This window comes from Meriones unguiculatus, chromosome 11 (assembly GCF_030254825.1).
Source record: "Meriones unguiculatus strain TT.TT164.6M chromosome 11, Bangor_MerUng_6.1, whole genome shotgun sequence".
Taxonomy (NCBI): domain Eukaryota; kingdom Metazoa; phylum Chordata; class Mammalia; order Rodentia; family Muridae; genus Meriones; species Meriones unguiculatus.
Genome location: NC_083359.1, coordinates 87,435,376 through 87,507,464, shown reverse-complemented (window position 1 = coordinate 87,507,464; position 72,089 = coordinate 87,435,376). Strand labels below are relative to the sequence as shown.

Sequence of the window (72,089 nt, the reverse complement as noted above, 5' to 3'; positions counted from 1 at the left end):
TATTCAAAGACAAAAACAAATTTAAACAATACCTACCCACAAATCCAGCATTACAGAAGATACTAGAAGGAAAAATATAACCCAAGAAAGCTAACTACATTCAGGAAAACAATGAAAGCAGTACTAAGAGGAAAGTTCATAGCACTAAGTGCCTTCAAAAAGAAATCTGAAACATCTCATGCGAGCAACTTAACAGCTTACCTGAAAGCCTTAGGGAAAAAAAGAAGCAGACACACCCAAGAGGAATAGAGGGCTGGAAATAATCAAACTCAGGGCTGAAATCAATAAACTAGAAACAAAAAGAACAATTCAAAGAATCAATGAAACCAAAAGCTGGTTCTTTGAAAAAATCAACAAGATAGACAAACCCTAAGCCAATCTGACTAAAAGTCAGAGAGACACTATCCAAATCAACAAAATCAGAAATAAAGGGGGACATAACAACAGACACTGAGGAAATCCAAACAATCAGCAGGTTTTACTTCAAAGGCCTATAAACCGCAAAATTTGAAAATATAAATGAAACTGACAATTTTCTTGATTGATTCCAATTACCCAAGCTAAATCAAGACCAGGTAAATAAATTAAATAGTCCTATATCCCCTAAGGAAATAGAAGCTGTCATCAAAAATCTCCCTTTCAAAAAAACCCCAGGGCCACATGGCTTCAGCACAGAATTCTACCAGACCTTCAAAGAAGAGCTAACATCAATACTCTTCAAACTATTCCACAAAATAGAAACAGAAGGAACATTACCAAACTCATTCTATGAAGACACAGTCACCTTCATACCTAAACCTCACAAAGACCCAACAAAGAAAAAGAATTAGAGGCCAATCTCACTTATGAAAATTGATGCAAAAATACTCAATAAAATACTCGCAAACTGAATGCAAGAACACATCAAAGATATCATCCACTATGACCAATTAGGCTTCATCCCAGGTGTGCAGTGGTGGTTCAATATATAGAAATTCATCAATGTCTGGGATACAGAGTTAATAAAATGTAACTGATAGAAAAAATAAAAAAAAATAAAGAAAAAGAAATTCATCAATGTGATCCACCATATAAAAAAACTGAAGGAAAAAATAGCACATAATCATCTCCTTAGATACTGAAAAAAACATTTGATAAAATCTAACACCCATTCATGTTTAAAGTCCTGGAGAGATCAAGGATACAAGACACATACCTAAACATAGTAAAGGCAATACACAGCAAGCCGGTAGCCAACATCAAACTAAATGGAGAGAAACTCAAAGCAGTCTCACTGAAATCAGGGACAAGGCAAGGCTTCCCACTCTCTATATATCTTTTCAACATAGTTCCTGAAGTCCTAGCTAGAGCAATAAGACAATTAAAGGAAATCAAGGGGATTCAAATCAGAAAGGAAGAAGTCAAATTATCACTATTTTCATATGACATGATATTATTCACAAGTGACCCCAAAAATTCCATTAAGGAACTCCTGCAGCTGATAAACACCTTCAGCAAAGTGGCTGGATACAAAATTAACTTTAAAAAAAAAATCAGTAGCTCTCCTGTATACAAAAGATAAATGGGCTGAGAAAGAAATTAGGGTTCTGTTGTTCTCCTTGTGGAGCTGCTGTCCCCTCCAGGTCTATCATTTTCCCCTTCTTTCATAAGATTTTCTGAACTTTGCCCAAAGTTTAGCTATGAAGCTCAGCATCTGCTTTGATACACTGTTGGGTAGAGTTTTTCAGAGGCCCTCTGTGGTAGACTCCTGTCCTGTTCCCTGTTTTCTCCCTCTTCCTATGTTCATCCTGTTTGCCTTTCTGGGTGAGGATTGATCATCTTACTTAGGTCCTCCTTCTTACTTAGCTTCTTTAGGTGTATAGATTTTAGTATGTTTATCTTATATTATATGCCTAATATCCACTTATTAGTGAGTATATACCTTGTGTGTCTTTCTGTTTCTGGGATACCTCACTCAGGATGATCTTTCCACAGAGGAAGATAATGCACTCAATCCTGATGAGACCTGATAGGCTAGGGTCAGATGGGAGGGGAAGAGGACTGCCCCTATCAGTGGACTAGAGGAAGGGCATGGGAAGACAAGATGGAGGGAGGATGAGATTGGAAGAGGACAAGGGAGGGAGCTACAGCTGGGATACAAAGTGAATAAATTGTAATTAATTAAAACTAAATTATAAAAAATAAATTAGGGAAACAACACCCTTCACAATAGCCACAAAGGATATAAAGTACCTTGGTTTAACTTTAACCAAGTAAGTCAAAGACTTATAAGAAAAAATACTTCAAGTCTCTGAAGAAAGAAATAGAATAAGATATGAGAAGATGGAAAGATCTCCCATGCTCATGGCTTGACAGGATTAACATAGTAAAAATGGCCATCTTACCAAAAGCAATCTACAGATTTAATGCAATTCCCATCAAATTACTGACACAATTCTTTACAGACCTTGAAAGAAAAATTCTCAACTTCATATGCAATAACAAGAAACCCAGAATAGCTAAAACAATCCTCTACAATAAAAGATCTTCTGGAGGTATCTCCATCCCTGATCTTAAGCTTTACTATAGAGCAACAGTAATAACTGCATGGTACTGGCATAGAAACAGACTGGTGGATCAAGGGAAACAAATTGAAGACCCAGAAATAAACCCACACACTTATGGACAACTGATTTTTTTTTACAAAGATGCCAAAACCATACAATGGAAAAAAAGAAAACATCTTCAACAAATGGTGCTGGTCTAACTGAATGTTTACATGTAGAAAAATGCAAATAGATACATTCTTATCTCCCTGCACAAAACTAAAGTCCAAGTGGATCAAAGACCTCAAGATAAAACTAGACACACTAAACCTGTTAAAAGAAAAAGTGTAGAGGAACCTTGAACTGGTTGGCACAGGAGACAACTTCCTGAACAGAACACCAACAGCACAGCCTCTAAGAGCAACAATCAATAAATGGGGCCTCACAAAACTGAAAAGTTTCTATAAAGCAAAGAACACCGTCATCAAAACAAAACGACTGCCTACAGACTGGGAAAGGATCTTCACCAACTCTATATCTGACAGAGGGCTAATAGCCAATATATAAAAAGAACTCAAGGCAACAAATAAAGTAATCCAATTAAAAAATGGGGTACAGGGCTAAACAGAGAATTCTCAGTAGAGGAATATTGAATAGCAGAGAAACAGTTAAAGAAATGCTCAATATCCTTAGCCATCAGTGAAATGCAAATCAAATATTGTGACCCTGAGATTTCACCTTACACTCATCAGAATGGCGAAGATAAAAAAAAACCTCAGTGATAACAGAGGCTGGAGAGGATGTGGAGAAAGGGGAACCCTCCTCCATTGCTGGTGGGAATATAAACTTGTACAACCACTTTGGAAATCAATCTGGCGCTTTCTCAGAAAATTGGGAATAGTGCTACCTCAAGATCCAGCTATACCACTCCTAGGCATATATCCAAAATATGCTCAAGTATACAATGAGAACATTTGCTCAACCATGTTCATAGCAGCGTTTTTTGTAATAGCCAGAATCTGGAAACAACCCAGATGTCCTTCAAGTGAGGAATGCAGACAGAAATTGTGGTACATTTATACAATGCAATGCTACTAAGCAATTAAAAACAAGGAAATCATGAAATTTGCAGGTAAATGGTGGGAACTAGAAAAGATCATCTTGAGTGAGGTATCCCAGAAGCAGAAAGACACGCAAGGTATATACTCACTAATAAGTGGATATTAGACATACAATATAAAGTAAACACACTAAAATTTGTATACCTAAAGAAGCTAAGCAAAAAGGAAGACCCTGGGTAAGATGCTCAATCCTCATTCAGAAAGGCAAACAGGATAGACATCGGAAGAGGGAGAAAACAGGGAATAGGACAGGAGCCTACCACAGCGAGCATCTGAAAGACTACCCAGCAGGGTATCGAAGCAGATGCTGAGACTAATAGCCAAATTTTGGGCAGAGTGCAGGGAATCTTATGAAAAAAGGGAAAGATAGAAAGACCTGGAGGGGACAGCAGCTCCACAAGGAGAGCAACAGAACCAAAATATCTGGGCATAGGGGTCTTTTCTGAGACTGATACTCCAAAGAAGGACCATTCATGGAGATAACCTAGAACCCCTGCAACCCAGGACATCTGATCCCCACCCTTGATTCCCTCCCCATTCCATCTCCTCTCTTCATCCACTTCTGTTAGTCTTTTCTATGTCCCCTTCTGAGTGACATTCCAGTACCCTCCCTTCACCCCTCCATGTTACTTAGCTTCTTTGGGTCTGTGGCTTGTAGTATGGTTATCCTGTACTATAGGTGTAATATCTGCTTATAACTTAATACATACCATGTGAGCCTGGGTTACTTCACTCAGGAAGACCTTTTCTAGGTCCATCCATTTGCCTGCAAATTTCATGATTTCCTTATTTTTAATAGCTGAGTAGTACTACATCATGTAAATATACCACAATTTCTTTATTCATTATTTGTCTGAAGGACATCTAGGTTGTTTCCAGTTTTTATTATGAATAAAGCTGCTTTGAACATACTTAAGCAAATATTTGTCTTTGTTGTATGGTGGAGCATCTTTTGGGTACATATCCGGGAGTGGTATAGTTGGGTCTTGAGATAGAACTATTTCCAATAGTCTGAGAACATGTCAGATTGATTTTCAGAGAGGCTGTATAAGTTTGCATTCCCACAAGCAATGGAGGAGTGTTCCTTTTTCTCCATACCTTGGCCAGCTTGTGCTGTCCCTTGAGATGCAGGTCTTAGCCACTCTGACTGGTGTGAGATTGAATCTCAGAGTTCATTTGATTTGAATTTCCCTAATGACTAGGGAAGTTGAGCATTTCTTTAGGTGTTTCTCTGCCATTCAATATTCCTCTGTTGTGAATTCTCAGTTTAGCTCTGTATACCATTTTTTATTTGGATTATTTGATTTGTTGGTGTTTAATTTCTTACCTTCCATGTATATTTTGGAATTCAGCCCTCTGTCTGATGTAGGGTTGGTGAAGATCTTTTCCCAGTCTGCAGGCTGCTGTTTTGTTCTGATGACAGTGTCCTTTGACTTAGAGAAGCTTTTCAGTTTCATGAGGTCCCATTTATTAATTGTTTATCTCAGAGCCTGTGCTGTTGGTGTTCTGTTCAGGAAATTGTCTCCTATGACAATGAGTTTCAGACTTTTCCCCATTCTGCCTTCTAATAGATTTAGAGTCTCTGGTTTTATGTCAAGTTCTTTGATCCACTTGGACTTGAGTTTGGTACAGGGTGATATGAGTCTACTTGCATTTTTCTACATGCAGACATCCAGTTAGACCAGCACCATTTGTTGAAGATGCTTTTTCCCCATTGTATAGTTTTGGCTTCTTTGTCATAAATCAAGTGCCCATAGGAGTGTAGGTTTATTTCTGGGTCTTTAACTCGGTTCCATTGATCAACCTGTCTGTTTCTATGCCAATACCATGCAATTTTTAATACTATTACTCTGTAGTATACCTTGAAATCGGGGATGTTGATACAGCCAGAACTTCTTTTATTGTACAGAATTGTTTTTGTTATCCTGGGACTTTTATTTTTTCATATCATGTTAACAGTTGCTCTTTCCAGGTCTGTAAAGAATTGTGTTGGAATTTTAATGAGAATTGCATTGAATCTGTAGATGGCTTTTGCTAGGGTGGCCATTTTTACTATGTTAATCCTACAGATCCACAAGCATGGAAGATCTTTCCATGTTCTGATATCTTCTTTGATTTCTTTCTTCAGTGACTTGAAGTTCTTGTCATATAGGTCTTTCACTTCCGTGGTTAGAGTTACACCAATATATTTTATATTATTTGTGGCAAAAGGTGTTGTTTCCCTAATTTCTTTCTCAGCCCTTTTGTTGCTTGTATAAAAGAAGGCTACTGACTTTTTGGAGGTAATTTTGTATCCAGACACTTTGCCGAAGGCACTTATTAGCTCTAGGAGTTCTCTGGTAGAATCTTGGGAGTCACTTATGTATACTATCATATCATCTGCAAATAGCTATACTTTTACTTTTTCCCTTCCCATTTGTATTCCCTTGATCTCCTTTACTTGTCATATTGCTCTGGCTAGAATGTCAAGGACTATATTGCAGAGATAAGTTGAGAGCGGGCAGCCTTGTCTTGTCCCCGATTTTAGTGGGATCACTTTATGTTTCTCTCCATTTAAGTTGATGTTAGCTATTGGCTTGCTGTGTATTGCCTTTAATGTGGTTAGGTATGTGGCTTGTATCCCCAATCTCTCCAACACTTCAAACATGAAGGGGTATTGGATTTTATCAAAGGCCTTTTCAGCATCTAAGGAGATGATCCTGTGTTTTTTTTTCTTTCAATTTTTTTATATGGTGGATTACATTGATGGATTTTCATATGCTGAACCATCCCTGCATTCCCCAAATAAACCTACTTGGTCATGGTGGTATTGTTGATGTGTTCAGTTTGCAAGTATTTTATTGAGTATGTTTGCATCAATGTTCATAAGGGAGATTGGCCTGAAATTCTCTTCCTTTGTTGGACCTTTGTGAGGTTTAGGTATCAGTGAGACTGTGGCCTCATAGAATGAGTTTGGGAATGTTCCTTCTGTTTCTATTTTGAGAAATAGTTTGAGGAGCATTGGCATATTAGTTCTACTTTGAAAGTCTGGTAGAATTCTGTGCTAAAACCATTTGGCCCAGGGCTCTTTTTGATTGGGAGGCTTTTAATGACTGTTTCTGTTTCCTTAGAGGTTATAGGTCTATTTAAATTGTTAACATGAGCTTGATTTAACTTTGGTAAGTGGTATCTATCAAGAAAACCATTCATTTCATTTAGATTTTCCAATGTTGTGGCATACACTTTTTTGAAGTATGACCTAATGATTCTTTGGATTTCCTTGGTGTCTGTTGTTATATCCCCCTTTTCATTTCTGATTTTATTAATTTGGATACTATTCCTCTGTCGTTTAGTTAGTTTGGCTAAGGGTTTGACGATATTGCTGATTTTCTCTAAGAACCAGCTTTTGGTTTTGTTGATTCTTTGTATTATTCTCTTTGTTTCTTGGTTATTGATTTCAGCCCTGAGTTTGATCATTTCTGGCTGTCGACTCCTCGGTATGTTTGCTTCCTTCTTTTCTAGAGCTTTCAGGTGAGCTGTTAAGTTACTAGTATGAGCTCTCTCCACTTTCTTTATGAAGGCACTTAGTGCTACGAACATTCCCCTTAGCACTGCTTTCATTGTGTCCCATAAGTTTTGGCATGTTGTGCCTTCATTTTCATTGAAAGTCTTCATTATTTTTTCATTTCCTCCCTGACCCAGTGGTCATTAAGTAGAGAGTTGTTTAGTTTCCATGAGTTTGTAGGCTTTCTGTTCTGCTGTTGAATCCAGCTTTAATTCATGATGGTCTTATAGAATACAAGGTGTTATTTCAATTTTTTTTATTTGTTGAGGCTTGCTTTGTGTCCAAGTATATGGTCAATTTTGGAGAAGGCTCCAAGAGATGCTGAAAAGAAAGTGTATTCTTCTGTGTTTGGATGGAATGTTCAATAGATACTTTAGGTCCCATTGACTCATGATGTCATTTAGCTTTGTTATTTCTCTGTTTAGATGATCTGTCTGTTGGTGAGAGAGGTGTGTTGAAGACTCTTACTATGAATGTGTGAGGTTTGATGTGTGATTTAAGCTTTAGTAAAATGTTGGTTTTGTTTGTTTGTTTGTTTGTTTTATAAATGTGGTTGCCCTTGCATTTGGAGCATAGATGTTCAGAATTGTGATGTCTTCTTGGTCAATTTTTCCTTTGATAAATATGAAGTGCTCTTCTCCCATCTCTTTTGATTAACTTTGGTTGAAAGTCTATTTTATTAGATATTAGAATAGCTACTCCAGCTTGCTTCTTGTGTCCATTTGCTTGGGAGACCTTTTCTAGCCCTTTATTCTTTGGTAATGTCTATTATTGTTTCTGACTTGTGTTTCTTGTATGCATAAACAGGATGCATCCTGTTTACACATCCATTTTGTTAGCCTGTGTCTTTTTATTGGGTAGTTGAGGCCATTGATGTTGAGAGATATTAATGAACAGTGGCTGTTGATTCCTGCTTTTTTGATGTTGGTGGTGGTAGAGTGTCTGTTTGAGTGTGTGTGTGTGAGTGTGTATGTATATGTGTGTGTGTGTGGTGTGCCTCCCCTCTTTTGGTTTTGCTGTTCTGGGGTTATTTATTTCCCATGTTTTCCTGGGTGTGATTTGCCTGGTATTGGAATTTTCCCTTTAGTATCTTCTGTAGAGCTGGGTTTGTGGCTAGGTATTGTTTAAATTTACTTTTGTCATAAAATATTTTGTTTTCTCCATCTACGGTGATTAAGAATTTGCTGGGTATAATAGTTGGGGCTGACATCCGTGGTCTGTTAGTGTCTGTAAGATATCTGCCCAAGCCCTTCTTGCTTTTAAAGTTTCTGGTGAGTAATCACGTGTAATTTTGATAGGTCTACCTTTATATGTGACTTTGCCTTTTTTTCTTGCAGCTTTCAGTGTGGTAGAAGGTAGATGATAGTACGTCTCTAGGGTTGTAGGTAGAGATCTTGGTCCCAGATGGCCTCAGTTCTCTGGTTTTCCTGATGCTCTCTGATCCTGGTTGCTGCTTACTGCTTCGTGCTGTTCTCCAGGGCCACAGATTGGGGTGGGTCCTTGGAAATGGTTCAGGCCTGGGAACTGCAAAATGATCAGCAGCAGCACTACTTCTTATGCATTCACTTTCATTGCATGCTATTGATTACAAGGGTCACAGCCCATTTCAACTCAAGGGGAGAGGTAGTAGGCCTAGCCTTAAAAAGGAGTATCAAAGAACTTGCAGCCACTTATCTAAATCTACCACCTCACTCATGAAAGACGTGCCTAATACAGGACAGTGAGGAGGGATTTAGGAGTCAGAAAGACAAGGTTTTACATTCAAGCCCTGACATTCTTGCACATCTAATCTTGCTTGATCCTATTTCCTAGCTTTAAAATGAGAATGAAAGCTTTTATAATTGGATTATAATGAGAGTTAGATGAGCTTATGTCACAGTGAGCTTATTACAATGCTGAACACATAGCTTAATAATACCTCCCTCTTCTTATCCAAGTTAAATCAAATTGTTTACTTATCATGATGTCCTATGATACAGAAATGTCTTGCAATACACACATAATTCAAGTTTTTCTGCTGTACATTAATTTTTATTCTAAAGAGATATTTTCAACTTCTTGAAGTTAGATTTTTTTTAAAAGGGAGAAACCTTTGAAATAATAAATACCACAGCTAATAAGAGGCAAATTTTTTCCTGTACACATAAAAGACAAGAGAAAAGGTTAAAAATTAAGTCAGTGTCAAGAGCAAAGCAACACACATAGCCAGCTTGCTATGCAGAAGGACAACAATGGAAGAACTCATTGGCTGTTTGACACACACTTTAGGGACTGTGCATTTCTTGGTGGAAGGCAGCTTCCAGTGCCTCATGTGCCAACGTTAGAGATGCCACACTGTGGGAGGTTGCTGTGCTTTGAAAGGCAGAACAAGATGAAGGTGCCATCCACATTGGCTGGATGTTCCAAGTAGTAGCAAAAAATACTACAAAGGGGGTAAATGTGCCCTTAATGGCAAACATAGTGTAAAGGAAGCCACAAGTCACATATAAGAAGAGGATACAGCAATTTATGTTAGACCTTAAGAATCCAAGTTTAAGGGATGTCAACATTGAGAGCAGAACTACCCGCAATAACAAGAAGGAACCGGCCTAGATTTCAATCAACAGCAATGAACAATATGAAGCTCTTTCAGCTGCAAAGAAGAACAAAGCTATCTTTTTGCAGGGAACTGGATGCCACTGGAGATCAGATTAAACAAATTAGGCCAAGCTTAGAAAGACACATTTTAGCATGTTTTCTCAAAATATGATAACCTAGAACCCATGCACAGATGTAGCCCATGGCAGTTCAGTGTCCAAGTGGGTTACATAGTAATGGGAAGAGGGACTGTCTCTGACATAATCTGATTGGCCTGCTCTTTGATCACCTCCCCCTGAGGGGAAAGCAGCCTTACCAGGCCACAGAAGATGACAATGCAGCCACTCCTGATGAGACCTGATAGGCTATCGTCAGATGGAAGGAGAGGAAGACCTCCCCTATCAGTGGACTTGGGGAGTGGCATGCATGCAGAAAGGGGAGAGAGGGTGGGATCGAGAGGGGAGGAGGGGCTTATGGGGGGGATACAAAATGAATAAAGTGTAATTAATAAAATAAAAAAAGAAAAGAAAAAATGTATATAAAAGTAGAGGTAAAACTGTCTAAAAAGCAGACTAATGGGAGGAGGCAGGGAAGAGGTGTGAGCAGAGGGGAATCAGCTCAACTTAGGGTATTCACGAATGTGAAATTAAAAAAAATAAATAAAAAGAAAACCAGGATTTCTCTCTCCCTTCATTCACCCTCTTATTATTTACATACACTATGTCATTCAGCCTTCTCCGCCAACAACCAAAACAAAACTATTTCAATATCGGAAGTCAACGCTCCTCTCTCATAGCCGGTAGCATTAAACCACCCTCATTCCTCTCCAAGAAAACACCTATCTCAACCAGTGGGAGTGTGGCAAGTTTTTTACTGGGCTCTCAATTTTTAGTCCCCAGTCAAACAGCCCAGAGACACATACAGCAGAGAGATGCTAAGAGTTCTAACATGCCCAAGCCATGCAAGGCACCATGCAGCGGCACGGAAGCTAGTGCCCAAGTCTCACGTGACTGGTGGAGCATGAAACAACCTTCTGGTCTGAAAACAGGCAGCAAATGACAATGAAACTGCTTAGGATACTGTAGGACTCTAGTAATGACTTACATCAAGTTCGTAGAATTTTCTTTTTTTTTTTTTTTTTTCCATCGTTTCAAGCGTACTGTTCCAGCATACAAGTCCTAGGCTTGAAGTGCACTGTTAGGGTCTGAAAGTTGAAAATCCAAAAGTAAGAAAAGTTTCTGACGCTTTAATGAGGTTTCACCAGCCCTTGCTGGGTGATGTTGGGAACCTTAGGTTCATCTTGGTTTATCAGTAAAATGGAAATTGGGGTTTGTTGACTTCCGGGGTTCTCACGAGGTCTAAATGAGACGCCAAGTGTGCGCTTAACAATCTGTATGAACAAAGCACCCGATAATAGTGTTGCAGGTCTATAGCAACTCCTCCGTGGGGTAAAATGCGTGATGCTCAGACCGGTCCTTAAGGGTTTGGATTTAACCAAACAATAAGAGCAGTGCTAATACTCACTTCCCAAGTGATTCTAAGGTTTGGAACTCAGGTTAGGTCAATTTCTGGGTTAAAAAGCAAAAATTTAGGTCGTGCTTTATTTTTTTTTCAAGATATCTTAAAGTGGAGTTTTGTTGTTTGTTTTTTGTAACTTAAGCCAGATCAGACTCTTGTGAGGTTGGTATTAATTATCGCACGTCACAGTTAGAAAGTGGAGTCCTTGCCTATGTTCTCAGAGATGACAGCAAATCCTGCTGATTCCTCCAGTCCAGTGCTCCCGGCTGCTTCTGTTTGTGTTTTGACCTTCATTTGAATCATCAGTAGATGGGTTTTATGTCACTGATATAGCACAAATAGTGTGACCATCAGTAACTTATAAATAATGTATTTAATAGTCAAAATGTATATGCCTGTATTTACATGCATATTTGTGTGTGTGTTTGTGTGCATGTGTGTATGTATGTGTGTGCTGGTGTGTGTGTGTGTGTGTAAACTTATTAGTGTGTAAACTTACTAGCTTCCAGTTTGTCTCTTTCTTCATTCTCTCCATTCTCTTCATTAAGGAGAGCTGAATTTGCTGGCTTTAGAGACTCAATATTAAAAAATCCTTCATATTTCTAGCTCAGAGACTTTTCACTTTGTCTTGTTTTAATTAATTATAATAATCACATTAACCATCAAGGAGACACCCTAACTTTAATTAACTAGAGAAATATTGGCAAGAGACTTAATTAAATGGTAATCAGATTTAAGGCAATGTTATTAAGATGTGATTAGAATGTCATAGTTCATTATCCCGAAATTAAGTGTATCAAGAAACAATTGTCTAAGCTTTCAATTTATTTTTCATCATTTATAAAGAAAAACTTGAGTCAGCACCTCAGAGAATGTGAGCTGGATTCTTAGAACATTTTCATAACAGAAGGCACAAGGCATTCTTGAACCTTGTTGTGACAGGGAAGGACCCGGGATGAGGTGCTGGGAAAAGGCAGCTTCTTCTTTTGCCTTCTTTTGCCCCTACACTTCCGGCTTCTGACTTCTACTGCGTTTCTACGAAAGCCCTCTTCTATGAGGGCTTTGTGCTCGGCTAAGACTGAAAGAAACCCCTCTGTCATCTGCATTCTGCACCCAAGGACTTGCTTCCTTTGATGTCTGCTTCAAGGTTATTCATATCATTTTATTTCTGAGGTCTTCTCACCTGTGGGCTGGGATATAAGGTTCTCCAGAGAAGTAAACTAGGTATTTTTGTTTGTTTGTTTGTTTTGGAACCTTTCACTTTGGAAAAGAGTAAAAGGGTAACAGCAATGATATAGTTTATAAGGTTTGTAAAGAACATTTGTCTGGGCCCCATGGTCAAGCCTTTGATCTATAGCTCCTATGTTTAATTTTAGACCTGACCGTGGAGGCCTTCGAAAGTAATGGTCCACTTCAGAATGACGGAGATCACCAAGGACCATGAGCTTTATCCGAGAATAGTTTCTGTCCATCAACTTTACACCGTCTTCAGTTGCAAATACTGACCTAGCATCAAGAAGTACTCACATGCTATTGGCTATCATTTCCCCTGGAACTATGATGAAAGAAGAAAAAAAAAACATTCTCAAATTCCTTGAAAGTCTTTCAAGTTCCTTTTTAGATGATTTAATTAAATATATTTTGGACTTTCTAAGATCTTTGTATTTTAAACCTTTTAATGTTTTTGAACTTCACGTCCAGAGAGTCTTCAGCAAAGATGAACTCTTTTGATATCGCCCTTTTGGGCATATCAAGGGGGTCAAAAACCCTAGAACCCACCCACTGCTTCTTAAGGATCCATGTGGCTCAGGACCAGTAAGAGACAGTGTGTTGCTTCCTGAATCCCAAAGAAGGGTTTGAGGTCAACGGAAACAGGAACAAGGAACAAGGAAAACTGGGTGGAAATAAAATGAAGAACAGTTTTTACATTTCAGTTTCTAGTTCAGAACATTGACCTCAGGGTGATTTGGCACCAAATCTGAAGTGTAGTGTGAAAGCATCTCTGACGGCATGGAAGCTATACATTACCAAGCAATGCTGTACCAGGAGGTACCAGAACGGTCATGAAACCTTGGGAATGTATATCATATGGACTTAGTGTCAAGTTCAATCCCCAAGAATGGAAATTGGGAGGTTTCATACATAATGTGTTTGGTGGAGGCCAGATACAACCCATGTTTCAGGAAGTGATAAAAACCAATTGAGGCGGGGTTGGAAGCAATTCTGAATGGGAATCGAAAGTACGTGGTTTTAATGATTTTTAAGTGATTATAAAACAATTGAATTCTCTTTGAGGTTTCTCTACTTCCTTACCTACCCATTCTCCAGTTTAAAATTTATAGCAGGGGCTTTACTGTGCACTTTTGCTATCTGAATCTGCTAACGCCCAAACATGCTGAAGATTAACATCAGTATGTGTAGTTTTGTGTTGTAATTTTACGGTAAGTTCAAAAGCCAGGCATAAATACTCAGGCTCCCAAGTTCTTCAGCATCCCATGCACAGTGAAGCATCATGTTTCATTTTCACTCCTCAGCTCTGCTGGCTAAGATCTGAAGCACACATCTACTTTCTAAACTAAAATTATTAACTCGGGCATTTCTAGCTTAAAAATTCCTTCTGCAACTTTCTTCAGTCTTTGGGGTCTTTTGGTCCATAAAGACTCCATCTTCTCTTTTTTATTACTCCTGTTTCACTCTTTTAATTTTTTCTGGTGTCTGTCATACATCTTTTATAATATCTTAAGAAGGTGAGAAAGCAGATGCTGAGACTCGTAGCCAAACTTTGGGCAGAGTGCAGAAAATCTTATGAAAGAAGTGGGAGATAGAAAGACCTGAAGGGGATAGGAGCTTCACAAGGATAGTAACAGAGCCAAAAATATCTGGGTTCAGGGTTCTTTTCTGAGACTGATACTCCAAACAAGGACCATGCATGGAGACAACCTAGAACCCTTGCAAAGATGTAGCCCATGGCAGCTCAGTCTCCAAGTGAGTTCCTAGTAAGGGGAACAGGGACTGTCTCTGACATGAACTCAGTGGCTGGCTCTTTGAGGAAGACAATGTAGCCAGTCCTGATGAGACCTGATAGGCTAGGGTCAGAGGGAAGGGGAGGAAGACCTCCCCTATCAGTGGACTTGGGGAGGGGCATGGAGGAGATAAAAGAGGATGGGATTGGGAGTGGTTGAGGAAGGGGGCTACAGCTGGGATACAAGATGAATAAACTATAATTAATAAAAAAATTTTAAATAAAAATTAAAAAAAAAAGAAAATGTTAAAAATCTTTGCTTTTATGTCCTCCCACTTGTAACCGGCAGATGTTTGCTGTGAAAGCCATACATGCTACTGTATATACTGGTGTTTTTATAAGCTCATGATCACAAATACCAGTTTAGTATTTCCTTTATATTACATGTTTTAATCACTAAGAATAAAAAAAGCCAGGCTCTAGGCAAGAGGGCAATCACTGTGTGGATGTCAAGAAAAAAAACAAAATCGACAGCTTTCAATCAATGATGTTAGAATTGCAACATAAAACATAGGACACTCAAATAAATTTCAATGTCAGTAAGTTTCGGCATACAAAAGTGCAAAATATTATAATATACATACTCGTGTGAAAATATTCATTGTTTGTCCAACAATAAGTTTAATTAAATGTCTTATGCGTTTATCTGCACAACCACTTTGGTTGCAAGATAGAAAACTGGGCTAGAGAAACACAGCAAGTTTCTCTATACTACCAAGGGCCTGGATTCCGGTGTCACTTGTGGTAAAGTGGTAAATGTCTGCACAGGATGTGGAAGAGTCCCCACAGGACAGGGCAGGATGAGTCAGAAATAGCCTGCTGCCCTCATGTTATTTGGCGGAATGTTCGAACTCCATTAGGGTTACGGTAGCTGGCATAAAGCACAGAAAGTACTTTAAAGGTGATAAAGAGGTTTCAACTCTGTGCTCTTCCCAGTGTCTGGGGAGCGGGGAGAAACGGGATCACATTATCACGCAGGTGTCGGGTGCTTTTATATCAGAAAGGCAAAGCCACTCCCAGGGAACACTGATAAAGATGCTTTTTAGAAGAGCTAGGTTCCTGTGAGCAGAAACAGGTTAAGTCTAGTTGTTTTATTTACGAGGTCAGAGGTTATTTCTTGGGATACTTTCTTATTTCGTACAAAGTAAAATCACAATCTGGATTTCAGCATTTCTTCCTGCCGTGACTTTCTCCTGCGTTGTCATCACAGCGTGGGAAGGCTGGCTTGAAAGCCCAAGATCTATGTTAATTTTGCTGTAGGTAAAAGGATTCCTCTTCCTCCATGGTGGCTTTGCAGGGCACAAATAAATCTCTCTCTTAAGCTGCTCTGTCACAGCGGTGAGCAAGGTAGCTGGCAGATGCCAAGCAGCGGCGCTCTCTAGAACTACCCACGATTCCTATCTGGGTGAAGCAAAAGAGGCCCGCCCATCTGACTGGCAGCATAATTGCTGTGTTAATCTCTAAGGCTCTGAGGTTCAAGAGCAGTTTATACACTTAAGGCTGAGGGCGACGTATCAGCGAGAATCATCAATGGGCAGCCTCATTGAGGGCATGGTGGTTAATTTTTAATTGTCAACTTGACCCACATTTTTAATCATGCTGGAACTCCTGACTCTCAGACCCAAGCGGCTCCAATAGACTCCAGGGTACTGGGTATTCTCCTTGCTCGCGTCTCCATAATCTCTCCGTCTTTCTATCCTTCCTCAATACGGTTGGCAGAAGTTTTACGTTAGAGGAATCATTTGAATTCCAACTTGAGCATCAGTGAAAACTGTCACGTATCCCTTGACTTCCAACATTATACTTCTAAGGGAAAGGCCGGATCAGCATTTCCGCAGGGGTCAGTGGTTCTCGAAAATCCCCACAAGCACCTTTCTTAATTTTGAGTGAGGGCTCCCCCCCCAAATTACTACTTCTCAGAGAATAGGCCTGATACTGTTGAGAGCATCTTTAAAACGTAAGTCTTGTGGGAGCGCGCACCTGCAATCCTAGCATTCAGGAGGCTGAGGGAGGTGGCTATGAGTTTGAGGACAGCTTGGCCCATGGTTCTAGGCCAGATGGGCAACACAGAGGGACCATATTTCAAAATGAACAAACAGAAAAACAAAATAAGCGTTTAATAATGCTGTAAGGTAAATTCCTCTCCATTTAAGAAGCCCGAGTTCTAATATATTTAATATTACCAAGTTGGTTTTCCGTTTTAAATAATTTATTGAAGAATTTTTATTAAATTCTCCCTTAAAAAATAAACATCAAGAGAGCATTTCCTATTAGATTTTCCATAATCAAATAATATTGTAAAATTTTAGTCACATGATAAAATATTATACAGAATTTTATCACTCTAATTTTAGTGTTTTTATCTCTTTTTATGTATTTTTATCATTTAATGTATTACGGTAATAGCATGCCTACATTATTGGCATATATATTTACTTTTGGAACTGTATCATCCTCAATATCATGATTATTTTCTCTTTAAAATTAAAGGCCACTGCAAGAAGCAAATCCAAACTTATTACCATTCAATGTTTACTATGGTCCATTTTTTTGTCCAGGTATAGGGAGCTTGTGAATCAACAGATAATTAAAAAGAAAAAGAATCATTCTTGGAGGATGTACAATGTGTTCCCATGAGCAAAAGCAAACATCAAATTCCAGAATGGCATACATAATAAAATATAATCAAACCTGTTTCGTCACTACTTCCACTGGAAATTCTAGACAACTCAGAAAATGAGAAGGAATATGAGGGAATACTACGAAAGGGAGGAAACATGATATTTCCATTTTGATTCTCTGACTCTTGAACTACTTGAGAATTAATGAAGTATTCAGAACAAGGGTTATTAAACAACTGAAGTCACATGTGTCTACATGTACTGTTAACATGTAATTGCCAGGCGGTGGTGGCACACGCCTTTAGTCTCAGAGCTTGGGAGGTAGAGACAGGTGGATCTTTATAAGTTAGAGACCAGCCTGGTATACAGAGCTAGTTCCAGGATGGCCAGGTCTACAGAGAGAAACCCTGTCTCAGAAAACCAAATAGAATAAAATAAAGTGTATGCATGGTTTTGTTAGAAGTAAAATACACAGGATTTTAAACTCTCTAAACATACCAGCAATAATAAGTTAGAAATTTTAGTGGGAAAATTATCATTGCCAATAATAGGAAGATATGAATTAGAAATTGACAATAATTTGTGAGCCTACTGAAGAAAATGTTATCATCGGAAACAAAAAATATTACTAAGTTAAGCAAGGATGTACTCTAAAGGTATCAATTATGGCATAGTTACCTGGTAAATTTAGCACGTTTTTCTTCTGGTGTTTGAGATAGGGTCTTGCTGCGTAGTCCAGGCTGGCCTTTGCACTCAAAGTCCTCCAGCCTGTGCCTCCAGAACACCAAAATCATAGGTATATGCCCTGACACAGAGATACGGTTTATTTCCGGAAATTATGGAAGTGGATGTGATTTTATATAGAAAAAATGATCTTAATAAAAAAAAGTTAAGAAAACATTGAGGGGCTGGAGAGACAGTTTAGCAGCTAAAAACACTCACTTCTCTTGCATAGGAGCCAGGTGCACGCATCTCTCTCTCTCTCTATCTCTCTCTCTCTCTCTCACACACACACACACACACACTGTGGCTAACAGCCACCAGTAACTCTACAGGGGATTTGAAGCCTCTACCGGCTTCTGTATGCATGTGGTGCACAGATCTACATCCAGGCAAAACACTCATACACATAAAATGAAACTAAATAAATCTTTAAAACGGAAACATCGAGTAAGAAAAGTGATAATTGGAGTTCACACTTACACATAATCTTTTGAAACAATGAAAGTTAGTGTGATTCTGATATCCTAATGTAAGGCATTTGTGATGCAGAATATAAGACTACACAATAGAAACAAAGACTTATTGTTGAGAACATTGTAAGGGTAATGTTTCCCAATATGACAGATAAAAGGTACGTTGCTTAATAAAAGAGTCAGGGAATATAAATTTACACCCTACATCAAAACCGTTTTATATCTGGATCAAGGAGTGAAGTAAGACTATAAGGCTATGAGAAGTCATATGAAGAAATAACTAAAAATTTTGCGGCAGAGAGGTCTATGAAGGTTACTGACACACTAACAAATAACTATAAATGTTGTTTTTAATATTTACTTACTCAGTGTGTGCCTGCACCATGCCAGGTGTGTAGGTCAGAGGATGACCTTCAGGAGTCGGTGGTTCTAGATATCAAACTTGGACCATCAAGTTTGGCAGCTAGTGTCTGTCCTGCTGAGCCATCGCAACAGCCAGCAACCCTGTAAGAAAGTGCACGCTTCAGTTCCCGAGCAAGGAAGATATTTGTGTTAGGTACCGTCCTTGCTCCTGAGCGTGTGCAGACAGTTTAAGTAGCAGCACCACATCAGATTTGGTGTAAGGATGAAAAGCTTTAAATGAACAGAAGATATTAGGGGACTAAGAGGTCTACAAGGTTCTTACACCCTCAGAGCCGCTGTATCTTCTATAAACTTGCTGGAGTGCAGTCTTGAATTCTATTCAGCGTCTCTGTTGACCCGTTCTGAAAGAAGCCATGACCTAAGGGGCCCATACAGGTAGGAGGTGCATTTGGAGAGTTTTATGATTCCTATGTGTGATGACATTTTTCCAAGTCTAGGCAATTAGGGTGCAACAGTTCTAACACTTATTTATACCAACAGTACTCGAACAATAGATCTCATTAATCGCTATACCTATGTGCTAGATGCCAATCTCCCCATCTCTCCAAGACGAGCATTAATGTGCTCTTACTGTTTACTCAATTATTTGAGACATGATTTCACTACATAGCCCAGGCTGGCCTTGAACTTGTGATCCTCCTGCTTCAGCCTTCTTAGTGCCAGTATTACAGGCCAAGGATGCTTTTTAAACAATCTTCTCTTTTCAGAGTTTAGCTTCTCTCAGGCATGCTGTATGCTTACTTTTTGCTCTGCTTTGGAAATTCCCAGCATTTCCTCAGAACTGCTCTCACTCCCATCACCGAAACTGTCTAACTGAATAGATTTTCAGAATTTCTTGCTTTCTCAAGGGATCTCCAAGTTTCTTTTTAAAAACCCCCCTTTCTAAACCGAGGCCTTTCTAAAATACTTTCCCTAGCTTCTGGAATTCCATTTCCTCTTGCTTTTCTTTTCCTGTTGTTCTCTGCTTGACCTCAGCCTGTGGCTGCTTGTGGGTTCTTGAAAGTTTATTGAGCTGCCTCCTTATGCTCATGGCTTCAGCTGCTTGCAAAACTGTGACTGCTTATCTTTAGAGTTTTAGCATTAATGTGTTCACCGACTAATACTGTCTCACAGCCAAACTCTGCCTGTGTCCCTGGTTGGGTCCTGACAGAGATGGATCCAGGAAAATGTCTTCAGTTGTCTAAGCGAACAGCTTTGGGTCTTCAGCTTCAGACTTACAGTTTATAGTGCACACATTGCTCTACTTTCATTTCACCGTGTGGGATTGTAGAGCTAAAACATTGTGTATGGATTACAGGGTCCTTAAAACAGCACAACTAATTTACAGAGGAAGAAGTAGATTCACACTGTGAATTTGAATCCAGCTTGGGCTACATAGTGAGTTTCAGGCCAGCCTCAGCTAAAGTAAGATCCTGAACTTGGGCTACACAGTAAAACCTTACCTGAGAGAGAGAGAGAGAGACAGAGAGGAAAAAGAAACAGTATGACAGCACATTCTTGTAACCCCAGCACTTGAAAGGTGGAGGCAGGAGGATCCAGACTTGGAATCATCTCTGGCTACACAGCAAGTTTGGCTCTAGCCTGGAGTTCAGAAAAACCACAGACAAAATCAATACAGAGAAACAATTTAATACCAGTTTGCTTTTCTTTTAACCTCTAATAGGCAATGGCAAACTTTATTGGTCTGATAGGCCGGCTATGAGGCTCAGCATCCCCTCAACCCCCTGCAGGTAGGGTCCTGTGATGGTAGACTCTGGGAAGGAGTTCAAGGCCAGTCAGGATAAGACACCGCAGCTGTGGGAAAACCAGCCACCCTGTCCTTGTTCAAACTGACCGACCCTAAATTGGAGGAAAAGGAGTCCTCAAAGACTTAACAACCCACAGCCTTGGGTTTTCCCTCTCTACTTAAAAAGGCTCCCTCTCTCTCTCTCACCTGTGAAAATACTGGGGGAACTTTGAGATGGTGTGTAGGGTTCTCCCAAACAGACTGCAACTCTCAGCTTTGAGCAAAACATTGTAAAAACGTGATCCTTCCTGTGTCTTTTCCAGAGACCTTACCAGTCCAGAATAATCCTCCTTCACAAGGAGGCCTCCTTCTCCTGTGCTGGCATACTACTTCTGCGCATCTGTTTTTGTAGGTCCCCTCCACTTTTACCAGTACAACCCTGGCCATCACTTTTCCAGCACAAGACTAGTGCGTGCCCTTCCGGCGCCGTCCCTCTCATTGGCCTTCCCACTTTCAATCTTCCTGGGTCGTCTTCTGTTTGTCTACATGGCAGGGACCTAACGTCCCTGCTCCAGGCAAATGCTTACCTATCCTGCCCTGTTCAACCTCACTGCCTCCACCTGGCCTCTCCTAATCACCCCCCCCCACACACACACACAAGCCCAGTTTCCTTTTCTAATGCTCAGCGACAGAACCCAGGGGCACATCAGAAAGACACACAACACCACACCACACCATGCTGTCTGATTCACTGAAGATTTTTTTTTTTTTCTTGAGTGTCACATTTATTGGCTTGTGGACCAGAACTATGCTTGGCTCTTGTACATCACAATCTTACTTTTTAAAAACATATAATAGTTTAAAATTTTCCTTGTTTTTTAAAAATAGGTTTTTAAAAAAGATTTATTTATTTATGTGCATGAGTGCTCTGTTTTCATGCACACCAGAAGAGGGCACCAGATCTCATTATAGATGGTTGTGAGCCGCCATCTGGTTGCTGTGAATTGAACTCAGCACCTCTGGATGAGCAGCCAGTGCTCTTAGCCTCTGAGCCATTTCTCCAGCTCCCTAAAATTTTTTCTTAAGTTGTAATTACATCATTCCCCTTTCGTCTTACGGAGAGACTGTCTTCACTGGGAGGGGCACTGCTACAAACGGATCAGCGTATCGAGCTTCCTTAACAAGTAAGGCTCTTCACCGTAAGGAGGAAAGCAGCCATTTGTTCGTAAGCCTCGCTTGCTTTACCAAGATTTGTGTTTGCTGCCTCTGATACCTTAAAGTTTAACATTTTCACAGTGTATGCACTACCGACCCTTTACCAACATCCCGCACGGGCTGTCCAAAAATTGTGTCTTTTGTGTGTGTGAAGTAGAATGTCATGACGGTTATTATGCAAATTCTTTCAGCGGAAAGAGCGCGCATCCCACAGGTGTATGTGTCCTTCAGCTTTCCAGCTTTCGCTCAAAAATCAAGAGCAGTTCTCTAATTCCTGCGGCACATATTGTATATCCTACAGATTCCTCATTATGGTTTGAAAATGGAGAAGAAGAATGTGCTTTCCAGGGCTGATTTGGGTGCTATGTCTGAAAAACCCTGCAGATTATCTCTTGATCCCAATAGAATGAGGAAATCCCGGGAATTGTGGCGTGCTAGAAGCATGCTGCGGTTGACTTACCACTGCATTTGGACAATGGCCAGAAGGGGCTGGGGACACTGAAGGTGGCATGAACGAGGCCACGATCTCCAACCTGACAAAATAAATACACAGCAGAATCTTGGGTGGAAGTTAGGAACACTACGCCTCTTCTGAACACACACACACACACACAATGTCACAGACAGCCCTTGGAAGCAGCTCTTCTCTGCAGCCCAGAGGAGAAGATATACTTACACCCAGCAATATTCCCTGAGGCCAGAAGCTCCTGGGAAGGAGGGCAGCTGGGTCTGAGAGTGCCTCATCCTCATTGCTCTACCTTCCGGTGTGGTGAGAGTGAGACGGACAGGAAGCAGAAACGTATTTCTTTGATGCAACTATGGTACCTAGTGCCTTTTCTCTCCCATGTTTCCCTGTTCCAGAATTTCCAGTCACGTCCTGCAGAATGCCATGGTGCTGGTTTTGTATGGGGGTTTCACTGACACCACTACGTTTTAAAAAGAGGTTACAACTCTGAATGTAATACTCAACTTATTTCCACAATAGGATTTGCCCTTTCTTATTTCAAAATAAAGAATATTCTCGGAAACTTTAATCAAATCATACATAATACTATACAATTGAAAATCAAGACCTAGAACCTCTGCTCAGATGTAGCCCGTGGTAGCTCAGTAACCAAGTGGTTTTCTCTAGTAAGGGGAACAGGGACTATTTCTGACAGGAACTCAATAGCAGGCTCTTTGACCTTCCCACCTCCCAAGGGAGGAGCAGCCTTGCTAGGCCACAGAGGAGGACTTTGCAGCCAGTCCTGAAGATACCTGATAAAACAGGGTCAGAGGAAAGGGAAGGAGGTCCTCCCCTATCAGTGGACTTGGAAAAGGGCAGAGAGGAGATAAGGGAGGGAGGGTGGGATTGGGAGGGAATGAGGGAGCCAGATACAACTGGGATACAGAGTCAATAAAATGTAACTAATAATTCAAAAAAAAATATGACTGAAAATTAAAAAAAAAAGAACAAGAAAAAAAAAAATCAAGCCAGTGAGATGTCTCAGCAGGTAAATTCACTTCTAAACCTAAGTAGCTGATTTCAATCCCTGAGACCCACACGGTGAAAGGAAAGAACTGATTTCTGCAAGCTATCCTCTGGCCACCACATATATGCCACGACACACACACAAAAGCTAAGTAAATAAATATGTATTACATTTTTTTGAGACAGAGTTTTTCTGTGTAGCCTTGGCTGCCCCAGACTCCCTTTGTAGAGCAGGCTAACCTGGAACTCGCAGGGATCCACCTGCCTCTGCCTCCCCGAGTGCTGGGATTACAGAAATGTGCCACCACACTCGGCTATGCAATACATTTTTAAGTAGAAAAAAAAATCACTAATCTCCCATCACTTTGGTACATTTTACTACAAATAGAAGACTGTCTCATGTTGGTGGAATGCGTGGTAAGAACAGAGCTAAAGGCATCTTAAGATTTGGCTGCATTTCTGAATGTGTCCACATACAATGCAACACACATATATGGACAGATAGAGGCCTCATGACAAATATAAATAGCAATGTGCTAGTGTCAGTGAACTCTAGTCAGGACTTGATGCTATTGAAAGGATGACTTCCCTCCATCACCCCTCCCTGATTCCTCTGTCTTTTTAATTAGTCTTCTTGAAGAACATGGAGCCTTAGGCTCCTCTGGGAATCTTAGTGGATGCTGGAATCCCACACGTCAGTTGCTGAGAATGCATACTTTCTAGTATGTGAGAAGGCAGGGCGATAATTGGCTAAGGAAGAACTGTTTTTAATGTATTGTTAATTAGAGACTTAATTATTCTTGTGTTTATTCATTCAATCAACAATATTTCTGAGAATGTTTATTGAGCCCAACTGTGTGTCAGAGGCTTACCAGAGAACACAAATGACGGATCCTGTCTCCAAGGACTGTGAATGATGCTAACGTAACCAGGGGACAGAGATAAAAAATGGATAAATACATCAATGACAATGCTTGCTCTTTGATCATTTCTCCCTAGTGGGGCGACCTAGGGGGCCAGCCCACAGAGGAAAAGATCCAAGCAGTCCTGCTCAGACCTGATAGGCTAGGGTCAAACAGTAGGGGAGGAGGACTTCCCCCACCGGTGGACTACAAGAGAAGGATAAGGAGGAAGAGGGTAGGAGGGTGGGACCGGAGTAGATGAGGGAGGGGACTACAATTGGGATATAAAGTGGATAAATTTTAATAATAATAACAGTAATAATAATAACAAAAGAAAGAAATTAGTGAGGAAGCTAAAGGAGTTCTTAGCAACAGAAGGCTTTGTCATGAAGTTGGATAAGGTTGCCAGGCACAGCTTTATTGAGAAAGGGACATTGAATAAATATTCAAAAGAGCTGAGCAAGTGATAGAATGATATGCTTTTCCGAAAGTGAGTGCAAATGCTTCGACAGATCCAGTGTGCTGAAGTGGAGAAAAGGGTAGGAAGAGATGGTATTACATAGCGAAAGGGAGATCAGATCAAGAAAAACCCTTCTCTCTCACTGGAGTAGAGGAAAGAATGGGGGAGGCAGAGTGATGTCACACAGTGAATGGGCGATCAGATCAGGAAGAAATCACTACCCCTCAACTTTGGCTATTGAGTTTGAGTGTAATGAAAGTTGTTAGCGGCTCCGCACAGAGGAAAGGCACGTGGCATCGCTTTGGCTCCTGAGTTAAGGACAATTGGGGAAATGGATGGTAACAGAAAGCTGGAGACAGCTGAAGAGCCTCTTGCACTCAACCAAGGGAGATATGAGAGTCAAGGGCATCATGGGTCAGGGTGGCAGCCCTGGAGATAGAGCTTGGGGTCTCGGACACAACTTCAAGGTTGGAATGTCTTGGTTTATCCTGGAGGTAATAACAGCTGTCACCATTGGCCTGAGCGGTGGGGCTTGTCTAATGCAGAGAATGCTGGGCAGGTACAGATGCTGAGAGAGAGAAAGTGGAGGAGAGAGAGGGGAGGGAGGGAGGCAGCGGGAAGTTCAAAAGGTACCAGAGCTGCTTGTTTATAAAAGACACACGAGGTTATGTGAGAGAAGGTGCTCCAGATGAGAGCTTTCCAAGGGACCCTTGTACCATTCCTGTGAAATAGGTTGAGTGATTTCCGCTTTATACATAGTAGGTGCAGCCCCCAAGGAAAAAGCTGGTGATACGCAGAGAGATGTAGTGACACTGAGCAGTGAGTTCATGTTTAAATAGAAAAACAAACAAACAAGCAAACAAACAAAAAACCCTTTTCATGTGAAGCAAAGGATACGAGGGACACAACCAGACAATTTTAGGGTTCTGAAACTCACCTAAGATCTTTGTTATTGAAATGATAAAAAAATTTTTAGGAAGTGAGAAGGATCACAGTAGGACCAAATAGAAGGGAAATAACTGAGACAGCTACAATGAGTTTGTTGACAGGAAGTCTCCCCTACCCGTCGTCATTGAACTTGGCAAAATTGAAACTTGAGAACAATGAGGTCTGTGCCAGGGGTTCACCAGTGAGTGTTTGAAGAACTGCCTCCAAGGGAAGGGTAAAATTGTGGAGGAAATTCTGTAGAGGAAAAGAAACAGCAAAAATTTGAGCCATGATCAGGACGGAACAAGACTAGTATGTGTCTGAGGAGGAAAAAGTAGGAAGCCCATATGTGCAGAAATAACAAATAGAATCCTTCAAAATCAATCAGCTCTTATGATGTTGGTGTGAGGACTTTCACTTCAAGGCTTTTTTCTCTTTTTTTCTCTTCAAGGTTTTAAGGCTAATTAGTAATTCATGTACCCCATTAGCTTTAGAGATCATGTTCGCCATTAGTGGAACCGAGCAGTGGCCTTAGCAGAGAACAATAGAATGAACTAGAAAGGATGAAACTTGAATTAGAGAAGCAAAACTCGGGCAAGTGGGGTGGGAGCAGTAATTATAAACGATACAGGTTATCAGAGGAGAAAGACCTCTTACTTAAAGAAAAGTTGATCCTCAATTTGTAAAAGCCTCAAAAGGCTGGCAGAGTGTATGCATATGGGTAAAAAGGAGGCAGAAATGAGCTACCTATCCGGGTGCCACAGAAACCCCCAGAATTTTGCCCTTGCATGAGCATCACAGTGTAGGACAGAACTGTCAGAGGACTCACTCTACCTGAAGATGTTAGGCAGGCAGTGTTTGTGGAATTGGCACCAGTAGACCAGCAATGAGATGCTGAAGCAGGAAGGCTCCTGAGTTTATAAACACCAATTAAACAAAATAAGATAAAATAAGATGTTATGGTTTAGTATAGGCATAGGGTTATTGTGTAATTCAAATGCCGATTTCCATACGCCTCCCACTCCCATATCTGGTTGTAGTCCTTGTTCTGAGAAACTCCTGTCTCAATGTTGTATAAACACCGCTCCCCAGTTGACTGCTGATATGCTAATAAAGCAACTTACAGGCACAATCACTGAGCAGGGGAAAGAATGGGCTGGACTTCCTGACAGCCAGGGGAGGAAGAGTTAGAGGAGGAAGTAGTGGATTCAGAGCTAGGGGAGAGGTCCAAGAGATATCAGGAGAAGGAGCTGGAGCAGAAAAATACAAAGTGCAAGTATCTCTGGGATGCACACTAGGAGGGAACCAGATTAGCTTAGAGGGTTAAAAATAAAGAAATAACTGCTGGGTTATTATGTTGTGAAGCGTGCTTATTATTAAACAAATATAAAAGAGTCTCAATTATTAGTATGATATCTGGGTTAAGAAAGAAACCAAAAAACAAACACAATTCAATAAAAATAACTTAACCATTTAGAATGATTTTAAACATTGCTCAAGGCTCTTGAGTTGAAGTCTTGAGCTCCAGCTGACTCTGCTGTTGGTAAGTGGTGGAACCTTCAAGAAACAGGGTCTCATAGAAAAAGCGTATGTCACCAGGGAAATGCCCTTGAAGGTGATATTAGAAAACTAGCTGTACTGGCTGGTTTTATATATCAACTTCACACAAGCTAGAGAGGAAAGAACCTTAAGTGACAAAATTTCTTCATGAGATCTAGCTGAAAGGCATTTTCTCAATTAGTGATCAGTGGGATAGAGCCCAGCTCATGGTAGGTGGTGCCATCCCTGGACTGGTGGTCCTAGGTTCTATAAGAAAGCAGGCTGAGCAAGCCATGGGAAGCAAGCCAGTAAGCAATCCCTCAATGGCTTCTGCATCAGCTCTTGCCTCCAGAATCCTGCCCTGTTTGAGTTCCTGTCTGACTTCTTTAAATAATGAACAAACAGCAATATGGAAGTGTAAGTTAAATAAAGCCTTTTCTCCCCAACTTGCTATTTGGTCATGGTGTTTCATCACAGCTAACTAAGACACTTGCCCTTCCTCTTTCAGTCTTGCCGCATCCTCTTGTAACAACAATGGGTTACTTCTCACGGGTCCCAAAGCTACTAGGCCAACCACAGATGGAAGCCTTGGAGATCATGAGTAGTCTTTTTTTCCTTTAAGCTGAGGTTTTCAGGGAATTTGTCAGTAATGAGAAAAACTAAACCACCGTAAAAAAATAAATCACCAACACTCAAGCAATTCTTTTCTTACCCAAAGGGGTCCGTCCAGTGGTTCAAAAATCAAGACATACACAAAGATCAAGACATGCAAGAACACCAAGAAATTTCAGGAGATGAAAGCAATTGTAGCCTGCATTGGAACTGCAAGCTAACCCGAAAGCTAAGCTCTGCTGTGACTCCTAACCCCTCTGTCCCTCAGTCCTCAGTCTAACCTGTTTACCACTCTGACGGAAAAAGCATTGCTCCCTATGTGTAGCCCATGATTTGAGCCTGACTGGCCATTACATCTTCAAGTCTGTTTACTTGATTGACATCTTGGCAATACAGTCCACAGAATTAAGAATGGAATAAAAATAGATATTTCAAACTGTACTGATTTTCATATTGTTAATATTTCCCAAACACTGTGTAGGCTTCATCAGGTGAGCCAAAGTTAAAAAAAAAACAACAACAAAAAAAACAAAAACAGGAGCACACTAAAAAAAATCACTGAATTTCTGCATTTGTGTGTGTGTGTGTATGTGTGTGTGCAGGACACTCAACACCATCTCCCAGCTCTAAACCCTTTCATGCTTAGATGCTAGGAGAAAGGCTAATGGCTTGCTCGAGATCATCTAATGCTATAGTTAGCAGATGGACTGGATTGTATGTGTTGATTTGCCGGAGTCTACTCTTCCTGTGTTCTTTTTGCTTGGAACCCTGTTGTAAAAAAGATTCAAAGAGACAGTGAGTGAGGAGGCTCTGGCAGACCCCGGGAGGTACCAGTAACTTGTCTGACACGGGGGAGGGTGAGCGTATGTGTGTAGTGTGTATGGTGTGTGCATATTTGTGTGTGTACTTGTTTGTATACATGTGGTGTATACATGTGTGGTGTGTGTGTGTGAGTGTGTACGTGTGTGGTATGTGTGTGTGTGGTTTGTATGTGGGTAATGAATGTGGTGTGAGTGTGTTGGTCTACCTGAATTTAAGAGAAGATAAATTTAGGCTGAAAAGACCACATGAGCCAAATGAGAGCTCTTCAGAGTGCTAAACAAAGCAGAAATATCCATCTTATTTGCATTTCCCCTCAGTCTTTATTATCATGATTAGGAGCATGGATATGAAGTCCACAGACACTGTCTTTTTCACACATCTTAATTATTTGAAAAAACTTTACATTCTTAATTAAAAGATATGCAGAGAACAAATTAAATGCTTGATTTAATCATGAAATAAAGATAAGCTCAAAGTCTTTTTCAATTTTTTTTATTTTTTGAATGTAAAACATAATCACATCCTTTCCCCTTCCCTTTCCTCTGTCAGCACCAAACCTTCCCATTTAATCCCTTGTTTTCTTTCTTTCTTTCTTTCTTTCTTTCTTTCTTTCTTTCTTTCTTTCTTTCTTTCTTTCTTTCTTTCTTTCTTTCGTAGACATCCAGTTAGACCAGCACCATTTGTTGAAGATACTGTCTTTTTTCCATTGTATGGTTTTGGTTTTGGCTTCTTTGTCAAAAATCAAGTATTCATAGATGTGTGGGTTTATTTCTGGGTCTTCTATTGGATTCCATTGAGCCACCATTCTGTTTCTATGCCAATAACATGCAGTATTTAATATTATTGCTCTGTAGAACAGATTGAGATCAGGGATAGAGATACCTCCAGACGATCTGTTGATGTACAGGATTGTTTTGGCAATTCCAGGTTTTTTGTTTTTCCATATGAATTTGAGAATTGTTCTTTCAAGGTCTGTAACCAATTGTGTTGGTATTTGATGGGAACTGCATTGACTCTGTAGATCGCTTTTGAAAGCAAGATGGCCATTTTTACTATGTTAATCCTGCCAATCCATGAGCATGAGAAATTGTTCCATCTTCTAACATCTTCTTCAATTTCTTTCTTCAGAAACTTGAAATTTTTTTCAAACAGGTCTTTCACTTGCTTGGTTAGAGTCACACCAGGTACTTCATGTTGTTAGTGGCTATTGTGAAGGGTGTAGCTTTCCTAATTTCTTTCTCAGCCCTTTGTCTTTCATATACAGGAAGACTACTGATTGTTTTTGAGTTAATTTTTTATCCAGCTACGTTGTTGAGGTGTTTATCAGATGAAGGAGTTCTCTGGTTGAATTTTTGGGGTCACTCATGTATACTATCATATCATCTGCAAACAGTGATACTTTGGCTTCTTCCTTTCCAATTTGCATCTCCTTGATCTCTTTTAGTTGTCTTATTGCTCTAGCAGGACTTCAAGAACTATGTTGAAGAGATATGTAGAGAGTGGGTAGCCTTGCCTTGTCCCTGATTTCAGTGGGATTGATTTAAGTTTCTTTCCATTTAGTTTGATGTTGGCTATAGGCTTGCTGTATATTGTCTTTACTATGTTTAGGTAAATGCCTCGTATCCTTGATCTCTCCAGGACTTTAAACATAAACAAATGTTGGATTTTACCAAATGCTTTTCCAGCATTTAAGGAGATTATCATGTGGTTTTTCTCCTTCAGTTTGCTTATATGGTGGATTACATTGATGGATTTCCATATATTGAACCACCCCTGCATGCCTTGCATGAAGCCTACTTGGTCATGGTGATGATATTTCTTATGCGTTCTTGGATTCAGTTTGCAAGTATTTTATTGAGTATTTTTTGTATCAATGTTCATAAGAGTTCTCTTTTTTTTTTTGGATCTTTGTGTTGTTTAGGTATCAAGGTGACTGTGGCTTCATAGAATGAATTTAGTAATGTTCCCTCTGTGTCTATTTTGTGGAATAATTTGGAGAGAATTGGAGTTAGCGCTTCTTTGAAGGTCTGGTAGAATTCTTCCCTGAAGCCATCTCGCCTTGGGCTTTTTTTTTGGAAGGGAAGCTTTTGATGACTACTTCTATTCCTTTGGGGAATATAGGACTATTCAATCTATTTACATGATCTTAATTTAATTTTGCAGAATGAAATCTATCAACAAAATTGTCCATTTCATTTAGATTTTCAAATTTTGTGGCATATATGCTTTGTAGTAAGACCTAGTGATTGTTTGGATTTCCTCAGTGTCTGTTGTGTTTCTGATTTTGCTGACTTTAACCCCTTGTTCTCTATCAAGCTCATGGCCTCTATTTATTTGTCAACACACACACACACACACACACATACACACACACTTAAACATATAAATACAACCTGTTCAGCCCATATGATGTTACATGTATGTAAATTGTTCCTGGATGTGCACTTGGTATTGCATAACCAATGTGGAGGGTTTTCCCTGGGAACTCCTGTTTCTCTTGCTCTCAGCATTTCTTAGTTCTCTGTAATCCTTCCTGCAGGGCTGAGCCCCATCTCACTTCCCCTTTTCACAGTAGCATGTTTACTGGTGTTGTCTGTGTTGAGTCCTTCTCCAGCAGCGATGTTGATGAAAATTCATGGGTGTAGCTCTTTGATATTTCTGGCTACATTCTAAATATTTACCCCTATGCCCACAGGTGAGTATAGATCTCATTCTTCATCAAAGACATATCTCCCTGCAATAGACAGACCATTACAGAAAACCACAACACATCAAGGTAACCATGTAGCGCCTGGCCCCCGCTGACACATCCACAAGGCAATTCTTGCAGAGGAACTGCAAGTTTTGTCCCTCTTTATGGAGTTACATCATTCAAATGGAAGTCAGTTGGCCCATTTTTTCATTTTTCCCCTAGAATATCCAGTTTCTTAAAATTCAAGAAGTTGTGCTTTATAATTTATGTCCAGCAAAAAATAAAATAAGGAAACGATGTGTCACTATTAGTGCTTATGACCCATATTTGTGAGTAAGATATGAATCACCCAGCATGACCCACTTCTTAGAAGGATACAGTGACTGTGTAAACACTGTCAGCCTAAAACACTAAAAATATCTGTGCCTTGTCAATTTACTAAGACCTTGTCATGGATCCTTTCTTCTGTTCAAGACATGATCCCCCCAGACACATGGCAAGGACACATGCTGACATGTGGGTTGTATGAACACCTAGCACTCTGCCCATACCATAGCAGCCCATGGGTCCATCTCCTCCAATACGGTGCCACTTGGCCTATGACATTCATTATAAAATAATTCTCACAGTACCTATTCCTTTCTGATATCAGAGCTTCTCAAGAAAGTTGTGTTTAAATTTGTAATTCTTTTTCTTGTGTCAAACAGATTAATGAGTAGCACAATTGTTGACATAAATATTATTTTTTTTAAAATCATACAGTAAGGCATTTATTTCTCAGTGAAAGTTAATTAAAAGTGTTTAGTGAAATTATTTGTCTATTAAGTATTTCCTCTGTATTTCATCAGAGAAGCTGAGTTCATTTGTCTAGAGGTCTCAAACTATCAACTTTGTCATGTCTTCCTTGCCATACCTGTCATATATGGAATGTGCTTAGGGCAGAATGAATATAAGATGAGTCCTTTGTGGGACTTTTAAATTTTTGTTAAAAAAAAAAAACAAGAATTTTTAACAGATACAAGTTTATTATAACCTTAGAAATTCAAAGTATGTAAAAGAGGAATATGGTATAAAATTGTTTCATTCTTCTACGGAGTTTGAAAGATAAACTAATGTGCAAAATGATTTGGCAAATCACCACAGAATCTGAAAGTCTAGCAGGAAGTCAGAGGTTTCCAGAGTGTGTCAGATCTTTATAATGGGAAATTATTCTAACTGTTAGGGTTGGGAATATAATTTATTTCTATTCAGTAAACACCTGTTGGGAAGCCAAATTGTATTGCATGTTCTATGAAAAAAGCAAAGGGTTTCTAAGAATCATCAGGCGTAGAGTTACTTTGAGTTAAGAAGCTTGGCCAGAAATTGCCTTTTGGTAACAATTAAAATAATACTCATGTCTAGACATCTTAATAACCAGCCTGCACAATTTCTGTCTAATGGTCCTCACCATCAGATCAAGATGAGTTTGGGTTTGGGATGAGAGCCGAAAATTTAGCAAGATACAGAATGTAAGAACATATCATTAGGAACACAGATGTCTTCTGGAGCCTTCTGTTAGTATCTAAAGCCCTTGTGTAGAGAAATGCATGTGCCTGATGGTTTTATTGGAAACCACTGAGAAACACAAGAGACGTGGCTGGGTGGTATCTATCTCTAGGTTGTTTGGGGGGGCGTTGTTTTTGTTTGTTGTTTTGTTTGTTTGCTTTTGTTTTTTGAGGAACCTCCAGACAAGTTTCCAAACTGACTGTGCAGTTTATATTTCCACAGCAATACACATTCTCTTTCCTCCACATCAGTGCCAGTATTTGTTGTCAGTTTTACCGGTGTTGATGGCCATTCTGATTGCTATGAACTGGAATAGTAAAATAATTTTATTGTCTATTTCCCTGGTTGCTAAGGATGCTGACCACTTTTTAAAGTGTTTTGAGACCATTTTAATTCATTTGAGATCTCTCCAGTTAGTTTCTGTGTTGGCTAGTTTTTTACCAGTAATTGAAGAAGGAAGCTCAGTTGAGAAAATGTCCCCGGTAGATTGGCTTCTGGGTGAGCCTATGGTGTGTTTTCTTCATTGGCTATTAAAGCAGGCGGCACCAGTGCGCTTTAGGCAGTGCCACCCCTGGGCTGGTGGGTCCTATAGGGAAAAAAGCTGAGTAAGCTGTGAGGAACAAGTTGGTACATCTCCATGGCTTCTGCTCCAGGACCTGCCTTCAGGTTCCTGCCATGACTTCCCTCAGTGATGGACTGTGATGTGGGAGCTGAAGTTGAAACCAGCCTTTCCTTCTCAGGTTGAATTTGGTTATAATATTTTATCGTGGCAATGAAAAAAAAAAAACACTAAGAAAGACATTTCTTTAGTTTCCTGTAGTTAGGTTGCTCGTTTTCTTCAAGCTGTTGGTTTTTTTTTCTTTTTTCTTTTTTTAATGTTTGGTTGGTTTGTTTGGTTGGTTGGTTTTTTGTTGTTGCTATTCTTCCTTCTCTTGATAGTTTGTTGTTTGTTTGCTGTACAGGGGCTTTTCGGGTACATGAGATCCATTAGTCTGTTATGATTATATTCGTTGTACTACCAAAGTCCCTGTTCAGAAAATCCTGATCTATAGTGACACATTGAGACACACTCCCTACTTTTTCCTCCAGCAGTTTCAGTGTGCTGGGTCTAATACTAAAATCTTTGGAGTTGATTTTTTTTTTTTTTTTTTTAGTTTTGTGAAGGGAAGTCTTGAATATCCAATTTTATTATTTTACAGATTTCCCAGAGTTGTTTGTTAAAGCAGCTGTTTTTAATTTTTTTTCCTCCAATCTACATTCTTTGCTTCTTTAGCAAAAGTCAGGTAGCAGCAAGCCTGGTGTTATAGCTTGGTCCTCTCTTCCATTTCATTGATCCAGCTGTATATTTGAGGGAGGCGGTTAGGACCATGCTGTTTCTATAGTTATTGCTCTGTAGTATAACCTGAGATCAGGAATAGCCCCTATAGTGTTCTCTGCGATGGGGAATGCATTGGCCATTTGTAGCCTTTTGTGTTTCCATACAGTTTTAAAGATTGTTTCTATCTGTGAATAACGTCCCTGAGAACTTGACTGAGATTGCATCAAATCAGTAGATTACCTTTGTTAAGGTGGACACTTTTGTAATATTGATTCTTCTAACCCATGGGATGGAAGGTCTTCCCATCCTTTAAGGTCTTCCTTCTTTCTCTCTTTAGCTTTTAATCTTCATTATAGATGCCTTTTGTTTCCTTGGCCAGCCTTATTTCTAAGCATTTTTTTTAAGTTTTGCATTTGTGTGTGTTTTGCCTGTGTGTACACATCTTAACACCATGGCACTTACCAGGAACTGAGAAATGTGTGTGTGAGGAAACGGAACAGCAACTGCAAAGTTACACGTGGTAAGAATATGTTCTACAGTGTGGTAGGATTCGCAGGGACCAGGAGGGGCCAATTTCTTTCAGTTGGCTCTGGCTGGTACGTGATGGGGGAGGCTGATCATACCAAGGAACCCTGGGAGCACAGGGTGGCTGTACTGGGCTCTTTTATTTGTGTGATCCGCATAATAGATTCCAAATTCTGATGACTCTCCTCATTCAAGAGGATGACTCCACTGAGTTGTGTTTGTGTTATGATCTATGCAGTATTTTCTCCCTCCCATTGTCCAGTCCACAGACCAGCCAGGAGGAAGGGGGTAAATCTCCAGATCCATGGTTAGTTAAATGCCCTGAAGCAACTCTCCCAGTGCCTGAACTGTGCCTCCCCTGATTCTGTGAAATTCTTTGCAAGAGATCATGGCTGTCTTCCTAATATCTGTGCATAATCTCCAAATGGCCACCTTCTCTGACCATCAGAAAAGTTTTCTGAATAAAAGTGTCGGGAACCAGAGTCTCCATTTTCAACAGCAAAATTAACTTCTGTTAAAAATGACTGTGATGAGCCATACTCTCGAGGAACATCTGCCAGGCTCCTGACAAGGTAAGAAGATGCAGACAGTATGTTGCTTTGGCTTCTCATTACCCCATGAGGTGTCCTTTGAGCTGGAGTTCTCAGAAAACTGGTTTCTTGAAACTACTTCATCTCCAGAAACTGAGAAAGCATTAGCATTTGAATCTGGAAGACAGGGTCCACCGCTAGGAGCCACTACCACCGTGATCAGAAATTCCTCACTGGTTTCAGGTTTATGCCCGAGCCCCTGGGCAATACGACCACATTCTCGTGTCTTCCAGCTAGCTGAGCTGGACGCGTACCGGGGAATGATGAAGTTGTCGGTTATGAAGGAGCCGGAGCAGATTGTTAAGCGGTACCAGGCCTGCAGACAGGCTGAGATGCGAGGCCTTACAGACAGGCTCTTCTGACTGAGTTGGAAAACCACAAGCAGAGGCAGAAGTGGTAACCCCAGCAGCATGGCAAGAAGTTTCTAAGTTAACTTTATCACAATCCAAGTTTTGTTAAGAGCTTTAAAATATTTTCAGGTAAATGACTGCGAACAAATACTTAAAGGCAGCTTACTATTTGGAATTATAAAATTCTAATTTGACAAATATCTTGTTATCAAAATTTTTCTTTTCTTGAACCCAAAACTATAGTTTTATCGTTTAAAGAGCCAATATGGCATACGCTTCCAAATGCTTTGAATATTCTTGATGAAAAGGAGCGCAAGAAGAGAAGATTATCATAATCAGGCATTAAACAGAACACAGTCACTCTCTTCTTATGGAATAAACACTTCTCATTCAGAGAAAGGATGAGGGCAAGAGCGCATTTTTGAAAAGCCGCTCGCTGTGGTGTGACGTACTTTCTGGAGTAGGATAGTTGGACCATTACCATGGATGTAACTCGAAACACAGAGTAGGATCTGCAACCTTTATTGTGATGAACTTGTCTATGAAGTATGGTCATGCAAGGAGCACCTGGGGAGCACCCTTTCAGGAAAACATTTAAACACACGGCCTTAGCCCACAAGGAACAGTGGCTGACACTGCTTGCTTTGATCCAGAGCAGTTCAGAAGGCTCTGCTGAGGCTTCCCAGCCGCAGAGTACACTGCCTTCCACCAGGCAGGGCTAAGTTGCCAAAAATGACAGCCAGGAATCCAATAGGAAATCTTGGTCACTTAAATAATTTTTGTAAGCTTTTTTTTTTTTTTTTTTTTTTTTTAAATCTTAGAGAAGTATTTGCCGTAAAGGTTTAGAAACAGGTCATTCCATCCCATTTTTCTTGCTTTGGGCTTAGTAACTGTTCGTAACTAGCACCAAACACTTAACAGATAAATTTATGGAATTTCCAGCTGAAAATCTAGAATTCTGTGAATTTTGTAACTCTTCGGTTGTGCTTCCAAGTGTTGTGAATATGTATATATTTTAGTTTAGTTTTTTTCGGAATACAAGCACTCCCTGTTAAAAGTGAGTTTGATTTATTGATAAAATTTTGTGTTTGACCTTATATAACAAGTTGTTAAATATATTTTGTGGAAACTGAAAACAAAAGAATATGTTCTACATTATACAGACTGAGCAGCTTATATCTAGAAATATATATGTACACATATATGCAAGTAACAATAATCAATGAAAAAAAAGGCATTAGCTTGAAGGAAAGTGAAGAAGGACATATGGGAGGTTTTGGATGGAGGAAAGGGATGTGGAAAGGAGGTAATCATATTATAATCTCATAAATAAATGAAATAATTTAAAAGTAATATCTTCTAGTGTTTTGCTTCAACAAGTAGCTGACTACAGTTACCAATAACATGTTCTGTATTTTCAAAATAACTAGAAGAAGGGATTTTTCTCACCAAAGAGATTATAAATATTTGAGATGATGGATATACTATTCAAATTTGATCATTGCCAAAAGTACACACATGTTAAATATCACAGTATACCTCATAACTAGAGTGTATGGATAACTACAATACACATTCTGAACATGGCATTGCCAGTGCACTCGTGAATTCTCCTCAGCCACGGTTATCCACACAAGATTGGGGCTGCCTTCATTCCATCACTTACCTGAGGTGGGGAGTGTGAAACTCCACTCCTCCATGAGGGCCTAAGGGCAGTGAGAGGATGCTGCAGGAGTGAGGTATTATGTTCTTCACTGTAGCCACGGGTATGTTGCCCATGCTCTAGGCAGTAATCTCCCACCCAGCCAGAGAAGAAACTCTAATTGAACTCACTGGGGTCACACACAAAAGAAGACATGAAAGAAGCAGAAGGACTTGTTGGGAGGAAGAGCCTGGGTGGGAGAGGAAAGGAAATTATAGAGGGGAAGCAAGGGTGAAAATGACAAAAAATCATCATATAAATCTATGAAAATGCAAAACAGTAAATCTGGGCATCTTCTGTGCAAGACATTGTGCAAATCATTGTAAATGAATAGGCGTGTTAAGCATTGAGCAATGTCCTGTTTTGTAGATTTAAAGTCACTTATACACTTGAAAGGCTCAATCACAAATCTACAGCCTCAGACCTTGATAAGCTCTTGATAAAGCTTAAATGCACAGTCACCACTTGTCAATTTTCACATCAGACCTATGTCAGCAGGCTTCAAGCAACTCGCCCCATGTCCCACAGCAACTGTTTTCTCCAGAAACTGCTTTCTCTTATCCACCTTTTTGAATGGAACTATGTGATTTTTTTTTTAATCACCCTACCCCACCAATTTTTGAATCCCTTAATTTCTCCCTTTCATAGTCTGCACCTGGTCCCTTGTCAAATAATCAGCTTCATATAAGCCCAGGGCTCACGCCTTCTTTCTGCTTCTACTTCATCTCTGCTACAATCCTTATCTTTCTGTAGACTGTTCTCACTGGACTCCTGCTTCACTCTTCCCCTGTGGTCTAGTCTCAGTAGACTCACCAACTGATATTCTAGAAATATAACAAATCAGGATAGTATACTATTCCCAGAACTTCTGAAGGTCTCCTCATCCCTCAGAGTCAAAGCCAAGTCCTGGCCACGCCTTTCAAGTCATGCTATGAATGGCTTCTCCAATCTCTTTGACTATGGGTCTCATTTACATTACTCTTCAAATAGGCCAAGACCACTCCCATTTCAAAGCCACTGGATTTGCTATTCCCTCTGAGAAACGCTGTTTCTCACTCCTCAAAATGTTCAAGCTCTCAACCTCTTTACGGGCTTGTTTAAATGCTGCCTTTCTGATGACCCTCTACAATAGTATTCCTTGAAGTAAATTTCTTCCTAGTCTCCAAATGGTGCCTATTTCTCCTCACTTTAATAAACAGAGTAACATTTTTTTTTCTGTCACTTTTTATCTTCCTCTTTAGAGTGACAAAAAAATTCTCTATTTTTTCTAGAATGGCTCTTTACACACTGAATGCTTTCGCATGTTTAATTCATTGCAGATAGATACCATTCCTACCGTACAGAGCTCACAGTTGATAAATGGAGGGCAATGGACAGATAAGTGAATACTGAACATTTTTTTTTTTTTTTGCATCTGTTGATGCAGAGGACAACCAGCAATGTGTAACTCCAATTCAGGTGACAGAACAAAAAAAAAAAAAAAAAAAACAAAAAACAAAAAAAAAAAACAAAAAAAAACACGAAGTGATTGGAAACGAGAGTGGATTCACACAGCCGTGGAGAGTTGATTTGGATCGTATAAAGGAGGTTGAGGGTTTTCTCTGGAAAAGGAGCCATCGTTTGTGCAACGAGAGAGGGATAAGGAGAGTCTGAATGCTGAAACGTAGGGCTGGGTGACGCTGATGCACCCTGGTGGGTGGTATGTGGGAAACGTCTGTCCTCCACCCTGCCCCAACCCTTTAGCTCATATGGACACAACCGCAACTCTACTTCATGCCGCCAACCTGCCATCACTCCCCATGCATCTCATCCTCCTGCATGCAGCCTCCTATCCCTACCCCAGCATCCCTCAAAATGCCACCAGAATGGACTTCTGTCTTCCGTCACTCCTCCCCGCCCCCACTGTCTGTCTATATCTCTCATCTAGGCCTACAACCTACCTCGACCCCCAGGCTGGCTTTATACTTACAGCAATCCACTTAGCTTAGCTTGGATTACAGGAATTTGCTACCACGCCTAATTACGAGAACTGGCTTTCTAAAGCTTCAATCTGGGGAGTATTGTTCCCTGCTTCAAGCAAAATTTACTCTTTTCTATCTATGTAGTCATAATCAAACTCCTTCAACTTGCACACAGAATTTATTTGTATGTGGTGAAAATGAGGTGAAACTTTCCACTTTTTTTTTTAGGTTGACTTTATTAATCTGGAAAGGCGATGCTGGAATTAAATTCTGAGCTGATACATGTTTCAATTGCCCCACGTCAGACCTGTGTCAGCAGGCTTCACACCCCTGAGAGGACCCACTTCCACTTGCCCTCTCTCTCCCCAAGATCCTTTTAGACAGAAGCACACCAGGGCAATTACAAACAGTTGGACCGTTTTGTTTTTTGTTTTTTTTTTTTTTTTTTTTTTTTTTGCTTTTGTCTCACATTTGCAAATGTTTTAGTTTTCATTGTTTTAGTTTTAGCTGTGCTCTGAACTCCTATTGACAAATGGTCTTCTAAGAGCAATGGTTCCTAAATGTTAACAAACCTCAGGATCCTCCAGAGAGTTTGTCAAAGCACAGGTAGGCTGCTTCATCCTTCCCTAGCTGCTTTCACTAGCTAGGTCTAGATACGGTTTAAGAAGTTGCATTTCTAACTAGTTCCAAGGTGACATACATTGCTGTTCTCTGGGGACCAGAATCTTTGGGCTTGTCGACAAGACAACTTCCTAACTCATTGTGTATGTCCTTGATCAAAGCGCAGAGTGACAGTTCCAAATCTCTCCACTTTACAGTGACTGGAGGGACAAATAGATAGGTCATAGGTATCAAACACGCTGGAGAGACAGATCAATACCTCCTTCAGAGAGACTGCAGAGAAATGATAAGGGTTAGTTCTGGAGACTTAGGCTCCATCAGCCAGTGGGCCAGTGACTGGCAACAAGTCCTTCTACTGTATCAGCTTTTACCCTTCCCATGCTTATTGCCGAGCTCTCACAGCAGAAGCTCACTTGAATGACTGGGTTTCACTGAACCAAATTTGATAGAGGGGCTCGGCCCAAGCAGAGAAAGCACTTTCCAAATGGGTTTCTTGTCATCGGCTTATCCTGAATCTTTGGAGACGTCTATTGCACAGAAACTGTAACTGTATTTGTGTTATAATTTTTTTATTGGATCAATCTTCGTAAAGATCTTCCAGAGGTCAGTCTTAGTAGCCTTTCATCTTGGTAAATGAAACAGATCTGTTAAGCTGCATCGCCTAAGGCTTCGCACTGAGTCACTGGGTGTGGAGATGAAAGCAATAGACGCCTAAGCTCTGTGTCTTATGCTTGAAATGACACAGTTTCCCAGTCACACAGCCTTCACACACTGGGAAAATGAGTAAATTAAAAAAAAAATTAAGAGTTCAAAACTAAATAATTTAGAAGTCAAGATTGTTTATAGGAGCTGGATAAACATAGAAATGTCCAATTGATTATTTAAACTTTGAACGCAATATTGAATAGGAAAGCAGCTATTTCCACTTACAGTTAATATCTATTGATATCTGCCAGTCTGGTGGTCATTTATAGTTTCAAACAATTCTATTTTAGTTTAGGTAGATGATTGCTTGGTAAGTATTTTAGCTACTTATTTCCAGGCCACTCCAGGGACCAGTAGCCATCACAGACATCTATGTACTTCCTGTCTCTGCTGTATTTATTTGCCTTCTCGTCTATAATTCTACACTCCAACACCCTCCACCTTCTTTCTTGCATTTCTCTCTTCACTACCTCTTCCAAGAAGTTGTTACAGATTTGGAGCTTTTGCATATCCATGAGGTAGCAACAGCTGGAGTGGTTTGAGTCTACCACAAAGACTTCATTGGTGCTAGGGCTCTCGCTATTACCCTGAACGTTTTTTTCATCTGCTCAGGGGCTATGACTTGAATTTGACCCTGATCCTAAGGCTGAAGATCCATCAAGCTTTATCATGCAGAGTTCTTCCCAGTTTTATAATTCATGTTCTGGGTTAAAAGTAACTACACCTTCCAATCTTTCAAGAATTAAAATGTTTGGATTGTATTTACTCCTTTTCATCTTCACCAGCTAATTGGCCAACTCTCTTGCCCACATTTCTTTCTTCCTTGCAGCATGAAACCAATCAGCAGCAACATCTTCCCTTAGCACTTTGATTAATATTTTGGGCTAGCATCTAGAGCAGGGGTCAGCAGATGTTGTAAGTTAAGACCAAGAGAGAGACCATTTTAGATCTATAGACTACTAATCCTGCCACAGGACTCAGCTCTGCCCAGGTCACACAAAAGCGAGGAATAGGCCTTGCTTCACATAGAACTTCATGTATAAGCATTTAGATTTGAATTTTATGTAATTTCTTTGTGTGATGAATTTCTCTAAAAATTTTTCACCAGCCATCTAAAAATGTAAAGACTATTCTTGTCTTAAAAAGGACTTATGAAAGCAACTGTGGACCAGATTGGGACCATGGTGGTAGTTGGCCAAGTCTTGCTCTGGAGCTAGTTGCTGTATTATGCACCTTCCAAATCATCGCTTTGGGTTGTTTACCCAAAGCCTCAGCTCTGCACAACTGAGGTGACTGATATTTTGCTAGACTTTCGCCATGGCAGCCTTCTACTTCAAATGCCTGTCCCTCTGTTAAGCCAGACCAGATTTTGCTGGAGTTACAAAAAGCCCCCAAATGTCAGCAGACACAGCTGCAGGAGGGAGCTGCTCCCACCACAGACATGAAGCAAAGAGCAAGTGAGGATTAGGGTGAGGCTACAAACTCTCGGAACCCATCCCCTGAGCTACCTTCCTTCCCCCGGCAAACATGCTCTTCCTAAACAGCATAACCAGCTCTTCCAAGTATTCAGATATTTGAGCCTACACGGTACATTTCTCATTTAAGCCAGCATGAGTTGTTTTGCTTTTTTAAAAAGGAGGTTCCTGACTTTTAGATCAGACTGCAAAAGATAAAATAGGATACATTTAAAAATGAGACTAAATCAATACTTACAATAGTGTTAATATACTGATGCAAAATGTTAGCCGTTATTAAAGATATAGAAAATTTCTGAATGTTGAAGAAGGGGAGCACACACTTAGGACAGAGCAACTTACTCCCTTGAATTTTATTTTAAACTTTTCCATGAAATCTTTAAGGTGGAGACTTATTCAATACCCCAAATCGTAATTATGTCTTTGAAATCGTACAAGGTAAAAAAAAAAAAATACTATCAGTCTTTCTGTTCTAATCCATCAGTCTCTACTTTCTTTTTTTTTTTTTTTTCAGAAGATGGTGTTGTGGGAACTTTACATAACACCACTGAGGACACCACTGAGGGTTGGGTAAAGCAGAGACGACTGTCAAACACACACAGACAAAGCCTTGAGGTGATATGTGTAGATGTTTGCAACATCTTCAAGGATGCTTACAGCCTCAGTAAACCAGGAGGCATTCACAATGCGGCTGTCCAAGTCAGGAAAATGCATCCCATTTGTGTCTTGCTGTGTCTGTCTTCTTACCTTGGATTAAGCTTTGAAAACTGGAATCAGAGCGCATTGCAGCTTGTCAATTTGCAGGGTGATCTTCTCTTTGAATGACCCGGAAGGTTCACCATAGCTGGAAAAGATTTGTCCCCTTGGTTGAAAGAGAAATTATCTTCCAGGACAAACTCCAACCCTACAAGAAGCCTGTTCCTTCCACACCTCTGCGTATCAACAAGTTGCCCACAGATATGATATGTAACTCCAAAGAGTTGGCATATAAGATTGCCAGCCTTGGCAGTTCTGAAATCTGTGCAACAGGCCAGCAGCCTTTGGTCCAGGGGAAAGCTCCTATAGTCCAGAGGTTGAATGCACAATTCTTTTCTTCCCAGATTCCCTGATTCTCCCTACCCCCGCCCCCACCACCCTGTAAGGATTTCAGCTGATTTCATGAAGTCCCCTCACATTAAAATGTGGGTTTTTTTTTTTTCTTTATTCAAGGCTTACTGGTTGAAATGCTATTTTGAAAACATCTTCACAGTCACATCTAGGCTTCTGTTTGACCACGAAAACTGTAACCTAGTTACACTAATATCTAAAAAGATCCCTTACAACCTGTATGTCAGGCACTGAGGACAGAGTGGCTGTTAGACTTGTGACCTTCAGTGACACAGACAGCACAACTGAACTAACAGAAAATGAGCACAGGAAAAGGCATATGTAGACATTAGGTGTAGAGAGCATGAAGACTTGGCGAGTGAACCGAGGCGTTAGCCTCACAGTAACTCACAGGCACAGATGCCCAAAGCCCGGATACCGTAGCTTCTCTTGTAACACCATGCTGTCAACCACACGCTGAACCATCTTTGCACATATACTGCTCAGTATGGTCATTTTGGGGTGGCACCTGACTGCTAGCACACATACAGACTCAGAAGCACACATAGGCTAACTGCCCAGCATAGCAGCTGCTTCTGTCTTCCAACGTCTTCACTTTTTCCCCCGCTACTGGCATCATTTATTTGAGTCTCGCTGAAAACAGAAATAGACCAAAGCATATGTTCTTGAGAATGTATCATTCAATTTCTGTTACCATAACTTGGCCAGCATTGCCTTTGTGACAGGTGAAGAATGTCTACTTCATTTCCAGATGTAAGACTACTGGTCTACTCGAGTTGGCCTTGTGTGACCTGGAAGTGATCCGTCAATACAGTACCCAGAATCAAAGGAAAAAATCAAAAAAATCAAAGAAAGCTTAGACATCATAATTCTCCAGGATCCACAAGGAAATGGAAATGTTATGATGAACAGGAGTTGGACAACAGTTCAAGGATTACTCAAGAATCAAAATTAACTTGCTCCTGAGAACCCAGTGAGGGAAGGTTTTGTTGGGATAACCCAGACCTCTCAGAACGTGATAACTTCCGTACGGTGAGGGCTCCAGCAGACAGAACAGGCCATTTCAAATACCGAACAGTCTAACTGAAGCTTTTTCTCTGTTGTTTCTTCCGTGGGCAACATATTCTTCCATCCCTTCCTGATGCTAAACGTCTTAGTCTTCAGCCACGTGTCACCTTGTCTTCAGTTGCTAAGTTACGGATTTTGTATCAAATCTGTTTATGATTACGTCCCAAGCAGCAGTTCACAACCTGAAGGTCACGACCACCGGAAAACACGTATTTCTAACTGTCTTAGGAACGAAGACACCACTCAGTAGCAAAATTACAGTTATAAAGCAGCATCAAAAATAAATTTATGCTTGGGAGTTCCTGAGACCATCAGAAATACGTGTTGTCTAACTATCACGACCCACTGGCTAAAAAATCACTGCACTAGATAAGCACTACATCATGGCATTGTCTTTGATTAATTCTGAAACTATTTCACCATCATATTCTCAATCATGGTAACAATTAGTGGAGTTCTTGGTACCTCTGTAGATTTGAGGATCTTTTTGTATTATTGTTTAAGTGATAAAGGAGTCAAGGAAATGGTTTGCAGAGAGAGAAACTGTCCCACAGTCTCTCAAGAGACTCACATCTTGTTACAGGTCAGGAATGAAGTCTGGCTCCTAACTTCAGTAGTCAGTATACATACGTGCTTTAACCTAACAGGATGTACAAATTAATTCTAGGAACGGAAATTTAAAGTGCCAGCTCTGCTGGCATCTTTACTACATCTTTACTACAGACCTGTATGAAGAGGTTTTTATTCATGGCTGATTCTAGTCTATTTTTATTGGCAAGACAAATAGCAGGTATTCGGCTTTCAATTAAGGGGTCAAAATCACTATTGTTGGACTGAACAGGCTGGGAACACAGAATTTTGGTATTTCTTAATGAAAATTCTTCAGACATGGGGATCATACCTTCTTTCTCCCCCCTCCCCCATGTCTTTCACTGTATTTTGTTCATCTGTGTCCTTAATGCTCAGTACTAGGCACCCACATGAAAGCACTCACGGAACTTCGCGCGGGTAGGAGAAAAGCAGGCAGCTGCTAACGGACGGGGTCTTGGAGAGCAAGCTCTCCAGCCCGGCCACTCAGTCACACGGGCAATAGTCACGCGGCCGTCAGGGTCTTCGTGTGAACCAAACATCTGAAATGATTTCTAAATAACGTTCCGAGGGGAACTGCCCACGTGACCGAAACAGAACAAACGGAGTTGCTGCTGAAAGGAAGCGGTACGTGAGGTTTAGCTGTTGCGTGCACCGCTGTTACTGCAAGGACGCTGTGAAAACATTGCTCGTTTTTTAGTTAATCTCTCTGGAAAACTGCTGACCTGGGCTCACGGTCCATTTCCGAGGATTATCTGCTTCGCCTGTCACACCTCCTACGGTTCGGCTTCTGTAAGAAGGTGTGCCAGGCTGAGAACATTTTGTCTGCATCGTTTGTTTTCACTTTCCCCAGATAACCCAGGAGAACACATAACCCTTGTAGATCATTAACTCGTTTTGTTTTTGAATGATGTATCTCCATCCAGAAACCCTTCCAACAGATAAGCATTCCTCTGCTTATAACACAACTTGAGAGAAAATGGTTAATAGCTTCCTACAGTCAAGAAAGCCAGTTTTGTTTGACTTGTTGTCATGTTACTAGGGATATATATGTACACAAAACAACACTTTATATGCATGCCTCAATTGCATATGTAAATACATGTATATATAATGACGTATATGAATTTCACAGAAAGAGAGGTTTGACCTGCAGAATAAGACTCCTGACTGCAGCAAACTGCGCATAATTTTAAAGGAGAGAAATTAGCGTTAAGTGTGTAACATTCCACATTCCAGTGGTACTTTCAGCCCTGTGCTTTTTCCTTTTCACCCACTACCATGCTGTGTCCTTAAACACCGTGTTAATCGACTGCTGGCAGGTCCTCTTACTAAAGTATAAGTGCCCTGAGAGAAACTGTCTTCCCGGCCAGTGTGTTTTAGGTGTCTATACTTGTGGCCATTCTTCATTCACGTAATTGATATCCTATGACATCATTCTGCAATGGTAAAGATGTTCATATTCAAATTTATTTCACAGAGTAGGTTCCACGCTCTGTGTTCATTAGCCACAAAGTGCCAAGATTATTTTTCTTCTCTAAAGGACCAGACATGAAATATTTTAGGATTTCAAGACATGAGGTCTCTATATAAACACGAGCGTCTCCTCTTGTAGTTCATAAACAGCTATACAGTAGAGATTAAACATAAGCATTGAAAAGTTCCAATAAAACATTGCCAATAACTGTTGAACATAATTCTAAGTGTAGTGAAATATTCTTTTTCACCCCAGCTATTTAGAAGCAAAACCTATTCTTTGCTTTGGAGGCTGAATTTGGGCCTTTGGTCACAGTTTAAGTTAACATTTTGTGTTAGACGGCACAGTTTTAAACATCAGAAACCTAAGCACAACAAAGAACCTAAGTGACCAGGTACACTGCTATATGGCACCTCGGCACCTCTCTACAACGATCAAACAGGAATACTGGGAAATTGTGATGTGTTCATCATTGCCTCTTCATCTCGTAAAGGGCAGACGACTTTCACTGGATACGACAGAGGCCTCTACCTGAGCTGTTAATATTACTTTCAAGTCAAATATATTTTCAATAATATTTTCTTGACAATATTGTTTTTGAAATGTTCCTTTTTGTGACGGAACGTTTCACTGGGCTGGAGTGATAAATCTAAAATTCCATGCACTAGAGCCCAGATAACCTGCTACATACCCTAACATGCTAAGAGATAAGCAGTTACATGCCATAACATGCTAAGAACAAAGGACCCAGTGAGGGGCACGGTCCAGGACATGATCCAGCATTGCATATCCGCATGAATCACCACAAATTATCTGTGCCTCAAACCTTCTGACATAGGATTTGTGTCAGTGTTGTCCCGTACATTAAATGCAGCTGAGTGCGTTTAGAATGTATCTACGGCAGCTATGCCATATAGAGTATTGTTTCCTCAGTGGATGGTTCTACCCACCTACCTCCTTAGTAAGAATCAAACCATACAGAAAACTACTTGCTGTGTGAAACCAGAGAAATGTTTTCATTTCATTAAACAAAATTTAGAACTTGCTCGAAGAACTCCCCCTTCCTCTGACCTGTAGCAGTAAAAGGTCCTCTGTCTGTTCTCATGGGCACAGTATGCACTGACATAAAGAAAATTAATAACGCTTACAACAAAGAAAAAACTTAAATGCTCATTGCAGAAAAAACCAGTATCAGTAAGAAATGATTTTTATTGCCATATTTCTTATCACTCCAAAAAAAAAAGGAAAGAAGGAAGGAAGGAAAGAAAAAGAAAGAAAGAAAGAAAGAAGAAAGAAAGAAAGAAAGAAAGAAAGAAAGAAAGAAAGAAAGAAAGAAAGAAAACATACTTGTTTACAGACTGGCCTAAGATAGAAAGTTCTCCATCTTGATAGACTAATCAAGCGAAGCAAGGTTTCAGGGTATTTTGTTTGTTAATAAAAGATTTAGAATTTATCATTCACAGATCTTCAATGATGGGAGTCTAAAGCAAATATTCAAAGTAAACAGCATAAAAGAAAGCTGTGAACTAAAGCACAGAACCATGCTAAAAATAACAGTATTGCTACTTTATTAAATAAATTAATTGTTATAAAATAATGTAAGTTATAAACCTTTGGCCATAGGGGACACACAAATACAAAGTACGTGAAAAAACAGAGTATGGCGGCAGATAGCTATAATCAGAGCACTTGTGAGACAGAGGCAGGAGGATTGCTGCAAGTTCAGAGCCAGCCCAGTCTACGTTACAAGTTCAGGCTGGCTAAATAAAAACAAAAGTAAAACCAACACAAACAAAAGCAATGACATTGGGAATTCTACTTCATCCGCTTTCAGAAATGCTATCATCAAGAAAACGAAAAACTGTTGGGGTGGAGGGGAGGGCTATTTCCCAACTCCTCATGACAGGAGTGAGAGGGGTGTACAGCCACACTGACAAACTGAAACTTAAATTCATCCCCTAATTTTGTTGGTCCATCTAAAGCCTTGGTGCTTGTGATGCTCAAGAGTCTGCTCACAGTAGAGTTTTATCCAGCCCTGATACTGAATGAAATTATGTTACTTGCAGAAATATGGACTCTAGCTTCTCAAAGACCAGCATTGTGTGCTTTCTTTATACATGGAATGTAGGGGACACAGAGGGTCATGAAGTAAAAGAGGGGCTATTAAGGAGGTGGGATAGAAAAGGGGTAGGTGGCGTAAACAAGAAAGAGTAGTGAGGTGCCCGTGATAGAAGTACATTATAAGCATGGAAACGTCATAATGAAGAGTCGTCATTTTCTACGTTTAGTGTGTGCTAATGAAAACCAACCTTATTGCAACAAAAACATAATACCTGACTTAAAAGTAAAGTAACCATAAAATAAGGATTTAGAATTTAAATTGAGTGAGAGACTAGAAATGGCTTATGTAAGGCCCTTTAGACAGAATTGGGTCAACAATGAACTTTTTTCTAAGCAGGACAAAGGAAAAAGTGCCCTAGATCTTCAGCTGCACGGAGAGTGCAGGAGAGCCTCCTCACAGAACTCTACATGGTGAACACGTGACAGAAGAGAGGGCCACAGATAGAAGCCAAAGTGAGACCTGTGGGTCCATCCTAGCATGTGGACCACCCTAAAGTAGGACCAGCCCTACATGCGAAGACTCTGATTCTGCTCTGCTCTGACACATCTTCAACTAGCTCCTTCAATGCAGATTGCTTCCAGTGACAAGTCTTGAGGCTGTGACAAAAGCTCATGGCGTGGGGGAAATCCACTGCTGAGTGTCTACTGAATACTCACGTTTTTAGGCACTAAATTCTGGACCACTCTCTTTAGTAAGAGGCGGCCCTTTCACAATATTACTGTTTGCCATTATTGCCCTCCCTTCTCATCTTTCCCCTGGTGCCCTTACAGGATAGCTGAATGATCTTCTCATCCTCTGAGAAAAGAGATAGATATACTGTTTACAGAGGGTCAGCTAGAAAGACAGAAGCTTTACAAAAGAAATGGAAATAAAATATAGCCCAGACCCAGAAATACCACAGATGGACACAGTGCAATCTCACAGAAGACTTTCCCAACTGTGGGAGGAGCCAAGCGGTGGCTGCATGAACTAACGAGCAGAGAAAAGAAGTCACAATAACGCAGTAGGTGTGGTGACAGGGCTCAAACAAATCTGCACAACCAAGCTATTATTTCTTCCAGTAAAATTAAACTCTTGATTGACAGCTTATTTTCTTTAGTACAAACCTTTAGCTCACTTTTGCCCTGACAAGTCATCCACCAAGCTGAGGGGAAAGGTGAACACAAGTTTATCTTTGTATCTTAATACAAGAACCATCACCAAAAAGATAAACCTAATCCAGGTGAAAAACACGGGAGACAATGGGTTCATTCGTCATACTGTAGACACAGAGAAATTCATCTATCTGTCCTACATACCAAGGAATTTATGGTATAATTTTACAGGCTTTTAGTTAAGATCAACTATTGTCTTTTATACGACAGAAACAATTGGTTTGTGAATGTTTTAGGAAAATATATTTGTTGTCATAACTGTGTGTTTTACTTCTCAATTCTCCTTTGTATCAACAGCTGAAAAGAATAGTGTCAAATACGAAGGTGGGACAGTAGCTATGAGGACAATGTTTGTTTCCTGCTGAGGGCGATGCCCACAGGGCAAGAGATGCTGTCCCTTTATGTGACATAAATTGAGCTTGGATATGGCTCATCAAAAAATATAAAGAAAATTAAATGAATAGAGCTTGGGGAAGGAGGAAGGCAAGGTACTTTAGAGGAACAAGAAACTCATTAGAACTAAATAAATTTATGATTTCCTCAACATTCTACAACTTCTGAAACACTGACACAGAAAATACCAACTGGCCAGAAAATACTGGGTTAGCTGGTTTCCATAATAGAACACCAACACTACTTGGTAAAAATGAAAGTCTGTCCAAAGAGCTTCTGTGCATTCAGATCCCTCTCTGTCTACTTTCACACTTACTGCTTTATCGATTATACGTTGAGAATATTTTACCATCAATGTGAAGACTAGAGAGTTCCTTCTTGTGGGACACATGGACTGTGCCACAAAGGAAGCTAGCATGGAGCTAGAGTGAGGCTGAGCTGTGTCCAAATCCTGAAAATCTTATTCTTGAGACTGGCAGGAGTAAGGATTAAAAATATCACCATTAGATATAGTCCCTTCCCTAACATGCTTATGACATTTTTTTAATCCAAATTACAAGAGTCATGGGAAAGGATTACACATTAGCCAATTCCATCAGCTATAAAAGACCTCAAGTTGCTGTGGAATTTGGCTTCATTTTCTAAAGCAAGGGAGGGACAGCATCTCTACCTTCATTAAGAAGTCCAAACTAAACTTCAATTTCCTCCTCTCCAAGGGTGGGTGCCTTCGCTTTTCCTTCTTCGCTTTGTGCAGGCAGAGTCTGAGATAGTCATTCATTTATTTTATCTGATTATAATAGATGGCATAATATTGTCTTACTGTGGCAGCAAGTTTAAAGGGGAGGTTAAGGAATTAATTTATTCACTCTCTTCAGCCCAGAGACATTTATTAGGTTTCTACCATGGCACCTAATAAATCTCAACTGTTGCAAAGAGCTTATTGCTCAGCCACAGCAAGACAGAGCTGCAATAAAGTTGTGTTGTAACTGAGGTGAAGATCTACACACGCCACTATGATCGCTGAGAAGTCAGGGCTTAATTATCAGTGCCGAGTGGCTCAGAGCCTACCTTACGGGGGAGAAAGGGGGAGGATAGTGGGACCAGCGTTTGCAGCAAAGGGTGTTTTCATCAGAAAAGAACGTGGGTGCAGCATTCTTGGATGTAGTTCATCCAAGGCTGAAACACAGTGTGCTCGTACCTTAACGTCGTTTCCCCTCTTATTTGCATCTCTTTTCCTTTAGGTTGGAGCCACTCAAGTCAGAGGCTGTAATACCTTCTTTTGTGACCTCTGCAGGAACCGCAGTACCTGTCCACAGTTTAGGTCAGTGTCTACTGGATAATATGTAAAAAGGGTAAATAAATGGATGAATTGCAGCCGATGGTTCGGAAATAGTACATGGGAACGTGCCATCATTCTGAACGATTGTTTCTACAGTTTTCCATGCACTATCTCTTAGCTTTCAAAATGCCATTAAAAGAGAGAAGAAAATACCACACGGACTTAACTTCGCTTCTGTAAGCATTTATGGAGTGTAATTACTGGTCACTATTGAATTTTACCAGTATTATTTTCTCCTCAGATGCCTTCTGGCCCAGCACCCCGCTGAAATTTCTCTGTTCACCATCGCACACGCCCATAGTTTTGGCACATAATGGACCTACCCCAGTCCCTGTTATTTGAACCAGACAGCTTCCGGCTCTGCACGCCCAGGCTGGTTTCTTAGGTTCCTGCCGCCCCTTAAGTTTGTCCTCATTCTGGAATGCTAACACACACACACACACACACACACACACACAGAACAGCACACACATCAACCACACAGCCCACCCCCACCACACACAACACGCAGCTTCCTAGTTCCACACCTCGCTAACTTTGCCTCTCTTTCATTTCCTCCGCGGGCCTGCCCTGCGCTGCCTGCCCATACACATGGTGTAATGTTGTCGCATTTACTAAAAAGGCCTAGATTTACACATCTGTGTTTCACATCTGGCCGGCTATAAGTAAAATTCCACAGGCAGAAGAAGCAGATACATGTGTGTTTGTGTGTGTGTGCTGTAGCTGTACTGTTGTCTGTGGCAGGTCTTTAAGAGAGTAGAACTCTCACTGCTGATAAAAATAAAAAAGAGTTTAGGACAGCAAACTCTAGGTCTTCGTGATAAGGTGGTTTTGTTTCAATGGACTGGATGGTAGTGAGAAATCTCAATGCTTACCAGTCAGTGGTGGCACCATGGCCAAGAAGCAAATAGCTGTGATTGGAGCTGGTATCAGTGGCCTGGGAGCCATCAAGTGCTGCTTGGATGAAGACCTGGAGCCCACCTGCTTTGAAAGAAGTGATGACATCGGAGGCCTGTGGAAATTCCAGGTGACATTTGCATTTTATTTGACTTTAAGTAAGGTTTCGTAAAATAACTATGGCAGTGTAAATGGTTTCGATAAAGGAAGCATACAGCATGTCACACCATCAGAGCCATTTAATGACCCTAATCTTTGTGTGTATGTCACTGACTAAGGAAATTTGTAAATATAGTCAACTTTAGATGAGGAATGAAACTTGGAAGATTGTATTCAAAGCAGTTGAAATCTCATGTGACACAATTATTAGTAAGAAGGTGATGGCTAACAACATATATGGATATGTGTTCATATGTGTATGCTGTTTGGATGCTCTGTTGTTCAAAGTTAGGAATGCCATAATTTGGGGTGATAAAATAGGATGATGATCCTTTGCTGACCTTCTACCATGTAATATTCTATCCTGAGGTAATACCTGCATGCTACCCTTTCTTACGTGTCCCAGGGCACAGTACAGAGAGACAGCTCAGTTTGTGTGTGTGTGTGCGGATGTGTGCTAGTGTTTTACAGGCTATTTTTCTTTGATTTCTAAGAAGCAAGAATTGCAGGGCTGAAGGGCAAAAACATGGTGCTAAATTCTGAGTAGGCTCATTTCCAAGTGGCGCCTTCTCTTGGTGCTTTGCTCATCAATTATTGGTCATGTTCATGAAATCCAGGGCTTGTGATCAATGCTTTCCGGTTCTGCTGATCCTACAGAATCATGCTGAGCAGCAGTTAAGGATGGTTCATGTGACATCTTGGGGGTTTTCATGGATGAGTTCAGTTTCTTCTATTGCCCTTGGCTTTTAGCCCTATTCAGGACACGTATCAACAGCTCAACTATGAGGTCTCTTCATTACTGTGGACAGTGGTTGTTCTGGCAAAGTAACTGGCGTAACTGTCTCCTAGGGGTCTCCTCCTGGTGTCCCCGAAACAGACCAGTGTCCAAGAAGCACTCAGCCCACACACCTTCCAACGTGGTATTGACCCAACTCAAAGACGTCTCTGAGGGATTTTCCCAAGTATGCTTTAACATACTGTTTTTAAATATCAATATCCATATTGTTTCTCCTTTAATTCAAGAGTTCATTCATTCAGTAAATATTTTTGAATACTTAGTATGTACAAGGGATATTTGCAGTTGATAGAATACTCTACTAAGTCTGAATGCAAATCCTCAGCATCAGGGAGCCTAAGCTCTAAAAAGGCAACCTCAGGGATGACCTAGGAAAAGCATAGAGGGAATTTGGGGTACAAATCTATGAGGAGGGAAAGTGCTTTAACATGTTAGCATGTTAAAAAGAGTCAGAAAACTGGTGTGGTTGGTTGTGGTGCCTAAGGGGAAGAAAACTAGGATGTATTTCTGAGGGATATGGGAAACTGGACTTTGTCAGTGGGTATAGACTGTAGTGAGGACTTTGACAGAAACTGAGATTAAAGAGACAAGGAACTTTCTTAAATTGTAGAAGGACCATCCTGCTCCGTGTTGAGAATAGACCAAAGGGAAGTCTAAGCAAGTGTATCTAATTTCAAAGATTCTCAATAACAGTATAGATATGCCATCACGCCAAACTATATCAAAATCCATGAGAGTATAGCAAATTGTACCATCTACAATATGACATGATTTATCATATATGCTGAAATCCATTACATTTTTCTTAGCAGTGTTATCATCTACAAATATTCTCTGCATGTGCTTATGAGTTTATGGCTATTACACATATTTAATTGATCATTCCTTTCATTAATATATAAAAAAACTTGTCTCAAAAGAAAGGAAAAATGTTACCTTACATTATGTAGTATTGGTATTACTATTATTATCAAATTAGCTTTCTGTTAGAGCGGGTGCATAAAGCTGCTTGATGCCCCCTAAGTGTGGAGTGCAGAGAGTGCAGGAATGGCAGTGTCTGAGAATGCATCAGCCCTTCACACTTCGCGTAGCATTTGCGGCCACTAGTTCCCCAGCTTTTGTTTATCTCCAAGTGTATTTTTCTTTCATTTTTAAAAAATTCCCTTTTTAATTAATTATTTATTTATATTTTGCATTAATTACATTTTATTCACTTTGTATCCCACCTATAGCTCCTCCCTCATTCCCTCCCAATTCCACCCTCCCTCTTCTCCTCCCTGCCCCCCTCTAAGTCCACTGATAGGGGAGGTCCTCCTCCCCTTCCATCTGACCAGAGCTTATCAGGTCTCATCAGGACTGGCTGTAACATCCTCCTCTGCGGTCTGACAAGGATGCTCCTCCCTCGGGGTGGGGGTGGTCAAAGAGCCAGCCAGTCAGTTCATGTCAGAGACAGTCCCTGTTCCCCTTGCTAGGGAACCCACTTGGATACTGAGCTGCCATGGGCTACATCTGAGCAGGGATTCTAGGTTATATCCATGAATGGAAGTTGGTTGGGGTATCAGTCTCAGAAAAGATCCCTGTGCCCAGATTTTTTGGTTTTGTTGCTCTCCTTGTGGAGCTCCTGTCCTCTCCAAGTCTTACTAACTCCCCCTTCTTTCATAAGATTCCCTGCACTCTGCCCAAAGTTGGGTTATGAGTCTCAGCATCTGCTTTGAAACAGTGCTAGGCCGAGTCTTTCAGAGAACCTCTGTGGTAGGCTCCTGTCCTGTTTCCTGTTTTCTCCTTCTTCCAACGTCTATCCCATTTGTCTTTCTAAGTGAGGATTGATCTTCTTACCCCGGGTCCCCCTTGTTGTTTAGCTTCTTTAGGTGTACAGATTTTAGTATATTTATCCTATTATATGTCTAGCATCCACTTACAAGTGAATATATACCACTGTTTCTGGGATAGCTCACTCAGGATGATCTTTTCTAGATTTCACCATTTACCTGCAAATTTCGTGATTTCTTTGCTTTTAATTGCTGAGTAGTATTCCATTGTGTAAATGTACCACAATGTCTGTATCCATTCCTCAGTTGAGGGGCATCTGGGTTGTTTCCAGATTCTGACTATTATGAATAAAGCTGCTACGAACATGGCTGAACAAATGTCCTTGTTGTGTACTTGAGCATATGTTGAATATACGCCTAGGGGTGGTATAGCTGGATCTTGAGGAAACACTATTCCTAATTGTCTGAGAAAGCACCAGATTGATTTCCAAAGTGGTTGTATAAGTTTTCATTCCCACCAGCAATGGAGGAGGATTCCCCTTTCTTCACAACCTCTCCAGCATGTGTTGTCATTTGAGTTGTTGATCTTAGCCATTCTGATGGGTATAAGGTGAAATCTCAGGGTCATTTTAATTTGCATCTCCCTGATGGCTAAGGACATTGAACATTTCTTTAAGTGTTTCTCTGCCATTCAATATTCTCTGTTTAGCTCTGTTCCCCATTTTTAAGTTGGATTGCTTGATTTGTTGCTTTTTAACTTCTTTAGTTCTTTATATATTCTTGATATCAGCCCTCTGTCAGATACAGGATTGATGAAGATCCTTTCCCAATCTGTAGACTGTTGTTTTGTTCTGACAACAGTGTCCTTTGCTTTACAGAAGCTTTTCAGTTTCATGAGGTTCCATTTATTGATTGTTCATCTTAGAGCCTGTGTTGTTGCTGTTCTGTTCAGGAAGTTGTCTCCAGTGCCAGTGAGTTCTAGGCTCTTTCCCACTTTTTCTTCTAATCGATTTAGTGTGTCTGGTTTAATGTTGAGGTCTTTGATCCACTTGGACTTTAGTTTTGTGCAGGGTGATAAATATGGATCTATTTTCATTTTTCTGCATGTAGACATCCAGTTGGACCAGCACCATTTGTTGAAGATGCTGTCTTTTTTCCATTGAATGATCTTGGCTTCTTTGTCAAAAATCGAGTATTCATAGGTGTGTGGGTTTATTTCTGGGTCTTCTGTTTGGTTCCATTGATCCACCATTCTGTTTCTATGCCAATACCATCCAGTTTTTATTATTGTTGCCCTGTAGTACAGCATGAGATCAGGGATGAAGATAGCTCCAGATGATGTGTTGTTGTACAGGGTCATTTTGGAAATCCTGGGTTTTTTTGTTTTTCCATATGAAGTTGAGAATTCTTCTTTCAAGGTCTGTAAAGAATTGTGTTGGTATTTTGATGGGAATTGCATTGAATCTGTAGATTGCTTTTGGCAGGATGGCCATTTTCACAATGTTAATCCTACCAATCCATGAGCACGGAAGATCTTTCCATTTTCTGATATCTTCTTCAATTTCTTTCTTCTGAGACTTGAAGTTTTTCTCAAACAGGTCTTTCCCTTGCTTGGTTAGAGTCACACCAAGGTACTTTATGTTGTTAGTGGCTATTGTGAAGAGTGTTGTTTCCCTAATTTCTTTCTTGGCCCTTTTGTCTTTGGTGTACAGGAGGGCTTCTGATTTTTTTTTTTGAGTTAATTTTGTATTAAAAGAATTCTTACTGGCCTCTGATGTCTAGGCAATCATTTTTATTTTGTCATTTTACATACATTATTCTCTTTTCTGACATCCATCGCTCTGATTGAGGAGTCATGTACAGGATTTGTTGTTGATTCAATGTGATGTGATGCGATGTGAGTGTGTGTGGGGGTATGGGGGGTGTTTTCTCTAGAAAATATAGGAGCTATGGGGGACATATCTTGACAATCTTTAAAAAGAAATCTACTTTCTTTTTTATAACTGAGCCCACTTAAAAAACATTTCATTACCTCCTAATTATGAAGTTTGTTGTACTGAGGTGTCTTCTCTTATAGAAAAACCCTTCAGAGGAAATGCCTAGTATCTACGAGTCTGTGACCATCAACACTTCAAAGGAGATGATGTGCTTCAGTGACTTCCCCACCCCTGACCACTTCCCCAACTACATGCATAACCGCAAACTCATGGACTACCTCCAGATGTACGCCAAGCACTTCAGCCTTCTGGATCACATTCGATTTAAGGTGAGCGGTTGTGTTAGGTGTGTGAATGTGTGGGCAAATACGTTACTTATGGTCACCGAGGTTCTGCCCAGCACCTTCTGGTTTTCCCAGATGAGGAAGGGTTTATCAGTGAGCTTCCTATGTCAGAAGACTATCACGGGTTGAATGAGACTTTTTGAGAGTTTCGCTTGAAGGTGAGGCTGGAAAGCTTTGCTCATCAGAACCTATTCTGACAGTGTGTTGCTGTGGTGCAGCCCTCCATGTAAGATATAAATCCAAAATGCTTGTGAACTTAGAATAATAGCAACAGCAGCTGAGCCAAACCATGTTGCTTACAGAACAAGAAGCTCATACAAAGAATGTTTATTTCCTTCCTTCTACCTGTGATCAACAGTACAACTCAAACATACAAACCCGGTTTCACTTCATGATGAAGTTTTAATCCTTCAATTCACAACACAGGCCTGAGGTAAATGAACAGTCCTGTGCTAGAGAGGGAACAAAATAAAAAAAAAAAATAAAAATAAATAAAAAAAAAAAAAACAAAAAAAACCCATTATCTCCCTGCATACGAAGTCTTCCCAGGAGGAAGTCAATACTGTGGATTCAGTCACTCCCCTATTCCATAAAGCCTCAACCATTTCTATTTAATATCCCTACTGCACTGAAAACGCACTCAACAATGAGCTGCTGTGGAAGGGACAGGAGCTATCCTGGTGGGGATGCCTTGGGTAAGTGTCCTGTCAGGATCTGTGGGACCTGGAGAGGAAGACCAAGCAAGACCTGTGAGGTGAGTCACCGTGTCTCCACTCTCGTCCTCAGACCAAAGTGAGAAGTGTGAGAAAGCGTCCAGACTTCAGTGTCAGTGGACAATGGGATGTTGTGGTGGAGATGGATGGGAAACAGGAGAGCCTGGTCTTTGATGGGGTTCTGGTCTGCAGTGGCCACCACACAGACCCGCACCTGCCACTTAAGTCCTTCCCAGGTATGTCATGAAGAATCTGACACAGACGCATTTTCCAAATAATTTACAGGCAGAAATGAGTGCGCATGAACGTTACTAAGTTTCAGTGAATTTTTCCCGGTATCCCTCAGGAACAAAGTGTTCACCCTCTATTAACAGGACAATACAATCCATTGAGATACCAAAGCAGGCAAACACAAACACTTTTCCACTTCTCATCACATACACCTTCTAACCTATAGCAAAAATCAGCCCACATTTAAATGGTTCTAGTTTTGTCCACTTATTGGATCTCAGTTCGTTCCAAAGAAAGTAAAATTAATAAAAACAAAACACAAAGACAAGTGACAAACAAGCAGCTGGCAAATCCATATATTTAGAAATCTTAACATATGGGGAAAGAACTTTCGTACATTTATTTATCATGAGTTTATTTTTAATTTTTAAGTAAAATATAATTACTCATTTTTCCCTTTCCCTTTCCTCCCTCCAATCACTTCCATGTGCCATCCTTTGCTCCTTTTCAAAGTCATGGTCTTTTTCTTTAACTGTTACTGCTATACATCAATCACACATAGATATGGTATATCATATCTCTATATATACATATATAGAGATATGATATGTCATATGTGTGTGTGTGTGTGTGTGTGTGTGTGTGATTAAAGGGCTAGCCATTCTGGATTGGATAACCAATTGAAGGGGCTTTTCCTAAGAGAAGACTATTTCTCTCACTCTCAGCATTTCTTACTCACCTGTAGTCTGTGCTTGGGGACCATCCCTTCCATATCTGGGTTTTCAATGAGCAGCTTATTGTTCCCTTGTGGTTCTATGTAGTAAAATGGTACCCATCTCAAGGTGGATTGTTTTAGCTCCCCTATTTCCCTAAACCCTCTCCCCTTACTCTTGACCCACTTTTCCTCTATTTCTCTCATAGTACCACCAGGAATTACTAGGAAATATTTTATATTTCAATTCTTTTTTTTTTTTTTTTGGTACTCAAGAAAGCATTGTGAGAAATGGAGGCAAAGTAAATAAGATTACCTTAAATGGTTGTTCAAATTTCTGAGTGAATTTACACATCACATACATAATCTTTTTACACCCCAAAACAAATATTTGCAAAATGAGAGTCCCTGGTTTTTGAACATTATAAAGCAATACATTCAGGGAGGCATTTCTAAGTATGAGACAATCTACAGACTGCACACTGAGCTATTGTAGCAGCTTCTTTCTGATGCTCCCTGGCTGAGAGGCACTCCTTATAGAGAAAGAGAAACATGTTCACATAGAGCAGGCCTAGCCATGTCAGACAGATGGGGGTTTTTAAGCATCCAACAAAGCCAAGTACAGCCTCGGGTGCTGACATCGGGCACATAAGGCAGGGGAGAAACCGATGAAGAACAGCTCTACAGCTCCTAGAGAACTGTACACCACTCAATCCACTTTGTTAATTTTCTTAGAGCTGGGAGACTAATATAACAATGAATAGTGCTAGATCCTGGTGCTGTTGGAACACTTTCATTTGTACAGAGCGAAGACAGAGAGAGGCATTATTTCATAAATACTTTATAAGATCGCCAGGCTATACTGAGAACCCACGGACTCTAAGTCTGGGCTTAGTCCCCCCACCCCTGATCTCCTTTAAACATAAGTGACATTTGGGGATGATGTGTGAGCTTCAGCTGGCTGACCCGGATTTTATTTCTTGCTCCTCTGGGTGGTTCAGAATATAACTTTCTTCTCTCTGTTAAGATATGAAAGTTCTCCTCAGGGTGACAAATTACTTTCCTCTGCCACAGGCATCGAGAAGTATGAAGGCTGTTATATCCATAGTCGGGAATACAAAAGCCCCGAGGACTACACAGGAAAGAGAATCGTCGTGGTTGGCATTGGGAATTCCGGTGTGGATATTGCGGTGGAGCTCGGTCGGGTAGCAAAACAGGTTTGTTGGCAATCATTAACTCACCAGCGGAGTCCTGGCCACTGGTAGATGTCATCCCGAGTGAAGGTTTGGAAGAAAAAAAAAGTGCCCACCCTCAAGATGGGTTCTACGTTCATACAGAGTAGAAAATGAGTGCAAAATAAATCCCTTATGCTAATAATGGAACGGGCTTGTGAACAATTTACCAAGTGACCTGAGTGAGGATGGTACTAGGTAGGTAAAGCATGATGTTAAATAACAAATCTGATTTTTTTTTCTTCTTGGTATGATCTGCATATGAGGGAGAACGTGGTATTTGTCTTTCTGAGTCTGGGTTACTTTCACCTAGTAAGATATCTTCCATGCACTTATTTTAGAGAAAACAATATAGATTTTTCAAAGCAATTGATATGGCAATTAACTTTTGAATTCAGACCCTTATTTACATATGAAGTACAGCTATGTCAATACCAGGAGGATTTTTAACACGATAGTTCAGTAACAGGTAGATAAGTGAATTACATGTTAGTTTTCATTAACAAATTTGGTATCATATAAGCTGCATTTGGCAAGAGGGTGGCTCAGGAAAAGTTCCAGCAAAGCATAGCATGGTGGCCGCTGCCCAGTGCTTTGCCTCCTGTTCTTCAGTGGTCTGCACTCTCCAACGGGGGTGATGGCTGACGTTTGAACTGTACAACAGGTCAACCTTCCTCTATTCAGTCCTGCTGTAATTCTGCCTCCCACAGGTATTCCTCAGCACTAGACGAGGTTCATGGATTTTACACCGTGTTTGGAACAACGGGTATCCCATGGATATTTCATTCTTCACTCGGTTCCATAGTTTCCTCCAGAAAGTATTAACCACGGCAGCAGTAAATAAGTACCTAGAGAAGACAATGAACTCAAGATTCAACCATGCACACTATGGGCTGCAGCCCCAGCACAGGTAACAAACGGAGGGCTTGATGTAGGTCATCGTGTGTAGAGGTGATGGGCTTTTTGCTTTGAAGACAATGTAATCTTTAGTTCCTGGTTGATCTCATAACCTTAGGGATGGAAAGCGCTCAGGATTAGATAGTATACTTTAAGGCATGCAAATGTGCACGTGCTTCTTGGTACCACTTGATTCATCCATTCACCAGTCAGTTACCACGTGATTGCTGTACACCAAAAACTGAGACAGAAGGCAATGAAATGCTCCTCCCTTCGACAGATGTCAACTAAAGAGGTCAGAGAAGACACAAACATAGGTTTGAGCAAAGCAATGTGAGAGGCCATGATGGATGGGAGAGCGGGGTGCATCTAGGTCCAAATCAGACGTAGTCAGTTTCATTGGGGTAGGGATGGAAGTGTCCGGGGAGCATTCACAGAAGGGGAGCTACCTAAGGGATCCCCCTCTGTAAGACTACCCCTGTGACTCCAGGTCTGATCCCATGAAACTTTCCCAGTTCAGAAATCACCAGTAGCTTCTAAGTAAGAAGCAAAAGAGAGAGTGGGATCAGGGCTAAGCCGAGTTAAGAAAGAAATGTAAATGTAATGAAGAAATATTCAAATGAGTTAGTCGCCCCAGGATTCATTGATGGGATAATTATCCTCAAATATATATTTCGATGATATGTTGAGGTGGTGCCATCAAGAGTAACTGAGATTAGATGATACCATGAGGATGAGGCCCCTGTGAGGGTTCGGGCTTTTACAAGAGGAGGAGGAGATAACTGAGTCGGAGGTTTTGCTCTGTTTCCCCGTGTGCCACTTCAGACTATGCAGTGTCCCCAGCAGCAAGAAGTCCCCAGCAGGACTAGACGTGAGTCCTTAACATGGGCTCTCCATAAATGATCTAAATCAATAAATGTTGAGTATTTTTATAAATTACCCAGTTACCCAGTCTTACATATTGTTCTAGCAAAGGTAAACAGATCAGACAACAAATATCTTTCTTACATGAGTGCTTATTGTCTCCAATTACATGCACACACCCATACATGCGCGCGCGCGCGTGTGTGTGTGTGTGTGTGTGTGTGTGTGTGTGTGTGTGTGCAGGCATGTGGGGGAGGGGTGTGTGTGGAGGGCAGAGCTTGATGTCTGAGGTCCTGTGAAATAGCTCTCCACCTTATTGTTTGAGACAAGGTCTCTCCTTAAATACGGTGCTCAACAATTCAGTTGCAATAGGCAGGAAGCAAGTCCCAGGACCTTCTTGTCTTCTCCTTCCCACTGCTGGGATTGCAGGTCCTCACTGCGGTGTTCAGGTTGCTATGCCGGTGCCAGGGGTGAAGCTCAGACTCTCATTCTTGCACAGCTCCCACTTAGGGACTCAACTATCCAGCTTCTCCACTCCCCCATATGATTCAGCAGATGGGACAAACGAATGTGATATGTATTGATTTGTTCACTAAAATAATTTAATGACCTTCTATTATGCTGTGGATGAAAACATTACATTCTATGGAGGAAGATGAGTACTATTTTTGTTTGATGGTTTGTTTGTTTGAGACAGGGTTTCTCTGGGTAGCCTTGGCTGTCCTAGACTCTCTTTGTAGACCAGGATGGCCTGGAACTCACAGAGATCCACCTGCCTCTGCCTCCCCGAGTGCTGGGGTTAAAGGTGTGCACCACCACTAAGCTATAGAATGTCATGAGAACTAGGAAGGAAGTGGGTGGTGGATATCACACAGACGTTGACTGTCTAGGGGTAGAACTGGATAGACAGACCAATAGAATGATGGAGGAAGCAATCCTTAGGAGTGATATTTACGTTAAAACTTAAAGGGCAAGAAAGAGCCAGCATGAAAAGTCATCTAAAAAAAAGAAGGATTCTTAAGCAAGTCATTCTTGAGCTAGGTTGGGGGTTGGTTAAAAAGCGATGAAGAGAAGAGAACTCAGTGCCATAGTGAACTCAGGAAGAGAACCACAAAGAGGCAGAAGCAAAGGCACATATGGCTGGATCACAGGGCAAAACCTGGACTCTGTCCATTTTTTAAGATGATTGCATAAATTAAGGCATCCAACACATTCTCTTATACACACACAATGAAACTGTCACTGTAGCGAAGCAAATTGAAACATCCATGATCTCACATAGACCTATTTCAGCAAAAGCATCTAAATCCTTGATGCAATAGTGTTGTTGGCTCTAGTCCCCATGCAGTGAGTTTGAACCTTAACTTGTTCATTCTTCACATTTTGACTTTACATCCTTTCATCTACATTTCTCCATGTTCTCCTCCACCCCTAAAACCTGCTAATAGCCATTGTAATCTCTACTCATTAGACTTTTTTTTACATACTACATGTAAGTAATAAAACACTCTTTTTCAGTATCTGGCATATTTCACAGAGCATACTATTTGTCAGGTTTATTATGCTGGCAATATCTTTACTAACTTTATTAGTATTTTTTGAGAATTTTGTATAATGTATTTTGATTACATTTCTCTCTCCCCACGCCCCTGCCAGATCCACACACCCCATGTTTTATATATAAATATATATGTATATATGTACATATATATTCTAAAGCATCAAGTCCAATTTGTGCTGTCCACATACCGCTTGATGCTGGCCTTTGGGACTTAGAATCTTATGCCTAATGGGTAAGTGTTCTCTCACCCATTTTAAGGCCGACTAGCATCTCATTGGACATACAATCACAGTCACGGATCAGGGAAAAAGAAAGACACGTATCACAGTTTCTTACGCATTAGTCCGTGGATCAACACGTAGGTTCCGATTTTACTCAGGTTTACCCTTTGGGTAGCATGAGTAAGAAAATAAACGTGGAGCTGCAGATGTGTTTTGAGGCAGTGAGCATTTCCCTAAGTACTAAGAATAATGACTTAGGGGCCGAATGATAATGCTACGTTTTTATGTCTAGAGCTGAGACGCTAAGGGACCCATTAAGGCTTTGAACAGTGTTTGAGTCTCCCTTCTCAACAGGTCAGATGAGTACCTGGAGATCAATTTTAGGGATCCCAAAGGTGAAACTCGGGTGCATTCTGGGAAGAGCTTGGCGTGTGATTCTGCTGAAAAGCAACATCAGCTCTTCATGAAGCAAGTGCCCTAGCACTGACGAAGTGGAGAAGAAGCAGCTGAATCCTTCCTGGGGCCACTATGCCCAAGGAGGAGGAGGCCAAGGCTTTCTTTGGCTAGCCCAACAAGATTAGGGATGTTTGCAAGTTTTTTTCATCTTAGTTCACAGAGATGGCCCTCTTACCTTGGCCCACTACCTGCAGAACAGCCACCCCAAGCTGCCTTCAGCTACCAAAGGCAACTTGTAGAAAGCGTCAAGCAGAATCCAAACAGGCAATATATCTGAAAACTGGGACAGCTACTAGGACAGCTGAGTGGAGAAAAGAAGTCGGATTGCGTAAAAACGATGAAGCACTCTTAAAGAGATCCAAGGCTACAAAGAATTACTCTCTGGTAATTAAAAACGCCATTTCCCAATTAAAAGCCAAAGCACATAGTAGGAAAAAACGCTGACTAGAAAGATGGAAAAAAAATTGGAATAGAGAGGAGACACAATACTTAAATAAGGAACAGAAGAAGAGATTCCCCAGACTGAAAAGGAGTCGCTGGATTTCAGGTTACAATACTGAAAACACATGAGTACGCAGATGCTCTCCATGTAAACCCCGCGGTTTCCCCAGATTTTTCAAGGTCTGGTTGAACTTTACTGGCCAGCCACATGGTTAGTCTCCCGCAAGCTAGCCTGAGGCTGGGCCTTGAAGAACCCTAGGCATTTATAAAAGCTTTAGGTCCTTTCCCAGATCACTAAAAGAAACCAACCCCAGCCTTTATGTCAAATTTCTTAACCAATCTACAAACCCCATAGCCCCGGCCTGCTCACTGGGGCATCCCTTATTTTATTCGACCAGAACACACTGTAGCCTTGGTGATCTCCTCTAGTACATTCTTTGAACATCTAGTACATTCTATGAGCCTGTTTCAGAACGTCTTACTTCAGAATTCTACCCAGTTACCTCTTGGAGCAGTTTTGAGTATCTCCAGGTCCAGCCTCAGACAGACAAAACTCTCAGGAAAATTGTACCAATATGGCTCCAGTCATAAAGGAAACCCAATACGGCTTTTGTTGATCTACATATGTACAGCGTTGAAGACAACAGCACAATGGAATCTACAGATTCTGCTAGAAAATATATCAACCTCAGGCTCCTAAATCCTGTAAGAAGACAAGAAAGTCATGTGAGTTTGGGTCCACAATAGAAAAGTATCAGAGCAGGTACCTAGGACAGAAGAAGAAAAAGGGGAAAGGTGATCACACACACACACACACACTTATAAATATTTATTTATGATTAAGCTTTTATGGAAGTAGATACAAAAGAAATGAAAACACAAAAATAAATAAGAAAGGAATGAAGGAAAAAGGAAGGAGGGAAGGAAGGAAGGAAGGAAGGAAGGAAGGAAGGAAGGAAGGAAGATTAAAGAAAGCAAGCCACAGCCCATTTCCTCTGGTACTGTGGGGTCTAAGTGCTAGTGAAGCAATACAGCACAAAGGAAACAACCCTGAATGTCCTTCACCTTCATAAACTCCAGAAGTGATGAGGAAATTTATATGAGCTAAGTAGTGGCCTCAGCCTCACTTCAGAAAAATCCATAAAACTGCTGGAATCAAACACTGAATGACAAGATTCCTCTTAATGAAGGCACATAAGGTTCTTCGTGGGACTCTTAAAATATTACAGAAGCCAATCTTTACTTTTTAAATAATGCATAATACATTTCCTCTGATTGTGTTTTCCCATTGATTTAGCTAGAGACACTGCTTTACCATACAAAGATTTAAATTTTTAAAATTCACACACATCTATCTTTCCTTTTGTAATTTCCTTCTAAAGTCTAGATAAGGAAGGTCTCACCTGCCTCAGGAATGTAAAATTAGTCTTCAAAATTTACTCCCTACATTTGGGATCTTTAAATATTTTTGAGCGTAAGTATTTAATCACGTAAGAATTTGTTTGCCCATGATGATTGTAAGGGGAAGACCTAGCAACACACCCTAATCAGAAGCCCTTAACCCTTAGGCTGAGTTGGAATTCCTCACTCAGCCCTATAGGTTTCCTCAAGCCAAACGTGATAAGACACACCCTATGTACACGTGAGAGTTACCTCATGACAGGGGTACTTTCTGTGAAGCTCACTGTCAGAGGCTTCCGTTGTTCTGTACACCTCACAGTGTGTGATCAAGGAAGTCGTGGCAGGGGCTAATCATGTCCCAGGAGCCACTGGTGCAGTCCAGACACAAGGGAAAGGAGATATAGGAAGGGTTGCTGGTGTAATGCGACATGCTGATTACAGTCACATTTTTATTTATCGGCACAAATGACGGTAGGTGTGTATACAGTAAAGGAAGTACATAAGAGACAGTTCCGTGGACACCAGCTATCCCACGGTGTGCATGAACGTACATCTTGACGCTCAGCACCTGCCTTACACACCATCACTACACACACCATCAGTGGGCTGCATCACGATGGTTGCGAGGTCACCGAAGGACAAGCTTGACGCTCCAGCGCCATTTTTAAAACATCACTCTCATCTGTTTGGTGGTTTGGTTTTTACCAGGACCCTGAATGTAGCGCATGACTGTGTACATTTTTATTTTTCCCAGTCTGGCAATACATTTTCTTCATAATCATAGTAAGTCTCTTCTCTACGTTATTCCCTGTCCAGCTCTGACCTCTGTGGAGCAGATTCTCTCAGTTGGTGTATTAAGTCCCTCTTCTGTCCTTGAAGAGGGTGGTCAGGTGACGCGGCTTCCTCCAATGGGAGAAGACTAGTATGTACCCAGAAGGCCACACTCTGCATCTGTAGCCTCTGCTCTCTCCCTCTCGCGCGCGCTCCTCCCTGGACAATGGCTTCAGTGCCATTTCCTCAACACGACCCTTTGCAGGTGCTGGGGTGTGAGGTATCTTTCTGGCTGCCTGCTACAGATGGTTTTTACATCTACTTTAGACTTGAATCTCACAAACAATAATAATCTGGCACAAAGAGGGAAAGAAGGAAAACTAGTAATGGCTTGTGACTTGTCTTCAGAAGCCAAATGTCATTTTTCCTAAAATCTAAGACGTCCAAAGATTTTATAACAAACCAGATGAGAAATATATGAATGAATGAATGAACGAACAAATGATATGTGCATATTTTCAGGATAAAATCTGACACAAAATACTTGAAGGAAAGTAGCACTGAGAGAGCCACCAAGTATTCAGAGTACAAAATACAGTCCAGGAGAAAGGGGGAGAGCTCAGATCTTGGTGTGCAAGCGTGAGAACCCGAGCTTGAATTTTCAGAATCCATGTAAAAAGAAAGTTTAGAGGTCAAAGATGGCCACGTGTGTATGTAATCCCAAACTTGGGAGTCAGGGGTATGTAGATCCAGGAAGTTCAATGGCCAGGTAGCTTAGCCAAAACCCCAAACTCTGGGTTCAGAAAGAGACCTTATCTCAAGGGAGTAAGACCTGGTTGATAGACCGAGATGCCTCTTCTCCTTCCCCGACCTTTCCATACTTTCATATTCGTGCCCACCTGCACATATATATGCACACACATACCCAAATACACGCGTGCACACACTTTAAACTCCTGTGTTTAGAGAGCCGACGAGGGAAGTTGCTAGTTTGAGTTCCCTCTCCCACATCTTGCCTTCTGTTCCTCAGCTTTGCTCAGATCTCTGTTTTCCTGTACAGACCACTGAGTCAGCATCCTACCCTCAGTGACGACCTCCCAGGTCACATCATTTCCGGAAAAGTGCAAGTGAAGCCTAACGTGAAGGAGTTCACAGAAAGTGATGTCATCTTTGACGACGGCACGGTGGAGGACAATATCGACGCCGTCATCTTTGCCACGGGATACAGCTTCTCTTTTCCATTCCTCGAGGGTCTGATTGCAGTTACTGACAACGAAGTGAGCCTGTATAAGCTCGTGTTCCCGCCACACCTGGAGAGGCCCACGCTGGCTGTCATCGGACTCATCCAGCCCCTGGGCATCATCCTACCTATTGCAGAACTGCAGTCTCGCTGGGCCGTGTGGGTGTTCAAAGGTCTGTGGGCAGAGGCTGGGAAGGGACCCGCCAGCTCGCCTGAAGCCAACCCTCCTTTGCTCTCCACACTAGTTTGCTCCTCCTGGTAAAACATGCCCCCCCTTCTCCTCTTATTGAAAATAGGTTTGTTTTCTTATATTCTATATCCTGATTGTGGTTTCCCCTCCCTCTACTCTTCCAAGTTCCTCCCAGCCTCCACTCCACTCCAGATTCATCTCCTTTCTGTCTCTTCTTAGAAAACAAACAGGCTTAGTGTAGTAAAATATAGTTTAGTATAGTTTAGTATAGTGATAAAACAAAAACTAACAGGTTAGAATTGGACAAAACAAACAAATAGAAGGAAAAGAGCCCAAGAGAAGGCACAAGTAACAGACTGACTAGTTCACACACTAAGAAATCCTATAAAATCACTAAAGTGGAACCCATAATATATATGCAAAGGGCCTACAGGGCCAAAAAAAAAGAGAAGAAAAAAGTTTACAAGTGAAACAAAATAAAAATAAAAAACAATAGCCAGGCGTGGTGGCACACGTCTTTAATCCCAGCACTTGAGAGGCAGAGGCAGGTGGATCTCTATGAGTTCGAGGCCAGCCTGGTCTATAAAGAGAGAGTTCCGGGACGACCATGGAGGTTACACAGAAAAACTCTGCCTCAAAAAGCCTAATAATAATAATAATAATAATAATAATAATAATAATAATAGATACATTTAAAAAAATAAAATAGAAACCCTCCACCACAACATTAAGAAACAAAAGAAACTCCAGAGACTCTGTCAAGTTTGTTACCCATTCTCCATCTACTGCCAAGGCATGCAGTCTACCCATGAGTATTTTGTTTCCTCGGCAAGATTCCCTTAGAGGGAAAAAAATTTTCATTTGCAAATGGTTATCAATTAGAAATTGCTTCTGAGTGACAGATAGGAGCGTGGGTCCACTTCTTTGAGCTCTAGGGTCTCATCTTGTGTAGACCCATGCAGGACTTGTGTGTGCTGTTCAGTCTCTGTGAGTTCATACGTGTGCCGATCTTATTAATTAAGAGGGCCTTGTTTCCTTGGTGTCCTCCATCCCCTAAGGCTCTTCCACTCTTACTGTCTCCTCTACTACAGGGTTTCCTGAGACCTGGGGAGTGGAGGGGAAGAACACTTGATGAAAACATCACTTTCGGGTCTGTTTTCAACATCTCCCAGTCTCTGCCTAATGTCTGGCCCTGGGTCTCTGCATTGGCTCCCTTCTGCTGCAGGAAGAAGTCTCTCTGATGATGGCTGCGCATGGCCATAGCTAAGATTGTTGAAAAGTATCATTAAGTCATGTTTTGTTATTTTCTGTTTGCTCATTGGTTTGTTTTTAGAACAGTAATTTTGGGGTTTACCCTTGTCCCCCGGGCTATGCGGACTCAGGTTCTTGGTCACCCAAGCAGTGCCGGGTATGGGTTTCGTTTCGTGGAATGGACATTTAGTCAAATCAGATATTGGTTGGTTACTCTCACAAGCCTTGTGCCACTGTCTCCTCCCAAGTGTCCTCCCTTGTCTCCCTCCTCCCTCCCTTTCCCCTCTTGATCCTCCCATCCATCCATAACTATTTCATTTCCCTTTCTAGTGAGAGGTATCTATCCCTCCAGTCCCTTTCCCTATGACTAACCTCAGTTGTTCTATGGATTATAGCTTGATTATCATTAACGTAACAGCTAATATTTATATATAAGTGAATATATACCATATTTGTCTTTCTGTGTCTGAGTTACCTCACTCAAGATGATTTTTTTCTAGTTTCATCCATTTACCTGCAAAATCCATTATTTCATGTTTTTAGCAGCTGAGTAATACTCCGTTGTATAAATGTACATTTTCTTTATCCATTCTTCTTCTGAGGGAAATCTAGGTTGTTTTCAACTTCTTGCTACTATGAATAGGCAGCAATGAACATGGCTGAGCATGTGTTTCTGTGGTAAGATGAAACATCCTCTGGGTATATGCCAAGAGTAGTATAGCTTGGATCTTAAGGTGGATTTATTCCCATTTTCTTGAGGAGCCTCCACACTGATTTCCATACTGGCTGTACAAGTTTGCACTCTCATCAGCAGTGAATGACTGCTCCACTCCCACATCCCTGCCAGTATGAGCTGTCACTTGTGTTATTGATCTCAGCCATTCTGCCAGGTGTAAGATGAAATCTCACAGTAGTTTTGATTTGCATTTCCCTGACGACTCAGGATGTTGAGCGTTCCTTTAAGTTACACATGCCTTTCTTATTCTTGCAAATCCTGATGGACTTTTCACTTCCAGGGCTGAGCAAATTACCCTCCATGAAGACCATGAAGGCAGATATTGCCCAAAGGAAAAAGGCTATGGAAAAACGGTAAATAAAAATGCAGTGACAATTGTTTGAAAACTTCAAAGAGATGGCAGGGTGCCTAGTGTGGAATTCTAACTTCATTCACATGCATCTCACGCTTCTCCATTCCCTACACCATGCTCTCACACAGCACGGAACCAACAACACGCCTTAGCCCTCTGGCCCAGTTCCGTGGTGAATGAGTGCATGGCTATCCTCTCCGTGTTTTATCTGCAATTACATCTGCCACTTCAGTCTCCATCTTTAGTGATTTCTTCTGGGCTCTCACCATGGAAGCTTAGCTAACTCCCCAAAAGTGACATTAGTCTCTGAGTTTCACCATAATCATGTTTCTTACTGACCAGCTAATGGCCCAAGGCTAAAGTACACCTAAAGGCCAGGGCCAGAGCACTAATGACTGTCTGATTACTCATCCCTGGTTGACAACGAATACAGAAAGGGACTGGAAGTTAAGTTCTCCATCCAATCTACACACTACACAGCTAACTGTTTAGCTGCACCAAAATCTTTTCTTTGAAAAGAAAACTACTTCTTTCAATATACGGGTTCTGGAAATGAAACTTAAGTTATGAGACTTCTTAGAAAGCTCCATTTTCTGTTTTGTTTTGTTTTTTTTCTGACCTCCACATATGTACACTCCAGCACTTATGTACACACACACACAAAGTAAATAAATGAATGCAAGAGAATCACTTCTAAGAAAGGTATCTTAAAGGATAGAGATCACTATGAACACAGTCTGAAGTTCAACAATGTGGTGCAAACAAACAAACAAACAACAACAAAAAAAAAAACAGTGAAGGTACGTGGAGGATGGAGGCATGGATTCTGTGTCCTCAGTTCCATTATGTGTTGTGTTTCTTCACCTCTAGGATAGAAATAGTTAGAGTTCCTGCCTGGTGCTGAAGACTGAGCCTCCCATGTTTGTGGTTTGCCTCTGTGTTTTAGGTATGTGAAGACAGCCCGGCACACCATCCAGGTGGACCACATTGAGTACATGGATGAGATTGCCACTCTGGTTGGGGTGAAGCCCAACCTCCTGTTCCTGTTTCTCTCAGATCCAAAGCTGGCCATGGAAGTCTTCTTTGGGCCCTGCACCCCATACCAATACCGTTTGCAGGGTCCCGGGAGATGGGATGGGGCCCGGAGAGCCGTCCTGACTCAGCGAGAGCGGATCATCAAGCCCTTGAAGACTCGAATTACCAGTGAGAACAGCCGCTCCACCTCAGGTCTCTCTTGGAGAAAGATGGCACCATTTGGCCTGGCATTTTTGGGTGCAGGTTTAGCATACTTGAGATATATTTACCATGATAAACACAAATGAATGAGTGAATTGTTTCATGGGGTGGGGGAGGGGGACATTTACAATTCTATTCATTGGAGATCTCCACAAAGCCTTTAGTCAGTAGACATGTCAATTTCATTTCACAGGACCATAGCTACAGAAAGGTTTAGATATACTCCACAAGTAGAGGATTCCTTTGAGATGGGGGTATGCTAACTTTTGCTAAACATTTTGACTGCATTAGGAGAGCTTGCTTTTAAGACAGTCTCGAGGCCCTATTTAAAGCTGGGGAGATGTTCGCAGCCAAGTGGACCCTAACTGGTTCCATAAAGGTTGGTTATATTTACAGGGATTTATAAATACTGACTTTGCGCTGGTTTTATTTTCCACTTTATAGTTTCTCCTTCCAACCCATCCTGTTCACTTGTATCAAGCCACGAAAGCTTAAGTTTCAAACATGGAAGTTTAAAAATATAAGTCAGAATGTTTTTTGTTTCAACAGATTAGAAATAATAAAATTTTCTTTTCACTTAAATTGTGATTGTTCAAAGAAGGAGAAAACAGAGTGCATGTCAGAGCGATCAGGGAACAACTTTAACTTCAGTATTTAGAAATACATAATTGCTGCGCTGTATTAAGGCTGAATGGAGATTTAAGTAGTGAACGTGAGTCCGTGCTGGCT

The 72,089-nt window shown here is 40.8% G+C and overlaps 1 protein-coding gene and 1 pseudogene across 1 annotated transcript; one reads left to right on the top strand and one right to left on the bottom strand.

Annotated features, from left to right (window-relative positions):
* Nucleotides 1-34,287: 34,287 nt before the first annotated feature.
* LOC110566916 (protein salvador homolog 1-like) lies at nt 34,288-37,020 on the bottom strand (annotated as a pseudogene).
* Nucleotides 37,021-51,845: 14,825 nt separating this feature from the next.
* LOC110566917 (flavin-containing monooxygenase 5-like) lies at nt 51,846-71,446 on the top strand. The gene is made up of 8 exons (XM_021664828.1): nt 51,846-51,980; nt 56,652-56,840; nt 57,642-57,804; nt 59,586-59,728; nt 60,454-60,653; nt 67,416-67,768; nt 70,053-70,125; nt 71,071-71,446. Exons 1-8 carry the CDS (start codon nt 51,846-51,848, stop codon nt 71,444-71,446), a joined length of 1,632 nt encoding a protein of 543 aa, XP_021520503.1.
* The last annotated feature ends 643 nt before the right edge of the window (nt 71,447-72,089 follow it).

Bases quoted from the DNA above. Each gene is read 5' to 3' on its own strand.
- LOC110566917 (XM_021664828.1), top strand. From the start codon at position 51,846: ATGGCCAAGAAGCAAATAGCTGTGATTGGAGCTGGTATCAGTGGCCTG. The intron at 51,981-56,651 runs GTGACATTTGCA...CTTCTCTTATAG, and splicing joins GAGGCCTGTGGAAATTCCAG to AAAAACCCTTCAGAGGAAAT. The intron at 70,126-71,070 runs GTAAATAAAAAT...TCTGTGTTTTAG, and splicing joins AAAAAGGCTATGGAAAAACG to GTATGTGAAGACAGCCCGGC.